This window comes from Hippopotamus amphibius, chromosome 1 (assembly GCF_030028045.1).
Source record: "Hippopotamus amphibius kiboko isolate mHipAmp2 chromosome 1, mHipAmp2.hap2, whole genome shotgun sequence".
Classification (NCBI taxonomy): domain Eukaryota; kingdom Metazoa; phylum Chordata; class Mammalia; order Artiodactyla; family Hippopotamidae; genus Hippopotamus; species Hippopotamus amphibius.
The window spans coordinates 31,665,184-31,725,965 of NC_080186.1; the positions used below are offsets into that span (position 1 = coordinate 31,665,184).

A 60,782-nucleotide genomic window follows, 5' to 3' on the forward strand; every position below is an offset into this window, starting at 1 on the left:
AGTGTCCACACAACCCCAAACAGGAGTTTCTTAAACAAGGTCTGAATTTGGCACTCACCTGGCAAAACGTTCCATGGCTTCCACTGCCTACAGGCTGAAGTCCAAACTGCATGGCACGCACAATTTGGATCCAGCCTCTTTCCATTAATGACATTAATGGCTAAAATAGACTGAGCGTTTCATATGACCCAGGCATTGTACCAAGGGCTTTTATATGTGTTATTCCACTCACTTGTCACCTAACCTTAGGAGACTATGCTTGGCCCAGTTTCCTTATTGTAAAATGGGAACATTCCAAGAAAAGCATTTAGCACAGTGTCTGGTATATAGTTTACTGCTCAGTTAACATAGCTATCACAGCATCATCCCTGTTCTAAAGATGCGAAGGTTGAGGTTCAGGGATGGTAACTCGCCCAAGGCCAGAGCCCTGATAAATGAACAGAGATGGCGCCTGAACTCAGGAAGCCTGGCTTCAGTGTCCAGACTAGTCTGTCTTTCACTCTGCTGCTGAGCCGAGGGCTCATCTCAGGCCAACTTCCAGAGCTGCCCTCGAAGATGTTAGAGGTTAGAACGCCTCCCTTCGTCCTCCTCCAGGAAGGCTTCCTTCCGGCACTCCCTTCCCCCATGACCCCCCAGGCAGAGGCTGATACCCCTCAGCCTTCTCTACAGACCTTTCTCTCCACTCTCATCCTGCCCAGCTGTCACTTAGACAGAGGGTGCACCCCCCCACCCCACCCCCAACCCCCCGGGGACAGTGTCCTCCTCACCTCTGGCTCTGCAGTGCCTGGCCTGGCATGGAGCAGAGGGTGCCTGGGTTTGATGCAAGCCAAATCCATCAGAGAGAGCTGGGCCAAGAGTGGAGAACAAGAACTTCTGGCAGGGACAGCCTGCCTGTTCTCAGCTGTCAGCGTGCACTCCAGAGCAAGCACGCTCAAGCTTTTCTTTGGCCAGAGTCCCCTCACCATGTGCCAGAACTTCGAGTCCCCTGGCCCTGGCTCTCACTTTGCTCTCCAGCCACCCCCTAAAGTTGGCCAGCAGGGGATTCACCCCTAGAGGAGCCTGTACCATCCAGCACCATGAGTCCAGAAGATTCCTCACCTCCCCCAGTTCATCTATTCCACAAATACTCACTGAACTCTGACTCTGGGCCAGGCACGGTGCTCGGCACTGGAGTCAGGGTGGAGTGCACACCAGGCGTGGCTCCTGGCCTCACGGAGCTTTCACGCGGGTGGGGGAGATAGTCAACCAACAAGCAAACACACGAGTGGCTGTGCAATGGTAAATTCCATATGAGACAGAAAAAAGAATAGGGGACTCTGACATAGATTCAAACTCAGGCGTCGGGGAACGCCTCTCTGAGGAGGTGACATTTAAGCCAAGGCCTGAATCCCCTGCTGGCCAACTTTAGGGGGTGGCTGGAGAGCCAAGTGAGAGCCAGGGCCAGGGGACTGGAAAGGGTAGAAGAAGAGCATTCTGGGCAAAGGGAATAGCATATGCAAAGTCCTGGAGGTGGGAATGAGGCTGGAATGTGGAAGAAATGAAGGAAGGCCAGGGTGGCAGAAGCACAGGGGACAAGATTGGGATTGGCAAGAAAAAGGCTGGAAGTGAGTTTGGGACCAGATAAGGAAGAGCTTGGATTTTACCCTTAGAATAATAGGGTAGCAAAGATTTTAAACCAGAGTTGATATGATATGGTTTGCATGTTTAAAGCTCTCTCTGGTTGTGCTGAGAACTCATTGGCAAAGCAGGAAGGAAGCAAACTGACCTTTTGGGAGAGCAGTGATCTGGGGAGAGGTGATGTGGCCAGACCAAGGTGAAGGCTGTGGGATCAGAGAGAAGTGGATGGACTCCAGAGATATTCAAGAAGTAGAATCTTGTAGACGTTTCCAGAAGAGCTAAAAAAAAACTTTATTGAATGTCTGCGACAACCCCAGTGATGGGGTGGGAGTCGGGGGCACCAGAAAGGCTTGGGGATATAAACAAAGATACAAGTCCTCAACCACGGAAACCAATACGTACAGTCACCTCTTCCCCCACAATTCCTCAGGGAGAATGAACCCAAGAGCAACCAAGATGCTGAAAGTTCTGGGTCATTTCCACCTCATTCAGCGGCGTCAACTGGTTCTTTTGGAGTGGGGTATTGGAAACATGAAAATGTGTTCCCCACTGTCCCGCCATGAGTAAATGATGGATTCTTGCATTAGGAGGTGGTCAAGCTGCAGGACTGGAGCCCTGACCTGGTATCCTGGCAGCAGTGAGCCACCACCTGCAGTGGCCAATGAGGAGGAGCGTGCAGGGGAGGATGGCAAAGAGGGGGAGGGGGAGGAGGGAGAGGGATTGGGGACAGCTGGTCTTCCCGCCCCTTGTGAGAAAGGCGAAGTTGGCTTTGCCTTCTGCCACCTCCCTCTGTCCCCCTCTCCCACATCCTAGGAGCCTGCTGGCCGCCCTCCCTGCCTCTCTGTTTCCCTCTATCTCTGTCTCCCTCAGGAGCACTCCCGGCCAGTGACCCACTCCCTGAAATGACGCCTCTCTCCCCACTACCTTACCCGCAGATGGGTCCAGGAGGAGGGCGATATCTGATCCAACTACCTCACACTGAGGAATAAAAGAATTACTCCAGTTCTTTAGTCCTCCTTGAGGAATTTGCCTTCTCAAAAGAGCTTTCTGGGTCATTTAAATGATCTCTGCCCTCCTACCCACTTCTCTGAAAGGGCCCTTTTTTCCCCAGGGCTTTTGCAAACTCTACTTTTTTGAGCCCGTGGAGTCTCCTCAATTCAGCCTCTGGGAGGGTTGTTCCATTGAAGGGCGGGGGTGGGAGACTCTTCCAGGGGTGACATGAGAAGCATTTAATAACCAGTGCAGAATAAGCACCAACGACTTGCCAGCTGGAAGGCCCGTGGCCTTGGGTGGGCCAGGCATTAACCAGCACGGGGTCCTGGGGGAAAGGCCATGTGGTGGGGGCACTGGGAGGCACTCAGGGAGCGCAGGTTTGTCAACAAGCACAGAAGTGTTTCTACCCTTTAACAACCATCTGGCAGCACTGGGCTGGCTGTGTGTAGCTCCTGGACTACCCTGTCCTTTCCGGGTCCTGCTGTTCCACTGGGAAAGGTCTCCGGGCCATTTGTTCCCGCTGTTAGAGGGAACGTGGCCTGCGCTGGAGCTGGGTAACGCAACGGCCCTTGAGCAGAGCCAGCTGCGTGGAATCCCAGGTGAACAGGATCTCAGGCCCTTGACCCACTGTGTGACCTTGAAGGGCCGAGCCGCCTCTGACTGTCCTTCCTCTCGCCCCTCCTCGCAGTTATTTTCGTCCAGCCTGACAGCCCTTGGCGGTCCCAGCAGTCTGGGCCCCGTGAGCCGGATGCAAACCAGGCAGCACAGACGTCTGGTGCCGAATCCCAAGAGGATTCCTCTCCGGGCGCCATCACGTGGGAACACGGCCTCTGCACTGTGTATCTGATGGGACCACAGGCCTGGAGGATGGTGACCGCGTGGGAGGCAGGGTGCCGGGTTCTCTGCTTCTCAAGCCTGGCTCCTGTCTGGGAGCGTTGTCCGAGGCCTGGTGGGGAGGATGCCCTGTTGCAGAGCCCCAAGACCTCCCAGCTATGTGCAGGGAACTGCTGGTCAGCGGGAGGGTGGGTGCCAGCACCTGGGAAGAGGGCAGGAACCGGCCCTGCTGGGCTCCCAGTCACCAGCCTTGGCCGTGGTGGACAGCAGGTCTGTTCTGGGTTCACTGCGATGGGCGGGAGACAGGTGGGCTGGGGCAGACAGGGTTCCCAGGAGATCTCTTTGTGGCCCCTGTGCAGTTACTGTCTCAGGAAGCGAGACAGACACTATGTTCTGGCCCTGGGGGCCTGGGAAAGCTGCAGCCAGGCAGTCACTGCTCCTGGCTGGGGTCTGACCTCTAGGGCAGCAGCGTGCCTTAGGTCGTTGTGCCTTTTAGGTGAAAGCGTTTCTCCCAGACCTGAGATTAATGCCTACTGCCCCGTGTGTCTTGGGGCAGGAGAGAGGTCTGGGCACAGCTCTCGGGGTTGGGTGGGGGAGGCTCTCCTGGGACTCACCTCTCCAGGGAAGAAATGAGACCAAACCTCTAAGATCAGAACAGCCCCAGGAAAGCTGGAACAAGCAGTGAGGAGGGGAGATGGGCCAACGGAGGAGGGGGTCTCTGCTGGGTGAAGAAGACACATTCATATGTGAACCAGTCCAAGAAGCAGAGCAGAAAAGGCGACGTCATTTTTAGAGCTCCAGGAAAAAGAACTCTCCTCATTCCTGGGGGCAAAGCCAGCTCAGAAAGCCCCAACTTCAGTGATTTCAGAGACCCAGGAGTGGCAGAGCACAGCTCCTGCTGGTCTCCCGGCTGGCCCCGGGGAAGAGGGCCTCGGGGCAGGAAGAGCCACAAAAGCAGGAGACCCCACAATGCCAGGGGGGGCAGGGGAAGAAGACCGCAGGAGGGGGGCCATGTGGCTGCTCCTGGCAGCCCTGCCGCGGGGAGCCACGGGCAGGGGGGCAGCTGGCCTCTCCAGGGGGCGGGCCCTCCGGATAGAAGACGCCCCTCGACTGGGCAGCAAATTCCTCCGGGCTGGCAGGATGGTGCCAGCGGCTCTGCGCAAGGGGGCGGTTCTGAATGCTGGGATGGGGTACGCCAGAGAGGATGTGCTGGGGAGGATGGGGCCGGGCACTCTTCCTAGGATGGCGAGCTGGTTGCTTGGGACAGATAACCCTGGGCAGCTATGGAAGAAGGACCAGGGCCAGGCAGGGAAGGCCAGGGGCCCGGCGGGTGTGGGTGAAGGTTCCATCTCAGCTGCATAGCTGTTGAGGTGGGAAAGAAGGCGAATCCGCACCGGGTCTGCACGGCTGCTGGGCCCTTCCAGGACCCCCAGGTACCTGATGACCTCAGTGAGGCACTCCCGAAAACCGATGCTCCGGAAGTCAACTGCCAGGGCTCGGGCATCAAAGAATCCTGCAAAGTGAGGCACAATGAGGGCATGCCAGGCAGGACATAAGCACTGAGCCTGGGGTCAGACTGTCTGAGGTCTGGACCTGTTTTCCCCACTCACTCACTGTGTGACCTTGGGCATGTCACCTCACCTCTCTGAGCCCCAGTCTCACCATCTGTAACGTGGGAATAATCATCCCTACTGGGGTAGAGGGGGTGGGCTCTGAGGAGCAAATGAGTTCACTAAACTATGAAGCATTATAAAATGTAAAGTGTTATTTTCATCACAATTCATGATCAACCCAAAGAAGGAAGTCTGTGGCCCAGATAACTTCATTTAAATCAGGGGTCCCCAACCCCCGGGCCGTGGACAGGTACTGGTCGGTGGCCTGTTAGGAACCGGGCTGCACAGCAGGAGGTGAGCAGAGGGCAAGTGAAGCGTCATCTCTGCTCCCCATCGCTCGAATTACTGCCTGAACCATCCCCTCCACCCCCCCTCCCCTAGTCCGTGGAAAAATCGTCTTCCATGAAACAGGTCCCTGGTGCCAATAAAGGTTGGGGACAGCTGATTTAAATAGACACTTGCCAGGTGTGAAAGGGTTGTGCACATTCAGGTGTAGAAAAACTCTGCCTGCTGATGGCGGCAGAGGCTGGGAGGTGGCGGCAGCAGCCATGAGAGCTGGGAGACTCCTTGGAGAGGGGAGCATAGGGTAGCAATGAAGCACGAGGTCTTTGGGGGCCAGCTGTTGACCATGGACTTAACTAGCTCCCTGACTATGGACAAGTCTCCATCTCTCCATGCCTCAATTTCCTTAGCTGTGAAATGGGCATATAACAGTACCTGCCATGTATAGATGGGAGGGTGAAATTAAATGGTGCACAGAAATGCTTAACAGATGAAAAGTTAGCTATCATTTATTTGACTGGCTTGGCCCCCACAGGCATTCGAGTTTGCGCCCCAGCCCAAAGGGCAGTCTAGAAAGCAGGACCCCACTCTGGACCACAGTGGCTGCCCTCAGGCAAGGGACCCTGTCTTTGGCTTGACTTCAGTGTGGGATGACCAGGGGGACTGCCTGCAGAAGTATTCACATTCTCAGAGCTTCTCCACACCTGCCCGTCTCTCGACCACCTTCTGGGCAAAGGCGGAACAGCCCTGGTGAGCACTGGCCTCATGATCATGGCAGCAAATATTGGGTCCCTGGTTCACGGCTGAGGCCCCCGCAGAGGAGCAGCTTGGCAGGAGATGATGTTTGGAGCCAGGCCTCCTTGGCGGCAAGACCTGGCTCTGCCATCTACTTAATTGTGCAACTTTGAGCAAGTCCCATCACCTTTCTCTGTTCACTGTTCTCTTTTCACTAACATTTTTTTTTTTTTTTTTTGTGGCACACGGGCTTAGTTGCTCCACGGCATGTGGGATCTTCCTGGAGCAGGGATCGAACCCATGTCCTCTGCACTGGCAGGCTGATTCTTAACCTCTGCCCCACCTAGGAAGCCCTCACTAACATTTTTTAAACATATTTATTTTTATTTATTTATTTGGTTGTGTCAGGTCTTAGGTGCAGCGGGTGGGCTCCTTAGTTGTGACTCGCTGGTTCCTTAGTTGTGACTCGCTGGTTCCTTAGTTGTGGCATGCGAACTCTTAGTTGTAGCATGCATGTGGGATCTAGTTCCCCGGCCAGGGATCGAACCCAGAGGGAAACTGTGCCCCCTGCATTGGGAGTGTGGAGTCTTAACCACTGCGCCACCAGGGAAGTCCCTCTTCTCACTAATATTTGCTGAGTTCTTTCTAAGCACCTAATTTGCATTACCTGATTTAAACCTCATAAAAACCTATTATTATCCCCATTTCAGAGATAAGAAAACTGAGGAACAAAGAGCTTAAATCACTTATCCAAGGTACTAAAGCTAGTAAGTTGTAAAGTCAGGGTTCAAATCCAAAGCCAGTGCTCTAAGCCAATTCTCTGTCTCCCCATCAGCCCTTAGCCAGAAAACAGTGACGATAACAACACCCACCCTCAAGGTTCTTGTGAGAATCAAATGAGGTAACATTAGAGAAAGCATTTGGAAAACTATAAAATGCTGCCCAAATATTAGGCACTATTTTTCTTTTAACTGGATAAATATAAATGTAGCTTGAAATATCTCCCCCATTGGTTGATTAGACACAGTTTCCACTGCTGTCTGTGCATTCCTTTGGCAGAAGCTCTCCAACTGACCACCTGCATCAGGGTCACCGGGCGTGTTTGCTAAACTGGCAGATTCCTAAACTCCAATCCAGAGCTACTGCCTCAGGACCTCTGGGGTGTGACCCACGACACTGCCTGCCCCCATATGACACTGCTGCACGCCAAGGCTTGAGAGGCACCAGGCTGGGCCGCTTAAAATGCAACTGTCCCCTTGAGGGGTAACAAGTTAAGGCTTCAGGATTTAAGTCTTTGCAACCAAGGTCAATGGAGCTTTCAAGGTTTCCCAATTGTGAAATTACCAAAACACACAGAGCGGCTTTATGCAAGTAAAATTTCCACATGTCCATAAGTCTTTTAAAAGCCACAGTTCCATGACTTTTTGGTAATGGAGTAGCTCAGAATAACAGAATGAGTTACATTCGCATCCTACTACAATCCCGCGACTGATCTTCAACTGTGAGTGTGACACATCCCCCAGCACTACCAAAGACTCAAGAGCCCAGAAGCCTAGACCAGTGGGTCAGCACACCAGTGAAGCACTGCAGCTAAAAATCTCAGGCGTGTCCTTCCCACTGGGATCGCAGTGAGGATGAGCTTATTCAGGCAGGTGCTTAACGAGGCCCTGGGGGAGGGGGGACCAGCAGTCTGTTGTCGAAGAGCTCCTCTAAGGTTCAAGGCTGGAAGGAGTGGAGTTGAGGAAAAGGCTAGGACACATGAAGACAACGAAAGCCGAGAGGGCGAAGCCAAGAGAAGAAGAGAGATAAGCTTTGCGAACGTTCTGCCTGGACCTGCTTCAGCCCCTCTGTGAACTGTGAGCTCCGTGAGGGCAGGGACCATGTCTACTTTGCTCACCAGGGTATCCCCAGGGCCCAGCCCCCCAATATTGGCTGCAGGAATGACTCCAGGAGAGAAGAACATCAGTACCTGTCCCGCCAGTGGCGTGGAGCATTTTCAAATGATCTACCGTCATCTGCAGGACCTCGGCTTTCTCCAGCTTGGAGGAGCCCTGTGTGTACAGAGACAGAAGAGTGACGGTGACGGCCTTCAGCGGACCTCTGTCTCTCACCTCCCCCGCACGGCATCATCAGCACTCACTGTCTCAGTTCTCTCCCCTTCCTCCCGCTCCACCACCGCCTGCAAGGCAATTGGGCTTTTGCTTTGGCCAAGCCCTCCAAATCTAATGCATTCTCTTCAGCTCTTGCTTGAGGCCACCTGTCACCACACTGCTGACCATCCCTCGTGAACGCCCTCCTCCCCTGCCTTCTTGCTCTCACCGTCCCTTAAAATGGTGGTGTTCCCAGTCGGTGGTGGCTCACTCTTCTCGCTCAGCGCACTCTCCTCGGAGGGTCCCCTCTACCTCCATGGCTTCAGGCACCAGCACCAGAATGTCACTCCTGTATACCCACCTGCCTCCTAGACCAGCTTTACCGGGCATCCAACTTTACACTCACCACACACACCCAAGACTGGGGTCATCCTCTTACCCCAAAGCACCTGCTCTTCCTCCACTCTCTCCCTTGGGGAATGTTTCCGAAGCCTCCAGCATCCCCTGGTTTCCCAGGTGAATCCTGAGGGTCGGACTCTCCATGTGAGTCCCCTGAAAGTAGGTACCAGGTCTAGTTCATGGCTGGGCTTGTGAAGGTTTTAGTGAATGTCTGTGGAATGACTGACTTGTTCTCCCCAGCAGAAACCAAGGCACGGGACCTATGACGGTGTCTTGGAGCACACGGTGAGAATCTTTGAGGTTGTCTGATGGATTCAACTGTCTGACTCCCCACTGGAGTCCCTCCACCCCAGCATGTTCAGTGACTGTGGCTTCACTCCCCAGGCAGCCTGTTCTACTTTCAGATAGTTCTGTAAATGTAGTGCAGAGGGATAGGGCACTTTAGGATCACACAGTATGTGTTCCAGTTCTGCTCTGCTATTTACTAGCTGTGCGATCTGGTGTAAGTTACTTCACCTCTCTGTGTTTCAGTTTCCTTACCTGTGCAATGGGCGTGATAATCCTGACCCTTCGGGATCATCTTTCTGAGGATTCAATGCAACCGGATGATGGACATGAAGCCACAACCCCTGAGGCACTCAGTAAATATGAATTTCCATCCCCCTTATTCCTGGCCATTGACAGATAACAGTAAATGATATCACAGCACTTCAGGCAACTGCCCCCAATCAGTAAGAGATGCCGTGAGAAGTGAACCCTATCTGCCACCTGCCCAGTATTTCCTCTAGCACATTCAGCAGTGTCACATACCTGCTTCTCAAAGGCAGTGGGGACCAAGCGCCGCAGTTCAGAAAGACTGCTGTTGATGCGGTCCCGGCGCCGTTTCTCTATGATCTAAAAAACAATGATGAAATAAACAAACAAAAAAACAAACAGACAAAAACCAAGTAGGCACTTCATCACAGTTTCCAACATGCCTTGACGGGCACTGACTCATATCTTCCTTCACAATATTTCTGTGAGGTAGATAAATCCATTCTTACATTATGGAGGAGGAAAACAAGGCTCAGAGCAGGGCAGTGATTTGCTTAAGGTCACACAGCAAGGAAACGCCAGGCTGGGAATCGAACTCAGATCTCTCGTCTTGATCTGAGGGGTGGTATTCAAAGTATTTAATCACTGGTACACAGCAGGGCACCAACCAGTTAGAACAGGAACCCCAGCCACAGCACTGGAACAGGCCCTGAGGGCCCCTCCCGGGCCAGGGAGACCCCTTGAGGTGCTGGGTCATGAGGTCTGAGGAGTCCTAGTCATTGCTCTCTCCAACTGGGAAGGCCTTGCGTCCCCATGAGCTTATTCTCACCTTGCAGTACTGGCAGTGGAATACTGAGAGCAGGACAGAAATTACGGTGCCCGTGTTACCAGTAAAGAGAACGAGGGCTGGATGGACATGGTTTGCTTCAGGTCTTTTGGTTAGTGAGTGGCAGGGCTGCTCTCTGCCAGATTCCAGGTCTCTGGACTCCCAGGGCAGAAGCACAGCTGCATCCCGGGGGAAAAGTGGGGCCAAGAGCAAGGCAAGGCTCCTCTTTCTTCTGTCTCCCTTCCCCACCCCTCAGCACGCTGCAAGGGAATGAAAGTTCTGGGCTCAGAGAGAAGCAGGGGAAGGCTGGAATACGTGATAATGGCTAATTGTGCGTCAGGTTCTGTTCTGAGTGCATTACATTACTTCACATCAAAACAACCCTTGAGGTAGGCACCGTCATTCTTTCAGTTACACAGATGAGAAAATGAGGTGCAGAGAGCTTAAGTGGCTGGCACAAAGTCCCCAGCCTAGCTACTGGCAGAGCCGGGACTTGAACCCAGGCAGGGTGGCTTCCGGGTGGTGTTTCTGACCAGGGTTCTCTGGGCGAGGCCCCTGGGAACTCTGGGCAAACGTTTGTCCAACAGACAGCTCCGCTGAGATAGACACTCACCCCTCTGCGTTTCTTCCTGGCTTGCATTTGTGAAGGGCTGGGGGTGGACAGCGGCCGGGCCATCTGGCTGGAGAGGAAGAGAAAGGCTGATTTTTCAGAGGACATCTCCCTGGCCTGGGCTGACCTCGGAGGCCGGCTGTGGGCGGGCACAGCCCCCTCCCAGGGGGCCGAGGTCTCCCAGGCCGGGAGGAGGCGCAGGGCAGGCGTGGGTGGGGACGCTGTCTCTCCCCTTCTCCCCCGGGGCTCGTCTCTCCCGGGGCCAAGTCCTCCCCTGCACTGGGTTTCCTGCCCCAGCGTCGCCGGGCGGCCGGGGCCGTGGGTGGGTGGGGGCTTGGCTCTCGCCCGGACCTGACCCGCTCGGCCTCGCCCCCTGCCCCTCGGCCTCGCTGCTGCCCGCGGCCGTCAGGGGAACCGCAGCCCGGCCGCCTGGCTCCTGCAACCCGATCCCCCCGGGCGGGGCGGGCGAGGGCACGGGCGGCGGCGGCGGCGGAGGGGCCGGGCCGGCGGGTTGGGTTTCAGAGGGAGCCGCTGGGAACGAGCGTGGAAAGAACAGATGCCGCCGCTTCCCACGGGCCGGGCGCGCCGGCCGGCCGCCCGCCCTCCGCCCGGCCTGCAGCTGCCGCCTCCTCCCACGCTGCGCGGCCGGGGCGAGGGGGAGGCGGCATCTGGGTCACAGCCCCTCTCGGACTCTCGGGACACGGCCCCGGCCTCCCCAGATGGCCCCAGCCCCGCATGGCGTCGGGCCTCCGGTCCGCAGGCCTGGCAGGAGGATGGATGTTTGCTCGCACCCCGGCAGTTCCCATCACGCCGGGGAGGCTCAGCCCTCCGGGGCTTCTCCTGCTCAGACGGAGCAAATCCTCACCGGCCCAACTGCTCGCCCCCTTAACCGTTTCCCGCTTCAGAGGCTCTCTTGGAGTGGAGGGGGTTCGCTGGGTTGCACTGAGGATCATTCATTTGGCCAGCACACCAGAGGCCCCACTCAGACCTACGGCTGGTCTGGATGCCCTCAGCCAGGCCCCTGCCCTCCAGAGTCCAGCTCCCATTGGAGACACCATAGTCGCAAATAACTTTAGGCAAGCTGACTCCCCTGCTGTTTCAGAACGCGAAATGCCACACATCTGAAAAGGAACCCAAGAGCTCGCCGCCACCTAATACCTCTCCTCTTCCCCCTAGGTTCCCATCTCAGCGAAGGCACCCATCTCCCACTTCTGCAAGGTGGACACCCGGCCACCAGCTTTGACTCCTCCTCTGTCCTCACCTACCCCATAAATACCTGCCCATTCCATGTCTGAAATATATCTCACACCTGTCCCTTTATCTCCACCGCCGATCTGGGGGGCAGGGGGGAATCTCCATCATCTTTCTAGACTGCAGGAGTCTCCTGCACTCTGCTACCCTCTACAAGCAGGCAGAGTGATCATCTAAATGCAACTCTGATCCTGTCACTCTCTTACAACTCCTCAGGGGCTTCCCAATGCTTGTAGGATCAAGGCCACCATCTTTCAGGTAGCCCAGCTGGCCCCTGTCACCTCCTAGACTCAACTCCCTGTTGCTCTGTGTGCTCTAGGCTACGAATGCACTTCCTTCCTGTGGTGGCACGTACTGTTCTGTAGCCCAGAATCCTCTAGTCCACTCTCTCTGCCCACCACCAAGCCCTTTGCCTAGTAACTTCTACCACCTTTCAGATCTCAAGCCAAATGTCAGCTTCCTGGGGGAGCTTTTTCTGACATCGCCTCTCCCACTCGATAACCCCTGCTCTACGTTCTCCTGGCATCCTGCATTCATAGCATTTGTGCCCATTCGTTGTTTTAGATTTATATGATTGTTTGATTAATGTCTATCTCTCCATCGAGTCCGCAAGTTCCATGAGGCCATGAACCATGTCTGTCTCATTCACAGTTGTATCCAGTACTCAGCAAGTGCTTGGAACATGACAGAGCTCATGGCTGAGCTCCTCTTCCTGCCCTCATCTTTGAAATCACTAGAGAACAGAGAGGTGACACCATAAAATCTAAGTCTTCGGCCTTTGTGGAATGGGGGCATATGTGGCTCACTAGGAGGGTTCCGGCCCACATCATGACCCTCTTGGCATTAGAGGTTGGATTATTTTCATCAACTGCTTAAAGAGATAAGAGACGGTTGCAGGGGAGACCAGATCAACATTTGTCAAACCTACTGCTATGCCCCTGGCTTTGTCCAGCTACATCTGGAAAAGGATATCTCCATCCAAACATCTGGACAAGAATGTAAGAGGCCTGTGAAAGCTCATGGGAGGGATGGCTTAGCAAGCTAGATCCAGGGCTCAGGTGGCCAGATCCTGAGATCTGTAGGGCAGCTTGTTTACAAAGCTTCACTCTGGACAAGCCACAGGAGCCAAGGTCTACTAAAGAAACACGGCCTTTGTCCCCACCCCAGGCTGGATAAGGCGTCTCCAGGGGTATTGGGTTAGCACTGCGCACGTCACTGCCTCTCAGCCTGATCCCTCCTCAGGGACCATCTGTTGGAGGCTGACACACCCCTTTCAGGGCACAGCAGCTTGGCCATCCCTTTTTCCACTCTCCTGGTTCTCTCCAGTGTTATCCCTCTCCCCCTACTCCCGTATCCCACAGGCACACCTCACTTCACAGCCTTCTCGGCATCACTAGATACACTTCCCTCCTTTGAGGGAAAGCCCCATTTTACAGATGAGGATGCTGAGCATTGGGGAGCTAAGGCAGCTTGCTCAGCCTACACAGCTGCTGAAGAGCAAAGCCAGCATGGGAATCCACGTCTTCTGGCTCCAAATTCAGCATTGTTTTCCCTCCTAATTCCTATTTCCTGTCTGTCTGAATAGCCCTCCAGTCCTCTTAGCCTTAAAGCTCCCAAGAGCTCAGCCAGAGCTAGCTCTTTTCCAGGCTGTGATCTGGCCCTGACACTGGGAGAGGGTGTGAGAGCTTCTTGTCTGAGAGTCTGAAAATAAGGCAGATTTTCATGGGCCCAGAGAAGATATGTTGACCTCCAAAATTTGCTCCATGGGCCTCAAGGAGTCCCTAGCCAGAATTCTGGAGTGGTCTCTTGGGGGAGGGGCAGCTTTCTAGGTGGTCTGGCTGCTAGTCCTGACCACCCTCAGCGCTCACCCTCAGTTCCTTTTTGGGAAATCCCCCGGGGAGCCCTTGCAGGTGAGCCAGCTCATTTTCCATCCACCAAAGGCAGAATCACAATGTCTCCAATGAAGGACTCTCAGAAAGCACTGAGCCCACTTGTAAAATGAGGAAACAGAGAGGGGAAGGGATCTGCTCCAGGCCACACAGCAAATTAGAGGAAATTCCAGAACTGGAGCCAAGTCTATTGGCTTTTCATCCAGTGCTCCCCATACAGTCATCATCCCACCATGTACGTTTCATATCCAGTACTTTCTGTTCTAGACACACTTCCACATTCATTTGTCTCATTTATTGTACCACAGCCCTGTGAGTTAAGTATATTATTGGGGCCATTTCACACTTAAGAAAAATAATCATTTGATAGCTGTAGTGACAGGGACACAAAGTCCAGTCTTCAGATGTCCAGGCTTTTCATTACACCATGCTGCCTCACGGACATGGCACCCTCCAACTGATCGGCGACCCCTTAGAGAGCAGCTTTCAGTGGAAATTGCCTTGTGCCAAAGCAGGGAGCTGTGTGCCTTAAGTCCATTGCCTCATCAAAGCCTTGCCCTGTGAACTAAGGTATCAGCATCCCCATCTTGTAAGGGAGAAAACTGGGATTCAGAAAGGGGTAGTCACTTGCCCAAGTTAATGGTGGTAAGAGTCACACTCAGGTCTATCTGAGCTCAAAGCCATCATAGGCCTTAAATCATATAGGAATGACCCACAGACCCTGACCCAGGGCCTGACATGTGGCAGGTGCTCATTAAATTTTTGCAGTGGAGGTTGGGGGCAGGTAGACTATATTCTCAGTTCAGACCCACATGTGTCAGGGGGCTGTGTTCAGATAGGAGCTCTGAGGGTGATTCCCACATATAGGGCAGAAGACCACCACCAGGCAGATGCTCACAGTGACAATGGAACACACCCTGCTCTTTACTCTTACATCTCTGAGGCGGGGGTGGGAGGGGGGCGAGGGGGGTGGATTTGCGCCCTGCCTCTGACCCTGGGGAGGCTGGCTGCTCCAGTCTCCTGGCCCTTGCCACTGTTTATCTGGCTCTCTTTGTCCACGAAGCTCTTCTTCTCTGAGAGTTCCCTGAGGGCAGAGGCTGAGCAGGATACATCTGGGCCCCCCACGCCCAACCCAGGGTCTGGGCCACAGCAGGCATCGTTCAGCGCTCCCTGAATTGGAGCATTGATGCCTGCTGGGGGGAGGGCCCTTTGGTGAGTGCTACAAAGAGGGGTCTATAAGTCGGACTCTGCCAGATGTCCAACTGCTTTCTCTCCTCTGAGGGGGTCTGCTCGCCTAGACAGTCTCAAAAAATGGTCTCTGGTTGAAAGGACAAGATGTTGCACAAGAAAAAAAACTGCCTACTGATCCTATATGCTGTAGTCCAAATGCCAGCACCTTCAGGAAGCCCTCCCTGCACCTTTGGTTGTGAGTAACCTCTCCCTGCTCAGGTGCCCTCACAGCCCACAGTCTGTCTCTCCTTCCCTCTTCCATCCTGTCCATGGACTTTGTGTGACCTGGCAGGTCACTGACCAGGCTGCATATTCTTGGAGGACAGAACGAGCTCCGATCAGCCTAGCTCTCTGACACCAATGTCATGCCTCCGATTCATGAAGAGCCAGTGACACTGAGCTTGAGACACCTCGTCCCGAACCCCTTGCCACATGGTGCTGGGCCCTTCCCCTGCTCCTAGCAGGCACAGACTCAGAGAATTGATTCTCTAAAGAGCAGTTTCTGCTAAACAATTTTAAAAGGCTAATAAGTTGCATAGGGAATTGTATTATATACCCCAAAACCTCATGGACGGGAAATTGCCTCCTATTATAACCTAGAAAGAATTGGCAGCTTGTGGCACTTTACTGGGACTTATGATTGAGGCAGGATCCCTTGGTCTCAGAAAACTGGAGATCACTGATATTAGGAAATACCCTCAAAAACATCGCTAAGAAAGAACCAAATCCCACTTCCAAATCTATTCTAGAGAGTAAGGTTTGGATGAGACAGGAGGAACCAGATAGGCCTCCCCTTCCCACTCCCTGTGCTCCTTTATTTTACAGACGAGGAAAGAGGCTCACAAAGGGAAAGCAATGGCCCAAGGTCACACAGTGAGTTAGTGGCAGATTTGGGGCTGGGACCTAGGCCTGCAGACTCCAAGTCAGTCTCTGCTGCTCTTTCAGGGTTCTGGGTATCACACATTGGGTGCCTGATACTAACTAAGTACTTGCTACCTGCTGGGTTCTGTGCGATGCCCTTGACATAGATCATCTCCTTTAATTTTCCTAATAATCCTATGAGGTCAGTTCTATTATTCATACCCATTGCACAGATGAAGAATCTGAAGCTTAGACTGTTCAGAACTAGGACTAGCAGAATTTATACAAGTCCGGTTTGTGGTACGGGTTTGAAGCAGGGTCAGAAAACGTACCAAGAGTTGAAAGACACTGGCAGCAGGCTGGTGCAGTAGAAAGAGCACTGGAATCAAAGTCTAGGCCCTTGCAATGACCATGGGCAAGTCAGCAATTATTTTCTTCAGTGTTAAAACCTTAATTCCAAAGTCCAGTCTGCTCAAAGGAGACTTTCTTCCCCTGGAAGTTTTGTGTGTATGTGTGTGTGTATGTGTGTGCGCGCACGTGTGTACTATAGGAAAAGTGCACCCAAGCTAGGGTAAAATTAAGAAAGTAGAGAACACTTCCTAATACCATGCATAGAAATAAACTCAAAATGTATTAAAAAAAAAAAAAAATTAAGAAAGTAGGTTACTCTGCATGGTCAGTGCATTCCGGACCAGGGGCTGTGATACCAACAGTCCATGAGAGTTTCCTAAGATCTTCAGAGAAAAGTCCTCGCCAGTACCCTCACCCGGGCACTTGGACGCAAAGAGTTCGCCAACAAGACCTGAGACCCGGAGCTGAACTCTCCCTCCATCCTAGCATCTCGGGCCCTAAACGGCCCGAGAGCGCACAGGATCCCGGCGCTCGTGCGCATAACGGTGGCGCCACACCTGCGTCTCCCCGGCCGCCCCCGGACTGGCCCCGCGCTCGCCGGCCCGTCGGGCGGCTCCCCAGCCCGCTCGCCCCGGCGCGCCCCGCGCCCCCAGCCCGCCTTACCTCAGCTCGCCCTCGCGGCCCACGTCGATGGGTCCGTCGGACTCGCTGTCGGAGCCGTTCGGCTCCCGGGGCCGCTTCATCGTGAACGCGGGCTGCGCGGGTCTCCGCCGCCGGGCGGCGCGGGCGGCGAGCCGGGAAGTCGGGCCCCGCCCCGGCCCCGCCCCGGGGGCGCCGCCACCGCCCTTTCCCAGGGCCCTTTCCTGCGCCGCAGCCCCGGGCGCCCCCTCGCCCCCGCCGTGACGCGCTGGCCGAGCCGTGGGAAGGCCCCGGGCGGTCGCCGCCCCCGACGACGGCTGGGAGGTCCGGCTCTGCTCCGCCGCCTCAGCCGCCGCGCGCTGGGTGGCCTTGGGCAGGTGCCCTTGGAGTTCCCCGGGGAAGCCAGGGGGTCCCCGTCTGCCCCTGGTTCGCCCCGGGGCGCTGTCGGCCTGTGGAGGCGCCGCTCCGCGCCCTAGCCTCTGCAGAGGTCCACTCGCCAATGCTGCCTCCTGGGGTTCTGGGGGCCGCAGACGCATCCGGTTTGGGGAGGTTGGTGGGGGTGGCTGTGGTCTGATCCCCGACCCGACTTCTCTAGCAGCTTCTCACAAAGGGGTCCAGAGCAAGTGGAATGTGTGTGTGGGGAGGGGGTCATCCCCAAAGGGAATGGCCGAAGTTGTGGCTGCGCCACCGGAGGAGGGCCAGCTCTGGCCAAGGTGCCTGAGGACCTGTATTGGTCGTGGGGATGATGCGTGTCCCCGGGAATGAGTTCCCAGTTCACCAGAGGCAGAGCTGTCCTGGGAGGTCAGGAGCACCTGGAGAGGGCCCATTCCTGAAGCTGTGGCAGGGCCTCAAAAGGGGGTGGGTGGCACCCTCCAGCCTCCCTTCCTGGGACCCTCCTCCCTGCAACAGACCAAACTTTTCACTCAGTGGGGGCTCTGACTGCCCTGCCCCTAGGGAGAGAGACTCAAGGAAGATTCTGAGATTCACCTGCCATCCTCATGGGCCGGTACCTCAGAGACACCCCCAAGGCTCAGAAGGAAATGGAATGGGGGCATCCTGGAAGGTGGACTTCATGAGCAGGGAGGAGGAGGGGGGGAGGCCGTCTCCGCGTGGTGGGTCAGACACCAGTGAAGTCCCTCCCTCTGACTCACCCGCCAGGACGCAGAGGAAGCCACCTCCTCACTTGGGAGAGTGGGGTTGGTCATCTGAGAATAACTGCACTTTCACTCCCACTGCAAGACCTGCTTGGGGAACACTTGATTGTGGTGGTGGGGCAGAACAATCCCGTGACCCCTTCCACATGTGTCCACAGACACTACGTGGCCAAGTACATAGAAACATACGTACAGACACGCACGGATACACAACGGGCATGCGCAGTCAGAATCTGCAGCCTGGGCTTCCTCAGGAGGCCCTGGTGTTCACCCCAGCCATGCCTATGGACTCTCTTCTTCCAGATGCCCTCAGCACTCACGTAACTTCCATGGACACGTACCAGTGGAGAGGAAACCTCAACCAACATCAAAGTTGTGCAGTCTGTGCACTCCGCATTCCCTGGAAAGGCAGAAATCAGCCGTGCTGCCCAGGGCTCTTCCCAGTGTAAAGACTGAGGTCACAGGGACTGGCAGTGGAGCAGATTTGCAGGAGAAGGTCAAGCTCCATTGTAGGTATGTTCATGTGAGATGCCCCGGGTTATCAAAATGGAGCGCACAGATAAATAGAGGGTCTGGAGCTCAGAAAAGAGGTCTAAGCTGGATATTTAAATTTGGACGTCATTTGATAACAGGTGGCACTTAAAGCTATAGGAGTAGATGGACTACCCAGAGAGAAATTGTGGATGGGGCCTAACTAAATAGCTAACATTTGACAAGCACTTCTTATAGCACCTGAAACTATTAACTCACGTCATCCTCAATAACTCTATATAATAGTAATATTATTATCATCCCCACTTTATAAATAAGAAAAAAAAAAAGGCACAGAGAAGTGGGGAAAATGGAAAGGCTGGAATTCAACAAGGCAATTTGGTTCCAGAGCCACACCGCTAGGCTTTACTACCTACATAGCTCTTAAACATCAGGTGATAGTGTCTAGTACTGAGCCCAGAATTGTGGTATCAGCACAATAGGCACAAGACACATGTGACGACTAAGCACTTGAAATGTGCCTGGTCTGAAATGCTTTGTGTAGTAAGTGTGAGAGACACACCAGATTCAAGAAAGAGAGAGAGAGGGAGAGAGAGGGAAAGAGAGAGAGGAAGGGAGGAAGGGAGGGAGGAGGGAGGGAGGAGGGAGGGAAAGAAAGAAAGAAAGAACTCTCATTTATAGTTTTAATATTGATAACACGTTGCAATTATATTATTTTATACATATTGGATTAAATAAAATATATTATTAAAATTAACTTCACCTGTTTTCTTTTTAGTTTTTTTTAATGTGGCTACTAAAAAAGTTCAGTTGTATGTGCTGCTCCCTCGCTATGCTATTTCTATTGGGCAGTGCTCACCTAGCACAGGGGTCTTGACCTCAGTCCCATTGACATTTTGGGTTGGAAAATTCTTCATTGTGTGGGGCTGTTCTATGCATTGTAGGATGTTTAGTAGCATCCCTGGCCTCTACTCGCTACATGCCAGTAGTACCTGCCCCAGTCGTGACAATTAAAAATGTCGCTAGATAATACCAAATGTCCCCTGGGGGAGAAATCAGCCCCAGTTGAGAACCACTGGTCTAAAGAAACCCCAAGACTTAGACGCTGAGTAGAAGAAAAAGAGCTGCCAGAGGAGACTGAGGAGGAACAGCCGGGAGGTGGAGGAGAGCCAAGGGCGGGTGTTACAGGAGCCAGAGAGGGTTTCAAGTACTTGGTCATGACCATTTAAAATGTCAGTCAGATCACATCACTTCCTGCTCAAAACCATCTATAGGGTTCCCATCACATTCAGAATAAAATGCCAGCTGTTTACCGTGACCTCTACATAGGGTGACTATATAATTTATCATCTAAGCCTGGGGCACCTCTGAGAGTGAAAGGGGGCAACACTAATAACTATGTGGGACAGTCCAGGGTGTTAGTGGACGTGTGGCCACCCTAAGCCCTGGGCCCTGCCCCTGCCCTGCTCGCTCAGCCACTGGAGCCTTCCTGCCCTTCCATCAATATTTCCTGCTCACGGCTACTGCAGGACTTCGAGATTGTTGTTCCAGCTACCTGGAATCCTCTTCCCCCTGATCGTCTCAGATTAATTATCTCATTCCATTCAGGTCTTGGCTCAAATGTTACATCCTTAGAGGGGACTCTCCTGACCCTCTGTCTAAAGGAGCCACCTATCTCCCAGTCACTCTGTGTCCCCTGCCTCACGTCATCTTACTTTATAGCATCTCTTAATCTCACTATTATATCATATATGTTGATATACTTGTTTATCACCTGTGTCCTCCACCGCAAGATAAACCCTTTGAGGGTAGACACTTGTCTCTTCTGTTCCCTGCTGACTCTCCAGCATTTAGTGCAGTGCCTGGCATGCAGGAGGTGTGCAGTAAATACTTGCCAGCAGAATAAACTCATTCGAGAAGCTTGACGGTGATGGGAAAGTAAGCTAGGACAATAGCTGGAGGGAGATGTGGAATCTGGGTTTGTCTGCTTTTGCTTTTGTTTTGTTTTAAAATGGAAGTGAGTAGGACATGGACCAAGCAGCAGGAAGCCATCCCTCTGTGGGATTTTATGAAGAGGCTTCCACCTTGACTGTGAAGTTCTTGGGGGTAGGAATCATTTGTGTTTTTCATTATCATGCGTCTCAGTGCCCAGTAAAGTGTCTAGCGCGTAGTAAGCACTTAACATTGTTGTGAAATGCATAAATGAGAATAATAACAATAATAAAAATAAATTTTTATTGCACCTTTACTGCACCATGTACCAGGCACTGTGCTATCTGACATATATTAACTCATTTAAACCTCACGACAACCCTATAGTAGAAGCTACTATTATTATCTATTATAATCCCATTTTACTGAGACATAGGGAACCTGATCCACGATCACACAGCTAGTAAGTGGCAGAGTTGGGACTCCACCCAGGCAGGTTGGCACCAGTGGTAACCACTGCATTGTGCATTAGAGTGGAGTGGACCGATCAGAAGCCTCCCACAATAGGCCAGGCAGTAGGAACTGGTTTAGAGGGAGAAGAAGCTGGAACAAATCCACATGATGCTGGGCTCCTGTCTGGACAACTCACTGGGTGAAGGTGACAGGCACCAATGAGAGACACAGGAGAAGGTTCGAAGCTCAGTGTGGGCATGCTCTTTGTGAGACCCATGGGACACCCAGGAGGAAAATCCAGGAAGACGTCTGGACTGGAATGGAGATTTGGGGACTGGTAGCTGAAGCCACAGGGTGCATGAGGTATCTCAAAGAGCTAGTGCAGAGCAAGAAGGAGGAAAACCTAGCATAGAACCCTGGGAATAACAGCTGGAGAAATTCTGGGAGGAGGGGGAAAATTAAACAAGAATAGAGCACCTGGGGCCGAGGTCAGAGAGAGCTGGGAACAAGGGCTTGGTAGCCAGTCCAAGGGCTCTAAGAGGAAGACACATGCAAAAACACGAGGTCACTGAGACCTTGGCATGAATTAAGGAGGCAGAGGCAGGGGCAGGGATCCGGAAGTGTCTGTGGAGGAGGCAGAAGCAGGTTTGAAGGGGCAGGTCAATGAGAGAGGGCACCACAGGCAACTCCAGAGGCTGGTAGGTCCTTAGGAGGAACTTGCTAGCTGATGGAGAGAGGTCAGGGGGAGGCAGAGGGGTGAGCCCAGCGGTAGCCACTAGCCTCAGTCCAAAGGGAGGGAAGCAGAGAGGGAACATCTACCCTCTCCACTTCCCCCGTCCTCCCAGCCTAGAACAGAGTGAGCAGGAGAGATTTTCAGGGCCAGGTCTCAGCTCCAGTGACATTTTCTCAATCCCTGATCCCACACTAGGTCAGCCCCCTTCTTCTCCCAGGGCTGGGATTCAGATTACTGGACCGACTTGGTCTGGGTACCAAAGGTCGGGTTGCACGTGGGCTATATGTTCGAACAGGGTTCCAGAGCCCTTTGCTGGGCCAGACACTGAGCACCTAACTGCTGAGTGATGGAGGTATTGGGGGTCCCAGAGGACAGGATGGTTGTCACAGAGATGCTTCAGGCAGCTGTTGATGGTTATTAATTGTGCAATAATTTATGTCTGTCTCTGGGACATAAAGGCGAAGGCCAGGCTGTTTGCTCCCCATCGTCTCCCCACGCCTAGCAGTGTTTGGCACACAGTAGGTGTTTGGTAAATACTGGCGAGTGACTAGTGATGGAGAGGGGAGCTGGGGTCTCCTGAAGGCCTCCACCTTCTCTGTGGAGGAGGTAGTGCCCGGTCCCCAGGAAAACAGCAGAGTTACAATGGGCAGAATCCTGGCCCAGGGCCTGGGGGGAGTGGCTGGAGCACCTCTGCAGGCCCTCGCCCCTCTCCTTGTGTCTGTGGACACTGAGACCCAGAGAGGGGCAGAGGCAAGAGGTGATAAGGAAGGGGCCGGGATAAGAAAAGATTTCCTGTGCCTTGGTTTTCTCATCTGTAAAATGGGATGATAACAAAACTACTCACTCCACAGGTTTGTTGTGAGGATTAGATGAGCTAAGATGCATAGCACAGTGCCTAGTGTTTAGAGTGAGTACTTTGTAACGTTAGCATTTGAGCTCAGCCTCTGGTCCATGCGTTTTCTCCCTAGGTGATTCATCGACTCCCATGCCTTTACCTCCTCTATGCCAATGATTCTCCAATTTGTATCTCTAACGGAGACCTTTTTCTGAGCCTCAGACCCATATATCCAACTGTACCATCTTTCTCCTTACACTCAAGTTGGTCCACCTATGCACCAAGTCCTAGCGGGGTGTGCCGCGCCTGCCGTGGACCTCCCCCAGGCTCTCTTTGCCAAGGCCCACACCGCCAGGGCCTCCAGCCCAGATGTCAGGCATCCCCATTACCACTTTCCTGCTCGGTGTTCCATCCTGAGAACAGTCTGAGCCTCCTTGCGTCACCCCCTCCCTGACCCCTGCTCCTCCCAGGCCCTTCCTGTCCTCCCCTTGCCCTCCTCCCCGGCTCCCCTGGGACCCATCAGTGCTCACTCCCCACCTCCCCAGCTGCCGCCACAGCTGGTCACTGACGGAATGTGCAGCTGCTGAGAGCCACATGTGCGAAACAGGCGGTGCACGGCCACCCCTGGGGCTGGCGGGGGTGGGGGCTGGGACCTTCTGTCTGTGTCTGTTTGTCTGCCTACAGCACACACACACACTCCACAGCTCCCTGCTGAGGGGAAGTGGTGGACAGTATTGCTTTGGTTCCCTTCCCCAACCCTGGGCTGCAGAATTCATGGGGATCTTGCTCCATCTACAGGGGCCCAGCAGCCCCAGCTCAGGACCCCTGAAAGCATATGGGCTGGGCTGGCCCAGCTGTCCCGATGCCCATACGCTCCCCATGCCTGTGTGCAGGCAGCACGAAGCTCCACAGAGCCTGACCGGGCCCAGCTGGGCGACTAGGGCCTTCCTAGCTTTCTCAGGCTCCGGGGGGTGGCCTGCAACCGAGGAATCCGGAGGCCTCGGACACATCCCAGAGCCCCCTTGGCAGCTCCCAGAGGCTCCGCTCCTGGGGTGGTGCCAGCTGCATCTGTCCTAGTTCCCACACTCTGGCCTTTCTGGAATCTCCACAGACTTCCCTTCCATGTGTACATGATGTCAGCAGGACAAGGACACTGGGAGTGGAGCGAGGGACTGGAGACACCATGCTCCCTGAAGTCAGATGGCCATGAGGGGGTGGGGTGGGGGAGAGCCAGGTCGTCGGTACTGCCCACCCAATAAGGAGAGGACAACTTAGCCTCTGGCTCCCAAGCCTCACCTAGCCCTGACACTGCCCATCGGATTCCCATCAGAGCCCCTCACCAGTTCTGGGGGCCTCAGTTTCCTCATCTGTACAATGGAGCTAAGCCTAGCATCTACTGTCTAAGGGCACTATCAAGACTGTAAAATCCTCAGCCTTGCTGGAGGTCCTTCATGGTCTGAGCACAGCTCACTCTCTTACCAATTCCCTGATCTCCACCCTAGTCCTGCCATTTCTTTTGTATTTTAAGACATATAACATAGGCTCTTGCCTCCGAGTCTTTGTATTCTGTCCGTCTGGAATTCCCTTTTCTATCTGGACAACTCCTAGTCAGCCTTCAAAGCCCAGCACGAAAGTCCCTCTCTAGGAAGCTTGTCCAGCCTCCCTTGGGCACTGGTACTGCCTCCTTGGACTTCTGTGGTTCCCTCTACGGCAGCCAGACCTCCCCATACCTCTACTGATTCCACTAGGTCTGCTTTCCTCTCCTGACTGTGGCTCCTGGCCACTCTCAGGAGGCCAGGCACAGCATTCCACAACCTGTGGGTGTCAGAGCATAATCAGGACATGGCTCTTGGCCTGACCTCCACCCTAATGCTGCTGGGTAGAACTTCCCACCTGTACCCTCTGGTCTGGTCTTAATGAGCAGAAGAAGTAGCTCAGTCCTCACCAGTTGCCAAGGCGTTTCTTAAACCCAGGCCCCTTAAATCCCCCTTCTCCCACCCAGTCCAGCCAAGCCAAAGTCCGACTGTACAGATGAGGAAACCTGAAGCGCAGAGGAGGGAACTTAGCAGCAGGGACAGGATTAGAACTCAGGGCTCCTACCCTAGCCCAAGGCTCTGAGGCCCTTTTCTCCCTGAACCTCCCTCCTGGATGGAGGATCTGGAGGCTGGGGAGTGATGATGGGGGTCGAGACTGGGCATGGGTGGGGTGGGAGCCACAGGCTTGGAAAGCAGCTGTCCCTCATCTCTGGCTATGTCTGGAATTGGATTCCACTAGGGACAGGGAAACAATGCTTCTATTCCGCCACTCACTAGTGATGGAAAATTGTCAGACCATCAGACACAAGCTGTCTTGAGGGGCAGATGGGAGTAGGGCCTATGGCCCAGAAAGGGTGTATCATTCAGGTCTTCTAGGAGACAGATGCTAAGCTGAATTAGAGCTCCAAGAGATTTATTGAGGAAACCACTTGTAAGGATAGAGGGAAGGAGCAGGAGGAAGCAGGAAGAGCCTTCTGACCATGCTGGAGGTCTGACACCTGTGCAGGGCAGGGATCAAGAAGCAGGATCGGGTAGGAAGAGCCCCAGACTGCATTGTAGCTCTGAGAAAGTCTTGGTCAGGCCCAGGGTAAAGACTGCCCATTAGAGGAACCCCATGTGGGACAGAAATAGCCTGGCTCCCATATCCCCACGTGCCCAGTCACTGACAGGGAGCAGCCCGGGGAATCTGAAAGCTATACTCAGATCCACAGAGACAGCAGCTGAAGGAGTTAATGACACTCCCTGCAGCCAGTTCTCTTGAAGGCAGGTACAAGTGATGTACCCTCCTGGCAGCTGCAGAAGGTACGTGCTTTGCAAGGTCACCCAGCCCAACAAGCAGGTGACAAGTTCGCACACCTGGGCTGTGGCTGCGCTATCCTAACACAGGGTGAGCTTTAAGCCACTTGGATCTTCACAGGGCTTCTAAGGGGAGCTTTGCCAGACAAATGAAACAATGAAGATTCAGGTGAAGTTGGGTGAAATTACAGTGTTTCAGAGAGAACAACACTGAATTCGGAGCAACAGCCTGGCATTAAATTTCCTTTTTGCATTTACTGATATGTGTCTTCAGACGAGTTGCTTCCTGTCTCTAAGACTGGGTTTTCACTTTTTTCAAGATGTGGATGGAAACAGCTTACCCACGCCTCAATTGTCCAGATCCAAAACCAATGGGCCAAGGGGAACGAATAGTTCTACCTCTGGAAAGATGGCTTGGCTTCTTACAGAGGTGCCCATTGAAGACCACTTCTCAAACTTTTCCCTTGGAGTAAGGCAAATGGTAGAAAATTATTTGTACTACCTCTGAGGTTCAGGGTTGCATATCCCAAACTAACAATGTAAGCTCTGGGAAATCCCTGGCAGTCCAGTGGTTAGGACCCTGTGCTCTCACTGCCGAGGGCCCGGGTTCAATCCCTGGTCAGGGAACTAAGACCCCACATACAAGCCGCAAGGCATGGCCAAAAACAAACAAATGAACAATGTAAGCTCAAATTTTCTTACATGTGTTTAATCTAAAAATATACATGAGAGAGCCAGTATAGTGTAGCCCTTAAGATACACAGTCTGGAGCCAGACAACTTGAGTTTAAATCAAGCTCTGCAACTGACTGGCTATGGACCTTGAGAGAGTTACCTTACCTCCCTGAGCCTGTTTCCTCCTCTGTAAAATCAGGATAAAACAGTAGTAACTTCATAGGGTTATTGTGAGGATGAAATGAATTGATTTGGATTAAGTGTTTAGAACAGAGTCTATTCTGTTCACTGTTAAGACATGAATTGGTAATTTTATTTCTCAAGTGCTCTGTTTATTAAAAAAAAGTGTCTTTTTAAATGACTTATGGGCAATTTAAAAAAAAAGAGACGAAAGCAAACACATAGCTCTCAGGTCTTGGAAGAGCTTTGCAAGTGGAAAAGGAGGGGGAGGGGGCAAAGAGGAGGAGAAAGACTTGTGTTCCCATTTCTCCATCCCATTGCTCATTCTTTTTCTGTTCTAAGCCACAGTCACATCTCTACCATGTTATAGAGTTTTTGCTCCCAAATCTAGTCCAAGATCATGTCAGAAAATAGAAGACTCAGTTCTGGCACCAGAGGGTTGAGTCTGTTCATCCAAGGTCTGGGCAGAGAAGCATGTTGGGCCGCCACCCCTCTCTCCTGCCCTCCTTCCACCACTGCCCTTCCCCTCACCTTAGACACGGTCTGTTGGCTATAAACCAGTGTAAGCAGCTCTGGTACTGCTGGCCTCATGGACATTATAAAAACTTCACAGTGAGACCAAGACATCTCAGAACACAACGTTTCCATGACATTCCCAAGTAGGTGACCCCGGGGGCTCCTGAAAGACTATGCTGCATGGGAGGTATTGGGAAGGAAGTAGATGAAGAGTCACATTTCTCCTTGTCCCTGGTGACTGGGTGGGAAGTGGGGGACGTCAGGTTGGAGAGTCAAGGAGGCACATTTGGATCTAGCCTTTTTTTTTTTTAAGCATTTTTTAAAACTTTATTTTATTTTTTGCATTTGGGTCTGGTCTTAACCAGAGGCAAGGAAAGGATTAAGATAAACATAGAGGCCCCTAGTTATATCAGGCTGATGGGGGTATAATAACACACGGGAGCCAACCTCCAAGACTGCCCCCCAGTCTCTCCACTCCCTGGCGTTTCACACTCTTCTGTCATCCCCTCTCACACTGGAGCAGGCCGGTCTTTGTTATCAACAGAATATGGTAGACGTGATAATATGTCACTTTTGAGGCTAGGTCATAAAAGACAGTTTTTTGAAGTACGTTTGCCTCAGGACTTCCTTCGTGGCACAGTGGTTAAGAACCCACCTGCCAATGCAGGGGACATTGGTTCGATCCCTAGTCCAGGAAGATCCCACATGCCACGGAGCAACTACTGAGCCCATGCTCTAGAGCCCACATGCCACAACTTACTGAGCCCATGTGCCGCAACTACTGAAACCCACACACTCTAGAGCCCATGCTCAGCAACAAGAGAAGCCACCACAACAAGAAGCCTGAACACTGCAATGAAGAGTAGCCCCTGCTTGTTATAACTAGAGAAAGCCCACGCGCAGCAACGAAGACCCAACACAGCCAAATATAAAAGATAAAATAAAATAAAATAAAATAAAAATAAAGTTTGTCTTGCTCTTTCTTGGATTACTCCGGGAGAAGGTAACAGCTATGTTATGAGGACACTCAGGCCACCCCGTGGCAAGGAACCAAGGCTACCTGCCCCTAGCCACACAAGTGCACCATCTTGGGATCAGATCCTCCATCCCCAGTCAAGTCTTCAGATGACGGCAGCCCAGCTGGCAGCCTGACGGCAACCTCACGAGATACTCTGAGTAAGAACCACCCAGCTAAGCCGCTCCTGGATTCCTGCCCCATGAGACTGTTAATAAATATTTGTCATTTTGAGCAGTTAAGTGTTGGGGTAATTTGTTACATAGCAATAGATAACTAATCCACTGTAAGACTCCCTTTGGTGTCCTTTTTTAGGAGAGACATTCAAAATACTTCACAGCTAGTTCAGAAACGACATTGGCTGCAAACAGCTGGCCCAGTCCTATCAGCCCTGAATTCAGTCACTCAACTATAGGCAGGTTGATCGACAGCCACTCGGGCTGGGAACACCAGAATGAAGCCAGAGATACTCCACTGGACTATGGGAGGAAGAACCGTGGCCCTCAATATTGTTCAAGAGAGGAAGTGATCTGTCCCTCATGATACACAGAGTTTTGAGGGAGCCTAGCTGAGAAAGTTGTGTTTGAGGTGAGCCTTGACGGGGCCTCAGCAGATGCGGGTGAAGGGACGTGCAGGAGAAATGAGGGTGGCGGACAGAATGGAAGACGGGTATCGGCCCTAGGATGGGTGGGCTGTGGAGGGGGGCTGAGGTGCAGGAGGAAGGATGATGTGAGGGCTGAGGCTGGAGTCTGAGTCACCCCCTTCCTCCTCCAGCTCACATGCTTTCTTAGCTCCTCTTCTTCCTCCCACTCCATCCCCCTGCCCCTCTGTCCCTTGGTAGTTTCAGGTGGGGACATTGAGTCCATGCCAAGAGCACTGCTGGAGAAAGCTTGCCTCCTGATGCCATCCATCACAGAATCTCCCCTCGAGGTGGTCTTCAGGTTAGAGGGAGGGACTTCAGAGAGACACTGGCGCCCACGGATGGAACCAATCCCAGGCCTGCTCACTCCTCGTGTCCCCAATGGCATTTCTTTTTCTTTTTTAAATTTTTATTGGAGTATAATTGATTTACAGTGTTGTGTTAGTTTCAGGTGCACAGCAAAGTGAATCAGTTACGGATGCATACACATACATCCACCCTTCCCATTGGCATTTCTTAAAGGGACCCTAAGCCAGTTTGTAAATACAATTGTGAGGGGGGACCAGAAGGCAACATAAGTTTATTTTGAAAGTCTTCTATTTATTTGAATGGCTTTTAAGAAGCAGAAGGCCAGGCTGTAACGTTAGGTCTAGGACAAGCATGAGCAGGGAGAGGGATTCACCCTGACAAGCACGTAGCACCCTTTATCGTGCGACATGGTAAATGCTGTAGAGCCGGACAGAGCCGGGGCCTGCAGAGGGCTGAGGGCGGACCACAGAGGGGCCAAGTTGGGAAAAGTGTGGGCAGTCTCACCCCCAGGCGAGGGGAGTCCTACAGATAAAGAAACACAGGCTCCAACTGTTAAAGGAGGCACTTGTAGGTTTACCATGGAAAGCAACCCAGAGAAGTTAGGTTATAAGGAAGACCAAGGCAGCCCATGTTAGCAAAAGACAGAAGTAGACCTATCATAAAGCAAATGGTATAAAATGGGGCTTCTGACAGGTAGATACAAGCCCCCTATGTGTAGAGGCTTCATTTTAGATCTTGTTTTAAATTGGGGGGTACCGAGATGCTTTTAAGTAGAAGCTAGAACTTAAAGATGTGTGTGCTGAGTTAATAAAGAAGTTTGTATGTACACTGTTTAAAACACACAAGGGATGAACTAGGCGGTCTCGAAGGTCTCTTACAGATCCAAAGCTCTGTGAGTCTGAGTGTGGTAGCCTCACACTCAGTTACAGAGCTGGGTTCTGAAAAACTCAGTTCACAAGGACTGGGTCAGAGGGTGCACACTGGAAATTCAAAGGCCGGATTTAGCCTCTGCAAGATGTGTTTTATCTAGTGTGCACAGAGTTTTCTAAACTCAAAATAGTTGCCAACATTTAAAAGTCCAGATTTTTAGCCTCTTTTTGGAAAATGAGGAGGAATATCTGGCAGCATCAGCCCGCCATCCCACGGCAGCAACCGTGTCGGACAACAGCATACATGATCCCCATTTCGCTACAGTCCCTGCCTAAACCTCTTCGCTCACTGATGTTGCCTGCCTCGCTCTTGGAGGCGTCAGGGTTTGTGACCTGACCCAGGCATCGAGTCTATGGTGACCTCAGGATTTTCTACCTGGTGCAGCTACAAGCCTAGCCTTGAGGCCTCTACCCTAATTCCGTCGCAGACCCATCTTAACAGCTGGCCCGTGAAGGTGTATTCACCTGCAGGCCAGGAGTGTGGGAGTCAGTGACCCCATCTGCAGAGTTTTGGTTTGTCTTACAGGAGCTGAAAAGTTGCCAGCCATATTTCATTTTCTTAAATTCAATCCAAAGGCCTCTTAGGGATGGCCCATCAGGGAGATACTTCCTGATCAAGGCCAAGGGTAAGTCACTTCTGGGTCAGGTTAGAATACCCAAACAGAGGAAGGGAATCCCAGTCTAGGCTGGGCTGGGCCAGGAGGGCAGGGAAGAAGGCAGCTTTCCTAGCCATGGCCATGAGATGACCAGGGAACCTGGTTACAGTTGGCAGCTTTTATAGATGTCTAGGAGGTATCACTCATAGTGTGAATGGCTCCATCTGCATTTATGCCGTGCACAATCTGCCCAACTGTACATGTTGGCCTCAGGATGGTTAAGGGGAGGGAAGAAATAAATGTAGATGGTGAGGCAGGTGCAGCCAAAAGTGATTCTACCACTTTGTCCCGAAGGCTGCAGGGATGAGGGGTGGGAGGCAGAGGGTCAGGAGCCAAGACCTTGTTGGTCAGAGGCTAGAAGCTGGATACATAGATAAGGGGCCTGGCCTCAGAGGGCTCTATGCTGCTCATGTGCCAATGCCCATGAGAGGATAGGAAGAGCCAGAACTAGCCCCAGGAAGCAGGGCTGGCCTTCCGTATGTGGGGCCCAGGACCCTTAGTTAACAGAGATAACCATCCTGTACACAGACACACACTTTCAGTTACCAGCACAGATATCTGCCGCATTACACACACCCACAAAAGCATGCATACACGCAGTTCTTCTCCTGCTGCACACGCTAATACACACAATCACAGTGGTTGTTGGTAAGAGCAATCAGCTCGTCACACAGGTGTGTTCACCAAAAGTTTTCAGAGCACTTAAAGTCCTTTTTGCCTAAGCTACCTGTGGGAGTCCAGCACAGCACCAAGTGATGTAGAAGAGAGGAAAATAACCAGCGAATAAAACCAGCAACTACCGTCAGCAGCTGAGTGTTGGCCTGCAGTGCCACCTACTGGTGGGGGTCATATTTGTACTTGAAAAGATTGAGTGAAACCTGGGATAGTGCTTCTCAGGCACCTCTTAGAAGAAAGCGGCCAACACAAGATGCCATTCTCCCTCCTCTTTATGCTCTGCCCAAGTGGGGTGAGATCCTAGCATCCTCAGAGTTGCAGCACAGCATCAGAGAATGAACAATCATGGCCTTGAACGCACACCCCCCCTACCCCGGAAAGTAACATCCAACAGCAATAGAGATGGCAAAATAGGTTGTTCATCTTTCGTGCCAGCTCCAACCCATGGATTAGTGGCTGCCCGGAATGCTGGGTTGAGAAGGATTCTGAGGTCAAGTCTGGGCTTAGCGTAGAAGACCATCATGATGGAAGAGTGCCCGCAGCCATGGTGGTAGGTAGGACCACTTCTACACTTACCATTCCCTAAATCTGCAGATATCTCCTGATCCACAATTCCATCACATGGGCACGTGTGTTTGTTGCTCACACCCTCAAATGACAAGAAAACTGTCAGTCCAACTTTCACTGGAGCTTTATCTCTCACTGGATCTGTAACTTCTAAGCCAGCTAAAGTTCTCACTGGGAACATCTTCATGAGAAGCTTGTTCTTGCTTCCACAGAGAGCATATGGATGACTTGTTACATCTGGGTCCTTAAGTCAACTTGGGGCACTTCATTTTATCCACAACTAATATTTGCCCAAGGCCCATCCATCTACTGGCACTTATCCCTTCTCAAGAGGCCCTTCGAGGGCAACGATGAGCTGAGAACAGCACGGCCGTGCTGAGCAGATGCTGGCCAGCCAGCTGGGCTCAGCCCTAGCCACTGTCCCAGTCTCTGCCCCTCAACCAGCAGCTTCGGAGAGCACACTCAAATCAAATGTGTGCATCAACATTCCAAATTACAAGGGGACATGGGTCACTTGAAAGCAGTCAAACCTTGAAATCTTCAATCCTCAGATGCCAAGGGTCTGCTGGGTTTAGCATCAAGGTTCTCGGTTAGTGCCTGCGATCCCTGATAATGCCTGCAGGTGGGCACGGAGTCCCCTCGTGCTGCCCCCTCTGCAACCGAGCCAGCCTCTACCTCCGAATATTTAGGTGGATGTAAGCTGGTCTCTCTCACTGAAGAGCAGGCCAGAGATGTTTGCCTTAACCCAGGGGTCAGCAAACTCTTTCTGCAAAGAGCCAGAGACACATTTCCAGCTCCTTGGTCTCTGCTGAAACAATTCAACTCTGTTGCTATAGTTCAAAAGGCGAAGACATATGGAAACAAATGGGCATGGCTGTATTCCAGTAAAAGTTTCTTTACAAAAACAAATGGTGGGCTAGATTTGGCCCACGGTGCCGAAGTTTGCCAAATCCAGCGTGAGCCCAATACAAACTGGGTTCCACAGAGCTTGGGGTTGTCTGGAGGTGCTTCAGAAGACGTGCAAATGTTTGGCCCTTGTTTAAATTCTTCTTAGCTATTTAGGAAGCCATAACAAAGATGCACCCACGCAAGTCTATTTTAACATGCAGGGGGTTGACATGTTAACAGACTGTCAGGTGAACACCTTTGCTATGAAGTTTCTCTTGCCACGTCTATGAACACGTATGGGCCATATGGCAAAGAGTTAAGAGCCTGAGTCCCAGCACCAGACAGACATGAGCTTGAGTCCTCCTGCTGCCACTTTTACCAGCTGTGTGACTTCGGGCAGTTTACTTTACCTCTCTAAGCCAGCATAGCTGGGGGACCACCAAACAGAGTGGACACTGGCCATCATGCTGGCACAGACTCCCAGAGCCCCTTTTTGCTGGATCATGGGAAAATGGAGGGGCCAGGGCAGCTGAGACCATGGGGAGAGGGAACTCAGGGGCTCAGGCCAGCACTGTTTACAACTGTTAGGGAGGCATTTCAATGTTTTTACCACCAGCTTGGCTGGACTGGTGCACACCAGTTGAATATCGTTATAATGCTAGATCCATTTTGGATTTAAACTTCTTGCTGGTTTCAACTTCCTCTGGCGTCTTCTGCTACATCCCCATCATTCTGATTGGGTTCTCAGAAAGCGGAGAGGGCTATTTTGCAGAGACCTTGGCAGTCTCCGTGCATAGTAACAGGGCTTCTATTTTTCTAAGTGGCAGTTTCCATTGGGTCTGGGACTTGGTTGGCAAGAATTTCCTGGGATGTGTTCTGCAGGAGTTGTGGGGGTGCTGTGCTTCTGGCTACAACGGGTCCGCACGTCAGGAGCTGTGGCCTCTCTGACCCAGGGCGGCCGTCCATGGTTGGGCCTGGGGCTTTGGCGCTCGCATGGCTTTTTAATTTGCCTGCTGATACAATAAACGATGTTCTTCTCTTCAGGACGCTTCCTCATCACTTGAAACAATCAGAAGGTGTGTCTGGCAGCTGCCTAAGCCTGCCCCCAGGACTTCTGGCCTTTTATTCAAGCCACTGAAAGCTTTTTTCCAGGCCTGAAATGCTCATTTATGGTTTCAATAATAGAATTTGGACCCTAGCATCTCTCATTGCCCAGGGCTGTCTATGGCTATTAGCGGTGCTGCAGTGAAATAGACAGCTTTTACTGCACCTTATCTTGCTGCTTCGCACATCATATTCTCCAGCTTCCTGAGAGACCTAGAAGTATCAGTGGTGTTTATTGTGAGGCCCTGGGGGCAGGACCTCTTGGTCGCAGGACCCCTGGGGTGCATCTTAATTAGGTGACATCTGGTGCCGCCCTCACAGTGAATGTGACCACCCTAGTCACACAGCCTAGTGCCATGCAGTAAGCCTCGGCTGCGCCCAGCCTTGCAGGCATCTTACGGCTACCAGCTGGCTCTGTGAGCCCTGGAGGCTCACCCAAGTGGTGATTCTGACCCCAGAGGGACGGAAGGCAGAAGGTCTTTGTGTGCTTCGGCCAAGATCAAAGGTGACGGGGGTTGAGTTCCTTCTCTCACTTCCTTTTTATTTCCTCGAGGCTGTCCTTAGGTCTCTGGCTGGGCTTGGAGCTTCGGCAGAGGAAAGAGCTCCAAACCAGGCCCTCTGCCCTGAGGCCTCTCTGTTGGCCAGGAGGATCCTGGCTGTTGATGGAAATGACCTTGCGCAAGGACGTCCTCATCATCTGCCTGTCCTCTGATGAGGTGCCGCCTCTGCCCAGCCACCCAGCACCGCCGTGCCCTTCCTCCCCACGGCCAACCTCTCGGCTGCTCCAGCACTGACAGGAAAAGCCCAGCCCAGGACTCTCTTCTCACGCAAACTGTTGCTCAGAACAACAGTTCCAGAACTGCCTCAGTCCTCTCACTTTGTTCTCCTTTCTGGCTTATCTTTCTGTCACGACTACCCTGCCCTACACTTCCCAGAACCTGTGCCCATCCGGACCCTGGGCTGAGTCCTCAAAAGGATAAAGATGAGGCCCCACGTGGCCTGTCACCCCTTTTCCTGCCCCCAGAAACGTTCCAGCGCCCCTGCACACACCTCCGGTGATACCTTTGGAATTCTTCATAAAGTGCTTGCTCACGGCTGGGATTCCCCCAGGGAGCTGGGCAATCAATCCCCACTACTGACGTCTGCTCACCCCTTTTGGGCCTTCCTGAGGGACCAGCAATCGGAGCGCCCACCCCCCCTCTGGAGAGAGCTGGGCTGGTCAGCAAAGGAGGAGGCTGATTCGCCAAGCAGTGAGAGTTCTCCCCCGGAAGTGGTGGCAAAGGGGCTGCAGGGGCTCCTGCAAGGATGGAGAGTTTACCAGTGCACCGCAGGGGGAGGTCACCTCATCCCAGAGTCCCTTGCACAGCATCTAAGTGACAGAGAGCTCACCACCTCCACTTACAATCCCATAGCTGGAGAATCTTGCTGGTCCCCATTTCAGCTCTTTCCTCTCTAACCAGTCACTGCATCAGACCTGACCTCCCCACACTTCCTATATCACTCCAGGCAGGCCTTTCCTTGGGCTCAGCCTAGACTACCTCCCACTTCAGCCCCTAAACTTTCTCCCCCAGCACTTGAGCTCACAACAGGAAACACCAATTCTCCACCTCTTCCCCCTCCAGCAGGGCTGCTTGGCAGAAGAGCAGGATACAATCATTGAGGCAGTGAGAGTTGAGGTGAAGGGGTCGGCAGGCAGGAACAAATTAACTTTGGCTAAAAAGCAAAAGCAAATGGAGCACTGAGCAGGCCTTTTAAACTCCTTCCCAGGGAGAGCCTGCAGTGCCCCCTGCTGGCCGGAGGAGAGTTTGCATGCAGGTTAAATTCACCCCCTCCTTCCACAAACCCTGCACCTGGCAGCTGACCCTCCATGACTCAGATTAGGGCATCGCAGGAAGCAACAAGTCATCTCGTCCAGTGGTTTCCAAACGTGTAAAGTTATAGGGAAGGTTGCTGTGGATGTGCTTCGCCCATGTGACAAAGGCCTCTGGGCGGAGGAGCCGGTGGGGGCCAAAATCCAGCCTATATCCTGCTGACCAAGCTGTGTACCCCAGCCTGGTCAGCCCAGACAAAGGGCCATCTTTTCATAATTCATTCTAGAGACAGCGTCCTTCTATAATTTGTACAGAGGTGCCATATATATCAGGAGCAGCCCTGACACAGAATGCTTCCTTCAAAGAGGGCAATCTTATAAATCCAAACTTCTTTAGCTAAAGGAGAGTTTGAAAACTACCTAAAAGATGGGGAAACTGACTCATCAAGCAGTGAGAGTTCTCCCCAGGAAATGGTGACAAAGGGGCTGCAGGGGCTCCTGCAAGGATGGAGAGTTCACCAGTGCACCGCAGGGGGAGGTCACCTCATCCTGGAATCCTTTGCAAGGCAACTTACAGTCATGCACTTAATGCCAGGACAGAGCTTAGAAGCTAGATCCCAGCTCTCTCAAAGCAGTGTTCTTTGTACTACACTGAGCTAGTTTCATAAACCCCTTCTGAGGCATCCTGGCTGCTCTGACCCTCCTACCCTCAGTCTCATCAACTCCGCCCTGAAGCCCAGCTATTCTGCACAGTCTTATGTTCCGAGCCAGGATCACAGCACAGTGTTTGCCCAAAAGAAGGGTTGGTGAGGATGCCGGCCCCGTCTGCATAATTTCCTACAAGTACCTCACTCGCAGGGATGAGGGTGACATGCATAAGGGTACAGAGGTGAGGAACTAGGGGGTCCACTGGGTCACATGTATGACAGGAAGCTGAGACTGGAGCAATGCGTGTCAGCAAAGCTAGCGGCTCAGCTCCTGTGCAGACGGGGCCTGCTTCGTGGGTGCAGTCCGCCGGGGCGTCTGCGCCACACCGTAAGGCACGTGGGCGGCCACTGTGCCCATCTCCTGAGCCCCAGCCACGTGGAACATCTGGTCGTCAAAGAAGATATGCGGGCGGATCTTCTCCAGGAGGGGGCCCTTGGGCGCTCCCGCAAGGAACAAGGCCTCATCCGTCTCCAGGCCCCAGCTACGCAGGGTCTTGAGAGCCCGGGCCCCTGAACTGGCTGCACTGCGTGCCGTCACCAAGTAGGTGCGGATTGGACACTCCAGCCGCAGGCCCTTGGAGTAGAACTTCTTCTGCAGCCTACCCAGTGCCTCCAGAAAACCCTTTAAGGGTCCCTATGAGAAGGCAAAGGAACACTGTGAGCTTATCCCTCTCCCAAACATTTGCCCCCTCTCTCCAGCTGGGCTCCTCCCTATAGCACTAGGGTCTTGCTGTTTGGGGTGGGAGCGCTTTTCAGGATCCCTAAATGTCTCCGTTCTGCTATGCCTGCTTGGGCTGCTGCATGCATCAATTGGACCGCGGGTACCCATGGCAGTCTGGGCGCCCGTACTGCTGTGACTGGGGATGTCTGTGTCAGAAAAACCACACCAGGGCCCCTGTTACTAGAGCGGCCTACCAGGTACGTGGGTGTCTGCCCTGCAGCTTTGTGCTCATCAGCAGGGAGGATATTAAAAATATTTCGTAACTATGGCATGGGCAGGCTTCAATCAGAGTGGACTCTAGCTGGGACAGACAGACCACCATGTCCCTGTCCAATAGCGACCCTGCCCCTGGGGGGTGTGGGCGGCTCAGGGTGCCATGCTCCAGCTCCGCAGGGTCAGGGAAAGGATCTACTCTCTACGGTTCCGGGAACAACGAAACTTCGTGAGGAGGCGTGAATAAAGAACCAGGTGATGAAGAGGACAACGGTAACAGCAGCTGGCTATCAGGGAAGGCGGGCTTCCAATCTCGGAGACCCCTCACTTGCTGGGTGACTTGGGGCAAGCAGCGGTCTCCTGCGGCTCTGCCTCCCGCTTCGCGAGAAAACTGTCCCGCTCTGGATTCCCAGGGATTTCAGAGGGAACCAATGAGACAGGAAGTGAAATGAATACTCAGGGGTCACAGCTGAAGCCTGCTGAGTGTTGAAAAGGGGCTCTGGGGTTATTGAGCACCCAGATGTTTGTTAAAATCACAGACAGGAGCTCCCTGCAGGGCTGGAGAATCCCCGAAGCTCCAACCCCAGGAAATTTCCATTAGCTCCAGGGCGTATTCTGCTCTCAGGGAGACTCTGAGCAGTTTGAGGGTGAGGATCCCTGAGCCCCCGGCCAAGGGATGGGTGGCAGGAAGTGGGAAGGGCTGGTGTGGCCCAAAGCAGATGGGCTGCCTCAGACCCCACACGAGCTGGACCTCCCTGCCCTGGTGAGAGGCACCAGCCCAGCTCTTCCTTTCCTTCAGTGAGGGAAGCAGGGGCTTCTTGAGAGGATGGGAGCCCTCTCAGAGGGGTGGGGGAATCTCTCAGAGGAGACCAGCGTTCTAGAGAGAGGATGGCAGCTTCCAAGAGAGAGGCTGAGGCCTTCACAGCGGGATGGGGACTTTAGAGATGGGGTAGAGACCTCAGAAAGAGGATGGAGGCTTCAGAGAGGGGATGGGAGCTTAGAAGGAGGATGCGGGCTTCAGAGCGGGGATGGTAACCTCATAAAGGAGCTGTAAAGAAGAGGTAGGGGCTTCAGAGAGGGGCTTAGAGAGAGAATGGGGCTTCAAAAGGGGATGGGAATGCAGTGAGAGGGATGGGGGCTCAAAGAAGGGGTAGAAGCTCACTGAGGGGACCCTGGGGTCAGGTGAGAGGGAGGAGGGCTGGAGGCCCAGGGAGGGGAGCTGGCTGGATTCTGGGCCAAGATTGGGGTTTGGTTCTGGGCTGGGGGTTCCAGCCAAAGGTGAGTTCTGGGGAGCCTCCTTGCTCCACCCAGGGGTCCCAGGAAGTGTGTGGAGCACCTGGGCCAAAGGTTTGTTCTCGTGGGCCTTCTCATGCTCGAAGAAACTGTCCAGCCCGTGGGCCTTCACGATGCGCTCCGACTCGTCCGAGAAGAGCACAGCATCCCCGTCGAAGGCCACCCGCAGCTGATTCTGGGATACTGCCACGTCCCTGCTGGGGCTGAAGATGGTGGCGGCTGCGATCCCTGGGCAGAGAGAGGCAAGCATTGTCTGCCTTTATCTAGGTATTAGGGGTCCCCAGACACCTCCCTGACCTGCCTGGGGATGAGGAGAGGGCTATCTCAGGCTATCCTTGCCCCACTTGCCTCACCCAGGAGTCAGGGCCCACCTAATGAGGGCTAATATTCAGAATATTTCAAAACAGGCCAGTAAGAATGGACAGTGGGAGACTTCCCTGGTGGCACAGTGGGTAAGAGTTGAAGGGGGAGCTGGGACGAAGTGAGAGAGTAGCGTTACACTACCAAATGTAAAGTAGATAGCTAGTGGGAAGTTGCTGCATAACATAGGGAGATCAACTCAGTGATCGGTGATGACTTAGAGGGCTGGGATAGGGAGGGTGGGAGGGAGTCGTAGGAGGGAGGGGATATGGGGATATATGTATAAATACAGCTGATTCACTTGGGTGTACAGCAAAAACTGGCACAACTGTGTAAAGCAATTATATTCCAATAAAGAGCTTAAAAGAAAAAAAAGAATTCACCTGCCAATGTGGGGAACACAGATTCAATCCCTGGTCTGGGAGGGTCCCACATGCCATGAAGCAACTAAGCCCATGCACCACAACGACTGAGCCTCCGATGTAGAGCCTGTGAGCCACAACTACTGAGCCCTCATGCCACAACTACTGAAGACTGTGTGCCTAGAGCCCATGCTCCACAAGAAGAGAAGCCACCGCAATGAGAAGCCCGTGCACCTCAATGAAGAGTAGCCCCCGCTCACCGCAACTAGAGAAAACCCACGCACAGCAATGAAGACCCAATACAGCCAAAAATAAGATAAATAAATAAATAAATAAATAAATAAATAAATAAATAAATGTTAAAAAAAAAAAAAAAGAATGGACAGTGGCTTTTGCTCTGAGTAAGGCTCTGAGGGCCCCGACCTATGCCAGAGTTTCCCCTTTAGTTGCTGCTTTGAGGGAAAGTCTAGGGGCAGTCCCAGGGAACAGACTCAGGGCAGGAGCTATTTATCAATAGGTATGGGGGAATTTCAATACTTCAATATCTAGTAAGGTCAATATCTAGTGGTATGGACAGCCAAACATCAGTCCTGGGTAGAGGGAAGGGTCCCCTAGGCTACCACTGTCCTTCCTGGAGTTCCTTACAGGCCCCTGATGTAGATCTATAGGGGGCTGGGAAGGAGCCCCAACCCTGGCTGGGCCTCAGTTACTCTCTTACTGTTGATTCCTGCAAGTCCCTCACACTTTCTGGACCAATATAAAATTAAGGGTGCTTCGGCTTTGTCTGGGGCTGCGATTCCAGGCTGCATTCTGGGGTGGGGTGGGTGTCGGCACCCCCAGTCTACAGCCACAATGGCATCCAGGTATGTCCTACTCAAGGGCTGCCTGGTCATTCAGGGTTCCCTGGGGCAATGTGGGTGGCCATGGGAGGCAGCACTAATGACATCTGAATGTGCGCCCAGACCCTGGGCTTCTCCAGGGGGTCCAGTGTGCATTTTGGGAACCCAGGCTCCAGGCTGGAGCTCACTGGATGACAGAGAACAGTACTAAGAGGTTGGAGACCTGGCAGTGAGCTCAGCCCATCCCCACTGGAATCCTGGCCATTTCCCAGACTCTACTGCTCAGGCTGGGTTAGGTATTGATCTCCCTCCTCATTGGCCCAGAGAGGGATAGAAGCTGCCCGTGGTCACGTAGGAATCAGAACTTCTACTGACCTGGAGGATTCTTGGGAGGGAGTAGCTTTCTGGGCTGTAAGGAGGGTTCCCATGGAAACAGAAGGCTGGGTGATGTTGATGAGTAAAAGCATCCTTAACATGGTAGGGCAGGAGAGATGAAAGTGGAATAGCTGGGCAATAAGTGGAATAGGTGGGACCTTGTTCTCCCAGTTTACAGGGCAGGTCATAGGAATTAAGGAAGGTGCTCCCCTTCCAGTTACCAGGGCACCCCCTAGCACCTGCTCAGAGCTTAAGGACCAGGTTTCCCATCTCTGAGACCCCTTTGCCAGACTCCCCACACTCTCCTTCCCTAGTGTGACTCACCTTCATCGATGGCTTCCTGCACTTTTTCTGCATCTGCTGACAAGTAGAGGTTGGTGTGATAGGCCTTGAGGTAGCAGATGGGGCTATTCCCGCCTGTCATGCAGAACCTCTCAATGGACAGGTCTGGAGAGGAGGTAGAGAGTACCCAGGTGATGCCTGGGTCAACCCTCAGTACCTCAGAGTGGTCCCTCCGTGTCCAATGGACGCCATCTTGGTTCTGAGTGGTGGCGGGGCAGCAGAGTGATTCTCTGAGTGATTTTAGGCCAGCGTTCCCCCTCTCTGAGCCCCTCCATCCTTCAGTCATGAAATGGGGATGATCACATCTTCGGAGGGGTTGCCTGGCTCACAGTCATAACCCCGTGTCAGGGAATCACTGTACTACAAAAGGCGGGTCCCCAGCCATGTGGCTCATGGTCCTTCCTAGTCATAGCTGATTGGATGGGGGTAGGCACCTGACCCAAGCTGGGCCAATCAGATTCTCTCCCAGCCTGAGCTGCTGCTCACCCAGTACCCATGTCTGTGCAGGTTGTAAAACTTTGCTTGTTGGTAAACGGCTGCTGCTCTGAGCCTACGGAGTCGCCCCATCACTGCCTCAGCCCCTCATACAGGAGGGTCCACAGTGGAAAGGCACAGCAGGGGTCCTTTAGGACCCTGCCCCAGTACCATAAGTGGTGTCTGTCTGGATTCCTCAGTGCTTATGTCACAAGGTGGTTAAATATTTTGAATATCACCCCTGCTCCCAACAATTTAAAATTAGTATTAAAAAACACCAACTGGATGCTCTTGATTGCTGAAAACAAGGACCTGTAAACTTGTAAATTTTGGCCATATTCAGGAAAAGCAGAGAAACCTAATTTGGGGAAAGAGAAAAAGAGACAGGAAAAAAAAAAAAAGCAGGACTTCCTAGGTGGTGCAGTGGTTAAGAATCCGCCTGCCAATGCAGGGGACACGGGTTCAAGCCCTGCTCTGGGAAGATTCCACATGCCGCGGAGCAACTAAGCCCGTGCGCCAAAAAAAAAAAAAAAAAAAAAATGAGGAAAAAAAAGCAGATTTGCTGAGAGAAGCGAAAATAAGGGCTCATGTGGGCCAGAGAGAAAAGGTGCCCGGGAGAGATTGCCAGTACTTGGATTCAGGCCGTTGTGGGCCCAATTTTACTTCCTTCCCTGTGGTTCCAAGAGGCACCCCAATAACCTAACAAGAATCACTCTCTTCAGCTTAGGCTGGCTCTGGAGGGTCTATTACTTTCACTCAAGAGTTCGGACTAAGACACAACGTCCCTTCACTCTGGTGACTGCGCCTGCCTCCCCCAGCAGACTTGTAAGGCCTGTCGGCCCCATTGCAGAGAGAGAAACTGAGGCACAGAGGCACAGAGGGAGTGGAGCCTGTGCAGGGGCGTGCTGGAGCTGGCTTGTACCAGCTTGCAAGAGCTGAACGTTAAACATCCAGGGACTTTTGGAGCCAGTTAGATTGTTCAACTATGGGTGGCTTGACATCAGCCGCGGTGGGAAAATTTACACCCTGACTATGGCGATGATACACAAGCAGGGTTTGAGGGGTTTGTTTTGTTTTTTGAAAGAGACAGTTTACCAGCACCCCATTGAGCTTGGGGGTTCCAGTGGGTGTACCTGCAACCTGCAGAGGCGTGACCCCCAACCCCGGGTGTCCAGTAGAGGTCATGTCATGGCCAAAGCCCTCATGCTCACCATAGTGGTTGATGCTGTTGATGAGACGGACGCCCACTTGAGCGTGGTTGTTGGTCACGAGGACAATGTCGAAGAGGTCCTCACTCTCAGGGTAGAGCTCCCGCAGCCGCCTGTTCACAGCCTCCAGAGCCTGTATGGGAGAGGGGACCCTCGGACTCAGACCCCTCTCAGAGACTGTTGCCTGGCACTGGTAGCCAGGGCTGGGGAGGGGTGAGCTGAGATCCAGTGTGGGGAGGAGAGGGGAGATCAGAGGCCGGGCTTGGGGTGAGACCAGTGGACCCAGCCTCCTAATCTCTGCCCTTGTGTGGGTTGATTACTGCCTGGGGGTGCCCCGCTAAAAGAATGAGTCAGGGTCGAAATCCAGCTCAGGTTCCATGCACTCGGCTGGTTACCTGGAGTGGGGTTGCATTAGTCCAGAGGATGGGGCAGCCTCTTCTTCCCACAGTGGCTGTCCACTTGCCAAGCTGTGCTCCTGTGGGGTGGCATCTACCCAGAGGTGACCGTTTTCCTTACTCAGACACCCATGGGAGTGTGTTTATCTAATGCGCAGGAAGGTAGCGTGCGGCCAGTGGTGGAACCACCCCTCACCTTCACGAAGGGGAAGGCCGGCCCGGGGCTGAAGGGCTCGTTCTCGTGTTCCAGCTGGTAGCGCACGTACTCCTCCACGCCCTGCTCCGTGTAGATGCGCTGCTCCTCATCCATGCGGAACAGGGCTCGGGAGGACACAGCAATGGTGACTGCATTCTGAGGCTTGGGCTGCAGGGGTGCAGGAGAAGGGGCCGACTCTGATTCTCTTGAGGCAGCCCCTCCGGGGACTGGGGACTGGGGACTGGGGACAGGGAGAAGACCCAGGCCCAGCCTCTGCCCTAAGGAGCTCAGCCTTGGGCAGGGGCAGACCTAGATCAGGACGCCCTCTGTGCAGGACCCAGCTGGGGACTGAGGGTGATGATGGCTCCCCACAGAGGAGGACAATCTGATGGGAGGCACATGCCCTCGGGGAGTTTGCAATCTAGCCAGCCACCTGGATGCGACAGAAAAGTGAATACGGTGTATATAGCCAAAGCATGACTGAGGTTCAGGATGGTCTCCAGATGGTTTCCACTATAAAATGGAAGCTATGTGTCCTTAGGAGGATATGGTGCCCAGAAACATGACGATTATATAAGAACATCTCCCTCCAGCCCAGGTCTTTCTCCTGAGCTCCAGACTCATATATCTAACTGCCCCAGTTGACTAACAGACACTCAAACTCATCATGCCCAAGACTGAATTCCCAGCATTCTCTTCACCCCCAAACCTGGTCCCCTCCCCGCTTTCCTCATCTCCATGCTCGGCACCACCAACCACTCATCACGTAGGCCAGAAGCCCGGAAGTCCACCTCAAGTCTTCCCTCTTCCTCCACTCCCTTCCCCCATCAGTCAGGCACCAAAACCTGCCAACTCTACTAGAATCCATCCACTTCTTTCTGTCTTCCCTACCATGGTCCAGCCCATCACCATCTATCATTCCCTCCAACATGTGGTCCATATTGTTGTCAGGGGATGGTGCTCAAGTTCAGATCTGGTCATGACCACCCCCCCTCAGTGGTGCCCACTCTCTTCACACTCTGGTCGGCAGCCTTGAGTGCGGAGTAGGAAGCCTTTCATGAAAGACCCCTACCTCTCTCTCCACTCTCACCTTCCCATGACCCTGTTTTGCTCAATCTGACCTTTCTCATGTCTGAGCACCTCCCCGCCCGACCTTCTCTGAGCCTTTGCACATGATGTTTTGTCTACCCGATCTGCTCTTTCCCTGACTCCCCATCCAGCTAACTTTTACCCAAACTTAGGTCTCAAACTACATGTCACCTCTAGGAAGCCTTCCCTTACCCCTAGTCATGGGCTTGCTATCTCTCCTACGGATTTCCTTTTTCATAAAATGTAACACGGAATTATAATTGCTTATTTAACGATTTCTGTTTCTAGACAGAGCTCTAGAGGCAGGAACCACGCTTACGTTCTGAGGGAGCAGGAACCAGGACTATCTTGTTCTTTTATTGTATGTATCTCTAGTGCTCAGAACAGTGCCTAGCACATAGTAGGTGCTCAGTGAATATTTAATGTCTCTGAACTTTTAAGCAATATATTTTAATGAGAGACAGTATTTGCCATGACAAATCTAACATGAACTAGCAACTCCAGTGCAGTGCCCTCATCTATTCAAATTGCTTGAAATAGAGTGAGTGCTCAGAGAATATTGTTTTGGTTGATGCAAATTTGATAAACGTGTATTAGTTCTTTGTGCCAAGCACCTGGACTCTGCCTGGGAATGATTCTGGTAGAGGTTTGGCTCCTACCCTCAGAGTCACAGGCTGGTAGAGGAGAAAGATAGGTAAACAGAGATGCAAAGGGGACTGAAATGAGTGCTAGAACCAGGTGAAAGCAAAGTCTCGATGACAAGCGTCCAGAGGAAATTGTCATGGGAGAGGAGGGGTTTTAGCAGAGTCTTGAAGGAGGAGTGGAATGAGGGAAGGCATGAGGAGGGGTGCACATACACTGTGCCTTCCCGAAGGTGAGCAGAGCCCTGCACGTGGGGGCAGAGTGCAGTTGAGACCAGAAGAGTAGGCAGGTGCTAGATTGCAGAAGGCCTTCTTTCAGGGCCCCATGAGGGTCTCAGAACTTTGGCACCTCCAGTGGAATGGAGAGGGGAATGCCACCACAGGCAGCAGCTGGACCCTTCATAATCCCTGGGGAGGATCGGAATGTAGGTCCCCAAGGGACTCACAGAGACCCAGAGAGCCCTATCACATCTCTGGGACTTGAGCAAACCTGGGACCATGATTCCCACTTTACATATGAGAAAACAGGGACTCAAGTTGGGGGCAAGCCTCATAAATGGACCTTGCATTCTGGCCTGCTCCTAATAGTCCTGCAGGCCACGCACTCAACACTATTTCTTCTCCCTGGAGTCAAGCCTGGGTCCCAATCAGTTGACAACACTGAGTGATGACTGTGTGACAGGCACTTGTGCTAGGGTCATGGCAGGGATCATAGAGGTGTGATCCCTGTCCCCATGGAGCTTATGATCTACCCCCAAGGCAGAGATCTGTGCATCCTTTAGAAGAGCACTGTCCAATAGACCTTTCTGTGATAATGGAAATGTCCAGCACGCTCCGTGTGGCTGCACGTGGCTAGGGAGCCACTTGAAAAGTGGTCAGAGAGATGGAGGAACTGAATTTTTCATTGTATTTAATTTTAATCTATTTAAATTTTAGTAGCCATGAATGGCTAGTGGTTAATGAAGGTTTAGAACCTCAAAGTAGGAAGAGAAGACCAGAGTCCCCAAACTCATGAGGCAGACCTCAGTTTGCATTTGACTTTTACCCCAACCAAGATGGTGTGTGGGGCCAGCAGAGTGAGTGTAAGGCATTGACAGGACAGGTGCCTATCCTCTGAGGCTCAGCCCAGTAACACTCCCAGCTGCCAACCACCCCCAAAAGTCTGTGTGTCCTTGGGCTGGGTACCCCCTCAGCCACTGTGAGCTTTCAAGGAAGGAAGGTAAAAATCAAAGGAAAGGGGTGATAGAGGACGGCCAGGGATGGTAAGGGTATGGTTGGGGGAGTGGGGAGACCCACTCTCACAAACCCCCGGAAACAGGCCCATCACCCCTTCAAGGACAGAGAGCCAGCTGCCCTCCAGCTCCTTCAGCCAGGTTCCCAAGCCGGCTGCTCCGACCTAGGCAGCCAGCCAAGGTCTCACTCCTCACTTTGAGTCCCACAGTCCCTGCCAGACTGCTGCGTTCTGTGTCTCCTCTGGCTGACCTGCGCAGACCCCATCCCATCCCACCTCTGGCCATTGCAAGAAAGATTCCCAGCTGTCTTGGTCCCAGGAGTCTCCACTTCCTTCTTTTACAGATGGGGAAATAGGCCCAGAGAGGGGCAGAGTATTACTTTAGGTCATCCAGCAAAGTCAAGGCAGAGCCAGGACACAATTCCAAGTTTCTGGTCTCTAGCCTGGCCTCTGTCCACATAGCAGCACCCCTCCACCCCCCATATGCCCTTCCTCAATCATTCCCAGAAGACAGCGCCTGCTGCTTCAGGCACATCCCTGGGACACTCCCCACCCCCAGCCCTCCATTTCCAGACTTGGGAGAATCGGTGTGGGACACCATGCCCTCAGACCAAGGTTTCTCAGGGCAGGGCTCTCTTTGCCCCCCAGAATGGAGGGCCCCAGGGCAGAACCCTGCTTCCCCACGCAGCCTGCTCTGACTCCATACAAGTGAGGAGCAGTCTAAGGGCCCAGAGGGTGGGAAATACGGATCCCAGCTGGGAGAGAGGAGCAGCCCGTCCAGGCTCCAGGCAGAGCTGAAGCAACAGGTGAAAAGGGCTGGTCGGAGCTGGGGAAAAGCCAAGCAGTTGGATACCCCCTTGGACCTTGCTGCAGAGGGAGGCCATCCCATCACATGCTGTCAGGTGCACCAAGGGACAGTTCCCCCAGAAATCAGAAAGAAGTCCAGATGCCAGACTGAAGCTTGGGCCAGAGAGACCCCTGCCCCCAGACCAGGGACTCAGCCTGGGAACACTGGATTCCAGGGAGCCAGGGTCCTGCCAACTCTCCCTGCCTTTCACTAGGGTGGGGCTGAGGGGATAGGCTGATTACTCGTGCTTCGGGGACAGGGGTGAGGGGTGAGGGGTGATGGAACGTAGTCCAGCCCCACCCAGCCTGCCTGAGGAGCTCTCAGTGAGGCCGACGTGGTGTTGCCTTTTGGGACCAAGATAGGAACATAGCCAAACGCTGTTATTTCTAGAAGGACTTAGAGGGTGAAGGGCTGCTGGAGGAGAGAGGAACAAGACAGGTCTAGACTGAGGAAGGCCTCTGACCTCATGAGGTGAGGGCCTCCTATAGACCTTCGGAGATTAAATATTTCACTCAGGCTCCCAGGGAAAGAAGAAGCCTAGGCCAGGCCCCGATGGGGACTGGGAGGCCCAAAGCCCCCCAATGGCCTGTGGGTGGAGGGGTTCCTGCAGGAAGAAGTAGGGGCCAGAAAGCCACCAGTCTCCTTGCCTCCCAGAGAACAGTGAGGGCCAGGGGCTGACCGAGAGGTCATAACGGATGACTGGACCTGAGCTCCCAGGTTCCCTGGTGCTTGGGGAGGAAACGGGTTGATGTGCTCCACTCACCACCCTAGTCCCCAATGTCCATCCCCTCCTTTCCATCCCCCAGGCCATGACAGTAGTCCAGCTTCCTCCCCAGGCAGGGACCAGCCTCCTCACTGATCTGCCTGCTACGTGACATACCCTCTCCAATCCATCCACCAACACAGCCTCAGAGTGACCTTTCTCAAATGAAAATGGACCAAGTTAATCCCTTGCTGAAAAGTCCTGCGATAGCTCCATAATGGTTTTCGTACTTTCTAAAAATTAGGTTGACATTTTATGCAAATTAACTCCTGGGGGCGCCCCAATATGTAAACCGTATAGTACCATATTTTATTGGTATAATTTATACTACAAATTTAAATGTATTACATATTTATGATATATTTACTATAATGTCAACCAGTGAATACGGGAGACCAGTGTGGATTTCAGATTCATCATCTAGTCAGTTTGTTTCTGTTTCAGTTTGTCAGTTTTTGCACAGCATTAAGAGAGCCCTGATTCACACCAATAAGTGGTTGCAAATGTTAAAAGGCTTTTTTGTTTTGTTCTATTTTAAACTACAAGCCTCAGGAGGCTCAACAACAATTGTCAGCAATCTCAAGATACTCTTCTATTAAAACAGATCACAGGAAAAGCTTTATTCTGAGGTTTGCTAAGAAGATAATCAACCTGTAGCATAAGTTAATATGTCGGCAGTCTCCAAGGTGCTAAAATGTCCAATGACACATTTGAGTGAGTTGAGTTTTACCACATATTTTTATTTGTTTAAAACATAGTTTTAGGATGAAAGACAATGAATTGGCTTCACACGCGAGCAGACCCCCTGAAACATGGGGCTTCGTGGAACCTAATTTTAAGACTCCTAACACCACTGAAAAAGGTCCAGACTCCATACTGTGGCACTCAAGGCCCTCTTTGGGTCTCTGACATCTTTCTAACTCCTCCTACAGATCCTGCATTCTCTCTGTTTCAAAGACGTCAGTCGTGTTTTTGCCCATCCGGTTTCCCTCTCTGCCTGGGAAAGTCCACCTACTTAGGCTTTAAGATCTGCTCAAATGCCATCTCTAAAAAACTTCCTGAGTTGGCAGTCACTCCCTCCTCTATGCTCGTGCTGCCAAGGTCTTTCACCTGAGCACTCACCATGTCCAGGGTCTCTGTGAGCTCCTGAGGAGGGGACTCAAGTCTAATTTATCTCTCAATCCCCACTGCTGAGCAGGCCTGGAGGTGCCCTGGGGAATGACTGTTGACAGGGTGGGCCTCATGAGAAGGGTCTCAGGCTGGAGCTCTTTGGAGGATGCTGTGAGCCAGCTTTGATCCTCCATCCCCTTCCCAAGCTCTGAGACCTGGGAAGCTGGAGTGAGCAAGGCCCAGGCACCAACCAGGGCATCATGAACCTGTCCAATGGGGAGACAAGCTTCCTCCTCTGTGTGAATCCCCCAGGGCTGAGAGGACCACTGAAGTCGCAGAGATGTTGATGCCAGCGAGGACTCCCCTGTGAGGCGAGCAGAGCCTGGAGCTGGGGCGCAAAGTCCAGCGCTGGGATTCCAGAACCAGGGACGCAGAGCCCTGAGCGCGGAGCGCAGATACCAGTGCAGCTCCGCTCTCTTAAGACGCGGGGAGCCTCGCACCCCGAGCCCAGGGCCCTGACCCAGACCCTAAACGCAGAGGTTCGGGTCGGGAGCCCGGTGCCCAGATGGCAGAAACCGGAGCGCCCAGCAAGGAGCGGGTTTTCAGAGTCGGGTTACCTGAGCCCGGGGCCCTTCTGCAGGCGCCGCTGACCGGCTTTGCCAACAAGTGCTGTCCCCGCGCCCCAGGCTGCCCTCGCGGGAGGAGCTGGGCCCTGATGCCAGCATGAGGGAGGGGGATCCTGGCGTGGAACCCGAGCCCCGGGATAAAAAAAAAACAAACACCGGAGCAGGGCTCCCAAAATAAACCCGAGCCCGTGCCAACGGCCTGGCGCATTCTGGCGCTGAGGAGCTGCGTCCCTTCTCGGAAGGACACCACCGGCCCCTCTGCAGAGGGCTGACGACCCCTCCTCCGGTGACCCTCCCCTCGCCCTCCCCCATACGCACGCCCCGCTTTTACCGATTTGGGTTTCTTCTTGGGCGCGAGGTTGTCGTAGAAAGTCTTGGCTTCCTCCCAGCGCGGGGCCGCGGCGGTCTCTGCCCCGGGCCCGGGCTCGCGGGGCTCCCGGGGCTCCCCGGGTTCCATGCTCGGCTCTGAGCCGGCCGGGCCGGAGCAGGCGGCGGCGGAGAGCCGAGCCGGCGGGGCTGGGCTGCGGGCGGGAGGCGCGTCCCGGGCGCGAGAAGGGGGCGGGCAGCGGCGGGGAGAGTGCGCGTGCGGGCCGGCCGGAGGGCGGGCTGGGGGGGCCGCTGGGGTGCTCAACCCGCCCCGCCGGCAGCCAGCGTGTCGCTGCTGCTGCTGGTGGATGTGTATTTCAGGACAGCTGAGCTCTCCTTCCCCACCGCCCCGCGCCCCGAGTGAGCGGGGCGGGGCGGGGGTGGGGGTTGGACCCTCCGGCTCGCGGGAGGAGGGGGCCTGAAGCCGGGCCTGCGGGCTGCTGCGGGTTCGGGTTTGCGTGGACCGTGTTCTCCGCAGGCGCTCATCGGCACCGAAAGAAGGGGAAGCCTGCCAACTTTTTTTTTTCCCCAGGGTGGTGATCCACAAAGGAGAAAATGAAAAGCTAGCAACCCCCACAAAACAAAAGCTTCCCCCTGTCTTTCCCCTCTGATGCCAGAACCCTGCGAACCCGCGCGGCGTCCTCTTCTCTCGAACACTAGTCCCTTCCGCAGAGGGGGAGGAGAAGGTGCATGGACAGCTCTCTTCCCCAGCAGGAGCCTGCTCCCAGCGAGGGGCACAGTGGAGGGCCCAGCCGGCCAGCTCTTCCCCACCAAAGCGGAGGGGCCCTTGAAGTCGGTGGTGAGACCAGGCTCCCCTTGACCTGGCCGGGGACCCAGACCGGAGAGACTCCCGGGGACTCTCAGGGACTCTGAACGCCGGTTCCTGCTGGCCCCTTGATGGCCAGCAGGGCGCGCGCACTCCCAGGTCCCACCTGCTGAGCTCGGTTAGTTACAGGCCATGAAGTGGCTAGATTGAAGGAGGATAGAAAAGCAGTCTAGGAACCCAAGAGACTTGGACCACTATTCTGAAGTTCTAGGGCATTGTCCTCCTTGGTGCAGAGCCCAAGGTGCAGACACTAACGCCCCTCATTCCAAGGCACAAGCTAGGAAGCAAACAAGGGGCATCTGTGTGTGTGTGTCTAGAAGCATACAAAGGTGGGTGGGAGCAGCCGGAGAAAATACTGGCTTAGGCTGGAGGACGTCTGACTGGGATGGGGTACAGAATGCAGGGGTCTGCCCAGCCTCCATCATGACCTGGGATCACCAACCAAACCTTGCGTGAGCGGAAAGGGCAAATAATCATAACAGAAAGTTTTAGGACTGGGGGAAGTATGTTTAGATGTGTTCTTCTCCAGGCTTAGTAGATTGTTTCCATAGATGACCCCAAATTCTCTCCCATCCTGCTTTCCCTTCGGCAATGTGCCTTGGACACTCCTCCCATCCAGAGGTGGAGCTGAATCTGAGTTGACCCAGTGTCTTGCTTTGACTTGCTTTGACTAACAGAATGCTGTAGAAGTGGTGCTGTGCAATTTCTAAGCTTGAGCCTTAAGAGGCCTTGAAGTTCCATTTTTGCCCTCTTGAGAGCCAGCTACTGTGTAAAGAAGTCTGGAAGGCCACATGGAGAGGCAAAGAGGCCCTGGAGGATAAGAAGCCAGTGGAGAACAGTGGTTTCCCAGGCAACTGTCAGCATCAATTGCCAGACATATGAGTAAGGTCATCTTACTGTTCCAGCCCCAGCCCAGCTCCTAGTGGGATGCAGGAGGAGGAGTGACGTCCACCAGCAGCACATGAAGCAGCAAAACCTCCCAGCTGAGCCCAGCCAACCCACAGAATCATGAAAAATGACACATTTTGTTGTTTTAAGCATTAAGTTTGGGGGTGGCTTGTTAGATGGCAATAAATAATGAAACTCTAGGAATGGGTCAATTATTCTCAGGTGCCTCATGGAGGAGGAGGAGGTGGAGGTCATCAGGGAGAATGTATAGAGTTGTTATTTCGATGGCAGTGAGCACCTGACCCAAAGGTGAACCATCCCCATGCTGTCCAGTGACCTTTGACCTGTGTAGCCTGGGTTGAAAAGATGATCTGGGCCAATCAGATTCCTCTTTCTCAGGAATTTAGAATTGGGAAACAGGGGCTGGATAGTCAACCATAGGATGCTGTGAAATACAATTGGCTTCCAAGAGGCCTGGGTGGGCCTTAGCAAGCTGCAGTTTTGTGCAACATAAATCAAAGAGGGGGCAGAAACTCTGTAAGCAGAATGAGCCCATCACCATAAAGACGGAAAAGGGTTTCTGCAGAGGGCAGCAGAGGCCCCATGAAAGAGACATTCTGCCCTGAGAGGGAACTGCTTCTGGTCCTAACAGCTTCCCAAGTCCTAGCTGAAGCCTGGCTATAGTGTCCATCTCTAAATTTCCATGAGATTCTCCACATTGCTTCAACAGATGCCCCTCAAAAAGGTGCCGGCTCCTGGATTTGCCTGACTAGCAACTTTTCCCACCCTCTTCTAGTAACAGGCCCTACCTCCCTGACTACCTGGTCACAGGAATAGGCATGTGACCTAGGCCTGCCCAATCATATAACCCTGTTTCCCCGGACACAGTGATTGAGCCAGGATGGGCATGTGACCTCAGCGGTGCCACTCTCCCATACTCTTATACAGGGACACTGGGAGATTTGGCTCTGTTTTCTCTGGGGTTATTAATTTGGGATAATGTGAGCTGAGAACCCATCTTTCCCTGTGACAGCAGAAGCCCATCTGAAGAGGACTCAGTATCCCTACACCTGCACTGCTCTCCCCGTGGGCTGGTCTTTAGCAAGACCAGGGGTGGAAGCCACTTCCTCCATGAAACCTCCCTTCATCCTTTACCTGTCCCCTCCCCTTCACCTCCCCCATCCCCTGGCCCCTCAAGCAAAACCCTCCCCCCCTCTGATGCTCAGAGCTCAAGGTTTGTTACCTCCCCGTTCACATTCAGATTTGGATTTGCTCCCATGGATGAGAAAGCACTATAAGCAGTGGCCTTGAAGTCAGGAGACCTGAGTTCAGGTCCCAGCTTTAGCATGCATTCTTGGAGCCTTCATTCTCTGTCTTTTTTTTTTTTCTTTTTTAAACAAAGACTTAAATGTGTGTTCAGCTCAGTTGATAGGGAATCACAAGGGAAGCTGTTTGGTTACTAAGATGGACTGTGTACACATGAGGGACCAACTGTTTGAGGTCTGGGAGGGCGTCACAGAGGAGCAGATCATTGAGACAGGGGCATGGGTGGCTGGTGGGGGTGGTGACGGTGGCTTGTGCACAGTCACAGAAGCCTACAAGGTCCCTTAGGGAAGTGGAGGGCAATGCAGGGTGACTCAAGTGCAGGAGGGGGAGATGGGGGTTAGAGCAGGCTTCTCAGGTCAGCAGGAGACAATCATGCCAGGCCAGGAGGGACTTTGAAGGAGCTTATTATACCGAGGGAGCAAGGGGGACATTGGAGAGTCGACATGGTCAGATCTGTGCTTTAGAAAGTTCACTCTGGTTCCTCCGGGGCAGATGGCCCAGAGAGCAAACTTGAAAGCAGAAGGTGGACTGACCTGTGACCTCAAGCAACTAGACTCCCCTGCTCCACAGTATGGCTTCAGCTGGAAGTAGCAGGCTCCCAGTTCTCAGGCTTCTGAGTCACCTCCTTAGGTTCACAGTTGCCCTGAGGCCAGGTCAGCCTCCTTCCTCTGTCCTAATTGCTTCCTGCCAAGGGAGCTGGCTCCCTCCAAGTGTCCTTGAGAAAACCCTTGTAAAAGTAATTGAGCGTTTCAGGGGGAAGCAGGCACCTCCAGCTGCCACTATACCCCACTCCCTGCAGGGAACAGTACTTCTCTGGCTATTGGGGGCGGGGGGGGGGGGCTGCTTCTGAGAAAAACACATCCCCACCAACACCCATCCCCCCCCCCACCACATTTGGGTCAGTGCAGGGGGTCTCTGGGCTCCTGTGGATGGTGAAACAGTGTCTGCACTATGCAACACCCCTGACCAGGAGGGCAGGTAGGGCTGAGATCTAGGATGTGTGCCACTTGCCAAGCTGTGCATTGTGGCACTACAAGGCTGTATTTGTTCAGAAAAGGGGTATATTTTTCTCATTAGCCCAAAGGTGCCATCCACTGGCCCAGCTGCATACTTATGGGACTTGTACACTCAAAGGGGCACCTTTTCCTAATCTGTGCAAAGAGCACCAGATGGACTAATTGTAATCCTGGCTCTCGGCCTTTCTCCCTGCTGCCCACTATCCACTCATTTGGGCTCTTATGATGCCTTCCGCTGGACAAGGGGAGAAACTGAGTCCAAGGTCTGCTGCCACTAGCTCTCTTCTGGGGGAAATGCTCTGCCCACAGGCCCCACAAACCAGCATCTGCTCTGGCACTGATCAATGGACCAAGGGTTCCCGGCAAAAGCTAAGCTGAACCAATCAGACTCTTTAGCTTGAGAATTGGATTAAGAGACACAGAGGGAACTGCCAGTCGCTGGTGAATCTGGATACAGAGTTGGAGATGCAGCCACTTTGTGCTGGGAAACCACGGACGTCTGAAGAGAAACTAAAGGAAAGAGCACAGATGCAAATGTTGTCAAAGGGATGAGAAGCCACAAAGCCCCGAGATGAGAGGACAGAAGCCCCATCGACAGTTCCAGTTCTCGTGAGGCCCAGATGTTCTTGAATTTCCCTCTTTAGGGGCCCTTGGAATCTGCTCACCCCTTTCTTTGAACTAGCTGGAATGGGTCTCTGTTCCACATCACCTAGAACAAGGACCTCAGCCCCAAGGAGGAAGCTGAGGCTCCCCCACTGTGTGAGCTCCGCCAGGCCTCTCCTTCCCCTCTCTCCTCAGCCCAGCCCTGTCTCAGCTTAGGGATGAGAAGGAGCCCTCAGCACGGTCACACCTTTTATTCACTGTCAGTGAAAAAAAAATACACCACACAGCACAGGGTTGAAGAGTGAGGACAGTCACTGCAGGCACAGCTAGCAGCAGCACATCTGGAGGGGACGGGGCAATGCTGGAGAATGAGTCGGAAGGCCCCTCTTCTGCCACCCAGCCCCCCTGCCTCTCCAGGCCCCCACACTCCTGCAGGCTCCACCAAGCAGGAAGGGCCATACACCCTGGGAGGCCGAGTCCTGCCCTCAACACTCTGGCAAAGGTAAAAGAAAACACTGAAAAGTTCAGGGAAAAAAATCCATATTTTTCTGAGACTTTTCAATTGCAGATTTGAATTCTTTTTTTTTTTTCAAAACTGGTGAATAAAATATGTAAGAAATGTATTCTTGCCCCCACAGCGATCTCCAATGTCAGCACAAAACCTCACCCAGGGTGGATCTTCAGGAAATACTTGCTGCTTTAGTAAATTTTTGTGTAAAAATACTTACAGTGTCAGCTTTCTACCCTGCCCAGCTTCTTCTCTTATTCTTTCTCTTTCTCTTCTCTCCCCTCCCCTCCTCTTTCTCTCTGCAGCAGGATGAATTTCTATCTTTAGGAACTCTGCCAATATCAGGAAACGATTCAGTGTCTTCGCTTATGAGCTTCCTTTTTCTTAACTTTTGATTCAAAGGTAAGTCATATAATCTTGACGACAGCTCAAAAGACTAGAGTTACCATCAGAAGTTGGCCTTGGTGATGATTTTTAGAGATAAGAAATAAGGGGCTCATCAATTAGCCCAAAAGGATGAATGAGGACAGAATACAGTTAGACGGCAGATTTGCGGACCTTGCATTTCGCAGAGTTGCTGCAAGAAGATACAGAACTTCAAAAGAGAGTTTGGATATTTCAACATTTTCACTGTCTGTATATTTTTGTGTCTAGGCGACTCATACTTCAGTCTCTGCTAACCCTGTGCTCTGTGGTAAGTCCCTTGTAGCTGGGGCGGGGATGGGAGGCCTGCCTCTCTTCTCAAGGCAGGGCCGGTGCTCTACCGCAAATTCCAAGCACACAGTCCCTGTGGACATTCAGGAGCATGTGGGAGCAAGGCCTGGCCCGCCTGTGGCTCTTCCCATCAGCAAGAAGGTGGTCCCAGTCCCCAGCCTGGCACCATGTGTTCACACTGCTGGGATGTCTGAGAATCTTTGGCCTGACCAGCAAATATCACCCAGGGGTATATGTCCAGAAGCTTGGAGTGATCAAACACGCCTTCATGGGTAGGACTCGCCCACCAACTAGAATAAAACAAAGTAGTTCTCTTAGGGAGGAAGATAGTAGAGACGGTGAAAGATGCTTCGTGGGTTGAGTCAGAGGCCTCCTAGGATAGCATTGACCTGTTAGCAGAGCTGCCCAGAAAGAGAAAAAAAGATGCTTGAAAATGTGGGGACTTTAGTCAAGCTCCTATTTCTTTTTGGAAGACCACAGCCTCAGAAACTTCTTAGCAGGAAGAGTGTAAAAGACCAAAACCAACTTTGTTTGCCCTATAGTCAACCTCTGTACAACGCAGGGTCGGAAGAATGAGCAGGGACGAGACTCTGAAGGGAAGAAACCCTCATAGAGCCCTGGGTTCAAGTCTTGGCGCTGTGCCACCTCCTGACTGTGCTGCTGCACAAGGAACTCCGCTCTGTGCCTCAGCTTCCATGTCTGCAGAAATGAAACAAGAAATCCTATTTCCCTAGGCTGTGAGGATAGAATGAGATGGGGTCAATGCAAGCCTTCGAAAGTCATGAAATTCTGTGTGACTGTGGGTTAGGTTAGAGTCAATGTTGAGCGGATAGGAACCCCACTTTGTAAAAAGCCTTCCACTGGAAGTTTCAGCTGAGCTGGGCTGTTGAGCCCCTAGGTATCTCTGGTGCTGACTGACAGCACAAGACACATTTAACTGCCGGCTCCTGAGAGCAACAGAGCATCCCTTGAGACATTACTGGATAAAAACTTGCTGGTTACTGCCCAACGGTGTGAATTCCCCAGCCTTACCACATGGCTGGTCATAGGCAGAAGGATAAAAAGAGGGTGGCAACCCAGTGGACTTGCTGCCTCTAAGGGCAGCAAGAAGGAAGGTCTAATGGAGTTTGAGACCAAAGGTCAGCATCCCCAAGTTTCCACCTGCAAAGAGGGAGGACAGGTGAGCACTCAGAAGTAAGAGGTATGCTGCATCTCTTTCTTAAAGATACAATCCCACACCCCCCAACCCAGCAATAATTCCCTGCTCCCACCCTGGGCTGACAGCACCTGTGTACTAGACTGTTTTCACCAGCAGTTCAAGAGGAAATTCACTGTCACTGCACACTGAAGCTAATTTCTGATTACAAGCACAGGAGAAAGTAAAGTGAAAGACTTGATGAAGAAGCAAGATTCATTTCCTGGCAGTCTAAGCATGCAGCTGTAGAGCTCACGGATACAGAATTGGAAAGCAGACACTGGAAAGCAAAGTCAGTGCACTTGGAAGATGATGTATTACCTGGCAGATTCAGGATTTGGGGTTAGAAAAAGCCTTTCAATGGAGCATGCCCAGCACATTTTTAGGTACTTGGCCCATAAATGCAGCCTGGCAGCCTAAACAGTGGCCGGCTGGTCCTCTTCTTCTAGCTCCATCTTCTTCTATGGCAGTGAAAGAATAAGCCCATCCTTAAACTAGACCAAATCCAGATGTGGGAACTACACTTGTCTCACTCTTGGCAAATGTTGTGTTCTCTGTTTCTGAAGTCAGCATCTAACCAGAATAAGTGCACAGTAGAGACTTGCTCACTGAATTGAAAAAGATCATTAAAAGGGAAGCAGCAGAAGCTGCTGATGGTGACATCTCAGGACTTAGCCTGATAAGAATGTGTCATCTGGTAAGTTGGGTGATATTTTCTCTCTTTTTTCTCAGCTCTTTTTTCCCCCTGAAAATTAGCATTTTCTATATTCATTTAATCATTTTACAAGAAACCAAGTAATATAAAGTCCTTTTTATATCCTCAACTAATAAAATGATTCTAGCTCTTTTTAAAGGGTACCAAAAAATAAGTATTACATAAATTTCAATTTTTCTTAAAATTCCCACTGACATAGTTCCTAGACTTCCAAACACTTTTCATTTCATCCTTCTGCAGCTCTGTGGAGCTGAGCAGAAAGATTTAATAGTTCGCCTCAAACTAACCAGCCTTACTGCACCCTCTGCTCTCCTGTGCTCAATACCCCTGAGACCCTGACCACTACCCTACGAGCTGCCAGAGGGCACAGAATGAGTCTTGTAAACTACCAGAGCCTTAGCACCTAGAGGTGCCTGGCATTGAACAGGTGCTCAATAAACATTAGCTGAAGCAAGGACTGAATGAACACTCCAAAGGCTGGGGCCAGAGGGGCCAGGTAGAGTCGTGGGGAAAGGGCGCAGACCACCTTTAAGGGATCTGTGTCCTCAGCAAAGGACAGACCCAATTTGGCCCTTTAACTGGGGTCTGTGGGACCGCACCCTATAAAGCACAATCCCAGGAAGAACAGAATTTCAAAGCAGAACCCAGCCCCCCCTCCTTCAACCTGCACCTTGGGGGCAAAATCCAAGTCCCCTATGCCCAGTGGATGTTGATTCCAGGCCAAGACTGGGGCTGGAGCTAGACCATAGGATACCTGAGGATCTGTCTCTATTCCAGGGTTAGGTGGTCCCTCAAAGATTTTGATTGAGGGGAGCAAGGGCTTGGGCAGAGGGGTGGGTGGGCCAGAGAGTGAGGCTGGAGTCCCCCTCCCCCTGGGGAAGGGCCAGCCAGAGAGGTCATTGGGTTGGGAGGTGGCCGCGCCCCTCCTGGCCAGGGGCCCTGCCCCTCACCAGCCTCTACTTCTGCATGTCACACTGCAGCAGCAGCACAATAGACGGGTCACTCTTGGCCGCCTCCTTGAACTCCTCCAGTGTGATCTGGTCGTCCTTATCCTGGTCCATCTTCTTGAAGATCTTGTCCACACGCTGCTGGGGTGTGAGCCCATCCTGGTTCATACGCATCATGATCACGGTGCCCACCATCTTGTAGATAGCCTGGCGGGGTGCGGAGGCAGGTGTGAGCACTCACAGTGGGCAGGGGGATTGGGGGGGAATGAAAGGGCCTGGGGTGGGCATGCAGAACACTGGGAGATGTGAGCATACCGGAAGGTGACGTGTGGTCCTTAAGACTGGATATTTAATAAGCATCTCACACCAAACATGCCTGCTCTCCAACTCTTCACCTCCAGCCTGTTCCTGCCCCAGCATGCCCTGTCTCAGTGAATAGCAAATTCATTATTCTCAATGTTCAGACCAAAAACCTTGACGCCATTCTTGACTCCCCTTTTCTTACACCCGTATCCCATCTTTCAGCAAATCTTGTCAGCCCTAATTTTGTAATAGGTCCAATAACCGGCCACTGCCTACTACCTCTACTGCTCCATGGTTGTTGCCTCCATCCTCTCCTGACCGGACTGCTATGGGAGGCTCTGAACTGGCCTCCCTACTTCTGCTGCCCTCCCACCCCCTATTCCACACAGAGGATACAGAGAGCCCTTCTCACTCAGAAAAAAGTCAAGCCTTTACCCCAGACTACGATGCTAAGAGATGGCCTTCTGGCTACTTATCTGACTTTCTTCCTACCACTCTCCCCTTGCTCACTTCTCTCCCACCACCCTGGCCTCCTGGCCACTCCTTGAACACTGGAAACACAGACTAACCTCGGGGTCTTTGCATTTATTGTTCCCCACGCGCAGATCACTCTTCCCCCAGACACCTACGCGGTTCGCTCCCTCACCTTATCCAGCTCGCGCTGCTCACACTTCACTTTACACAAAACTGCTTTTCTGCCATCGCTCTCTCCACTTACTTGGCTTTGCTTACCCTCTTCATAACGCTTACTGCCTGATATAGCATAAGTTTTGTTGCTGTTAAATTTTCTCACTAGAAGGAACGTCCCATGAAACCAAGAACTTTGAACAGTGTCTGGCAAGTGGCAGGCACTCAATATATACGAGGGTGAGTCAAAAATTATCTGCACTCTGGCTGTAGAATTTATAGAAGTTTTAATATAATCGAAGTGTGGATAATTTTTGACTCGCCCTCTTATTTGTTGAAAGAACAATGAGTTAAGAACTTAGATTCTGGAGCCCCACTCCTTAAACTGGAATCATGAACCGCCACTTGATACATCTCATCGGTCAAGTGGGATTTCTCATCGGTCAAGTGGGATTTCTAGAGTTGTTGGGTAAAGCACAACTTAGCACAAGACCTGTCCCACACTGAGCACCCAACCAATGCCAGCCATTGGATCCTGGGAGAAGGGAGGAGGGGAGCGGTGGGATGCCGCTAGGAGGCTCCCGAGGACTGAGTGGAGGGTGACTGGAGAGGGCGGTGCCAGAGAAGGGCCCACAGCCAAGACAGGTAACGCGTCACCCCTGCACACCCCGGCTCTCGGATCCGCCCCAGCGCACCTCGATGATCTCCAGCATCTCAAGACGCGTGATGCGCCCGTCGCCGTCCAGGTCGTACATCTCAAAGGCCCAGTTGAGCTTCTGCTCGAAGCTGCCGCGGGAGGTGACCGAAAGGGCGCAGATGAACTCCCGGAAGTCGATGGTGCCGTCGCCGTTCTTGTCGAAGGTGCGGAAAGCGTGCTGCGCAAACTTAGAGGCGTCGCCGTAGGGGAAGAACTGAGGCGGGGACGAGGGGTTGCGGCTCAACAACAGCCCCGCACTCCCGGCCGGCCCCTGCCTGTCCGGCCCGCTCCGAGGAGTGCCTGGCCCCGCCCCCGCCCGTCCGCCCCGCCCCGAGGAGTGCCTGGCCCCGCCTACCTTGATGTACAGCTGCTGGAACTCCTCCAGGTTGAGGATGCCGCTGGGGCAGTCCTTCAGGAAGCCCTTGTACCACTGCTTCAGCTCCTGCTCACTGAACTCGGTGTTTTGAACCAGGTCTTCCAGCACCTCTGGGGCCAGCTTGCTGTTGGTCTTCCCCATGGCAGGGCCTGGGGGACAGGGGGTCCCTCAGTTTGGTCCAGGGCAAGGCCCTCACCTCAGCAGCCTTCCCCCAAGTCTCTGTAGGACAAGGTTCCCTTTCTCCACAAGAGCCACCTCCCATAACAAACTCCACATTCCCACAGCCAGGACCCCTCCTTCTGCAGCAGGGTGGGTCCCCCTCCTCTCAGCACCACTCCCAACAACCCCCACCTCCTACAGCTGGGCTCTGTCCTTTCACCACACCCCTTCCCATAGGAGCTCCTGCCTCCCCTCCCCGCTCCTCTCCTCCCCACACGCACAAAGGGGGGCCTTCCCCTCATTACAGGGCCTCCTCTCTCTACAGCAGGCCCCTCCCCTCCCCTCAGCAGGTTTCCTCCCCTAGCAGCCAGGATCTCTAGTCTTCCAGGTCTCAGCTCTCTTCCTTCTCACTGACCGGGCTGCATGCCACAGTCTTCATCCCCTCCTCGCCTCTTTACACCTTCCGTAGCTCCCTACACCTGCAGAATAGAGTCTGAATCCTCTCCTTGCTATTCAGAGCTTTCTGCACTCAGCCCCTACCCACCTCTGCAGGCTCCTCTCCTACCAGGCAGGCTCC

At 52.9% G+C, this 60,782-nt stretch overlaps 3 protein-coding genes and 1 long non-coding RNA gene across 7 annotated transcripts; 1 reads left to right on the top strand and 3 right to left on the bottom strand.

Annotated features, from left to right (window-relative positions):
- Nucleotides 1-1,891: 1,891 nt before the first annotated feature.
- HEYL (hes related family bHLH transcription factor with YRPW motif like) lies at nt 1,892-16,898 on the bottom strand. Of its 3 annotated transcripts, none has more exons than XM_057727776.1 (5): nt 16,779-16,898; nt 10,537-10,603; nt 9,374-9,457; nt 8,044-8,125; nt 1,892-4,957 (listed from the first exon to the last, which is right to left on the bottom strand). In XM_057727776.1, exons 1-5 carry the CDS (start codon nt 16,856-16,858, stop codon nt 4,284-4,286), a joined length of 987 nt encoding a protein of 328 aa, XP_057583759.1. In that variant the 5' UTR covers nt 16,859-16,898; the 3' UTR covers nt 1,892-4,283. The 3 variants fall into 3 exon arrangements, with proteins under 3 accessions (XP_057583759.1, XP_057583927.1, XP_057583838.1); XM_057727944.1 differs by having other exon boundaries at nt 10,537-10,599; nt 16,779-16,857; XM_057727855.1 differs by lacking the exon at nt 16,779-16,898 and adding an exon at nt 10,885-10,957.
- Nucleotides 16,899-32,247: 15,349 nt separating this feature from the next.
- Nucleotides 32,248-49,396, bottom strand: NT5C1A (5'-nucleotidase, cytosolic IA). The gene is made up of 6 exons (XM_057711002.1): nt 49,271-49,396; nt 42,633-42,800; nt 42,045-42,174; nt 40,342-40,464; nt 38,125-38,309; nt 32,248-36,488 (listed from the first exon to the last, which is right to left on the bottom strand). Exons 1-6 carry the CDS (start codon nt 49,394-49,396, stop codon nt 36,111-36,113), a joined length of 1,110 nt encoding a protein of 369 aa, XP_057566985.1. The 3' UTR covers nt 32,248-36,110.
- On the top strand, nt 49,148-51,194 carry LOC130838236 (uncharacterized). Its single transcript, XR_009049636.1, has 3 exons — nt 49,148-49,225; nt 49,838-49,991; nt 51,037-51,194. It is a non-coding gene; the product is annotated as an uncharacterized LOC130838236 (long non-coding RNA).
- A 3,012-nt stretch (nt 51,195-54,206) lies between these two features.
- HPCAL4 (hippocalcin like 4) lies at nt 54,207-60,189 on the bottom strand. Of its 2 annotated transcripts, XM_057716117.1 has the most exons (4): nt 60,026-60,187; nt 59,669-59,884; nt 58,047-58,250; nt 54,207-55,476 (listed from the first exon to the last, which is right to left on the bottom strand). In XM_057716117.1, the coding sequence occupies exons 1-3, from the start codon at nt 60,185-60,187 to the stop codon at nt 58,053-58,055; spliced, it is 576 nt and encodes a 191-aa protein (XP_057572100.1). In that variant the 3' UTR covers nt 54,207-55,476; nt 58,047-58,052. The 2 variants fall into 2 exon arrangements, with proteins under 2 accessions (XP_057572100.1, XP_057572091.1); XM_057716108.1 differs by lacking the exon at nt 54,207-55,476 and having other exon boundaries at nt 57,110-58,250; nt 60,026-60,189.
- Nucleotides 60,190-60,782: the final 593 nt, after the last annotated feature.

What these genes read in the sequence shown, in the direction of transcription:
- HPCAL4 (XM_057716117.1), bottom strand. Translation starts at nt 60,187, where the DNA reads ATGGGGAAGACCAACAGCAAGCTGGCCCCAGAGGTGCTGGAAGACCTG. An exon ending in TCCAGCAGCTGTACATCAAG is followed by an intron (nt 59,885 to 60,025) that starts GTAGGCGGGGCC and finishes TCCCCGCCTCAG; the next exon opens with TTCTTCCCCTACGGCGACGC. An exon ending in AGATGCTGGAGATCATCGAG is followed by an intron (nt 58,251 to 59,668) that starts GTGCGCTGGGGC and finishes GCACCCCGCCAG; the next exon opens with GCTATCTACAAGATGGTGGG.
- HEYL (XM_057727776.1), bottom strand. Translation starts at nt 16,858, where the DNA reads ATGAAGCGGCCCCGGGAGCCGAACGGCTCCGACAGCGAGTCCGACGGA. An exon ending in CCACTGCCTTTGAGAAGCAG is followed by an intron (nt 8,126 to 9,373) that starts GTATGTGACACT and finishes CTGTACACACAG; the next exon opens with GGCTCCTCCAAGCTGGAGAA. An exon ending in CCACGCCACTGGCGGGACAG is followed by an intron (nt 4,958 to 8,043) that starts GTACTGATGTTC and finishes CTCACTTTGCAG; the next exon opens with GATTCTTTGATGCCCGAGCC.
- NT5C1A (XM_057711002.1), bottom strand. Translation starts at nt 49,396, where the DNA reads ATGGAACCCGGGGAGCCCCGGGAGCCCCGCGAGCCCGGGCCCGGGGCA. An exon ending in CCAAGAAGAAACCCAAATCG is followed by an intron (nt 42,801 to 49,270) that starts GTAAAAGCGGGG and finishes GCACCCCTGCAG; the next exon opens with CCCAAGCCTCAGAATGCAGT. An exon ending in AGAACAAACCTTTGGCCCAG is followed by an intron (nt 36,489 to 38,124) that starts GTGCTCCACACA and finishes GCCTTCTCATAG; the next exon opens with GGACCCTTAAAGGGTTTTCT.